At 38.9% G+C, this 72,089-nt stretch overlaps 1 long non-coding RNA gene and 1 pseudogene across 3 annotated transcripts; one reads left to right on the top strand and one right to left on the bottom strand.

Annotated features, from left to right (window-relative positions):
• Window positions 1-38,742: 38,742 nt before the first annotated feature.
• Window positions 38,743-50,064, bottom strand: LOC147517885 (uncharacterized). Of its 2 annotated transcripts, XR_015211606.1 has the most exons (5): window positions 49,726-50,064; window positions 43,307-44,040; window positions 43,176-43,227; window positions 40,696-41,044; window positions 38,743-39,551 (listed from the first exon to the last, which is right to left on the bottom strand). It is a non-coding gene; the product is annotated as an uncharacterized LOC147517885 (long non-coding RNA). The 2 variants fall into 2 exon arrangements; XR_015211607.1 differs by lacking the exons at window positions 43,176-43,227; window positions 43,307-44,040 and having other exon boundaries at window positions 49,726-50,026.
• LOC147517886 (subtilisin-like protease SBT1.5 pseudogene) lies at window positions 44,039-48,338 on the top strand (annotated as a pseudogene). The gene is made up of 2 exons (XR_015214480.1): window positions 44,039-45,664; window positions 46,898-48,338. The product of XR_015214480.1 is annotated as a subtilisin-like protease SBT1.5 pseudogene (transcript).
• Window positions 50,065-72,089: the final 22,025 nt, after the last annotated feature.

Here is a 72,089-nt window from a genome sequence, read left to right as displayed (position 1 = left end):
TTTTGTTTAGGGACTCGATCAGAGTTTTTAATTCTGGATCGGGTTTGACCTTGAACATAGACGTAACCTTGGTAGGAGTGTCTTTAGAAGATCTAGAAGAATCAGTGTTTCCCCAATGGGTGCTTCGTGAAGCCTGTTTCTCAAGAAAAGTGTATGATTCAGTAGCACCTTTGTCCATGAAACAACCGCCGTTCATGATATCTAATGTTTCCTTTTGATGGTCAGAGAGACCATTATAGAATGAACGTACTAAGACAACGGTGTCGAGTTGATGATGAGAACATTCGAGAAACAGATCAGTAAATCTGCTCCATGCTTCGAAAAAAGGATTCCACGAAGTCTTTGCGAAAAAATTGAATCTTCTGAAGCATTTCTGTAGTTTTCTTCTGAGTATAGAACTTTATCATGAATGCTTGTACGAGTTTGGCCCATGTGTCAATGGATTGCGGCGCTTCGCCTGTGAGCCAAACTGAAGCTTTATCAGCTAAGGTGAAGGGAAACAACCTAAGCAAGACTTGTTCGTTGGTAACGGTCGAATGGCGGAAAGTGGTGACTACTTGTTGCATCCGATGAAGGTGAATGTACGGTTTTTCATGGTCTAGACCATGGTAAACAGGTAACAAACCGAAAATGTTTGGCGAAATGCGAAAATCACCTATAATCACATCGAGTTTAATGCAGGAAGCAGGTCCTTCTTGTAAGGCAGTACAGAAATCCGAAAGGGGTTTCTCGACCGTGGGATTTTCCTGAGCTATAGCTAAGGGAGATAATGGTAATGGAGATACTTGACGAGGTTGGTTTACAGAGGAGGAACTATGTCTAGGAGATAGCATAAACAGTTGTTTATTATATTTCCGACGACGATATGTAAGTTCTAATTCCTTATTAGTACTAGACCGTAGTCTCATACAAACACAAGTTTTAATTCTAGGCTCATAAGGAATAAATTATGATAGGAGGATTTAGAATTAAGGAAGGAGGGAGGTGAAGCACGTCTTCCTGAGCTGTTGCTAACTCGAGCAGGTAAGCTAGGATAACGTGTGAATATTCTAACAGCCAGGTCACCTGAGAGAATTGAGGGAGGTTGTTCGTTCTAGCACGTTCCTTAATTAGGCAACCTCAATCTTTCAAGTTTTCTAGACACTGATGGAATAAGATGATGATTTATGATAGTGTATTATGCGGGGTATTATTAAGATGATTATGATGAAATTTTAATTATTAGAAAATTTTTTTTTTTAGTTTACGTAATTAATGTATTATGGAGACGTGATTATGAAATATGCAATTAAAGATGATATATGCGAAAATAGAAAACTAAACATACAATTAACACATGCTAGTTTTACACAGAAAGTCTACACATGTAAATCTATATTACTTATACGTTAATAGAATTATCCTACGCATGCAATAATTAATAGCTACAAATACGTGCAACTATATGTGAGCTAGGGGAATGTCAAGAACGAACTCATGCAAATAAATACCGCGTACGTGAATTAATGTAACATACACATACAAAAATATTCTAAGCAGGTGGTTTGAAATTACGCATACATCCAAATATATTCGGATCATATTAATTGTATTGACGTGAATATGTAATGACGAACAACATTTACATACAAAGAGTTCTCATTCCAACACACAAACATGCGAGGTAAAACAGGTTATAGCAAATAATATCCTCGGCAAAGTTTGAGGAGTTTAAGAATTCGAAACCTGGCATCCCGCGATTCCTCGTACAATGATCGAATTACTCCCGAGCTCGTGAACTTACTAGATGGTGGATGAACAGGACTAGAGAGTCCAAAATAGTACAGAGAAAGAAAGTGACATGTACCTAAAAACCGGAGTGTTGATACTCCAGGTTAGTATCGCGTACTACTAATTTAGTCTCGTCCGAGACTCTTTTGTCAGTTCAATGCTTCAAGTTCCTACGGAATAGTTAGACTGTACTAATAAAAATAAACAAGATTTGGTTCACAGATATCTGTTAGTAGAAAAAGTTAGGACAAACAGTTATGTAACACGTTAGTATCATAAAAGAAATTGAATTAAAATGATGAGGAGGTAGGGAGGGGGTTTTTACGTGATGTATTCCAGTTATTACGTTAAGTCCAGAGTCCTTCGACGTGCAGCGGCGCCATTTGATAAAACGTGAATTCACGTATTTTTGGGTTTTCTTACTTAAGTCCGAGGTCCACAGTCCCAAGTCCGAAGACCAAAGTCCCAAGTCCAAAGTCCATATAGTCGTCCATTTTGTCAAGTTACCTTACTCACGTGGGTTTGGTAGGATAGGTCGAGTAAGGGATCGTCCAAACCTTAGGGCTCGGCAAGGTTCACAACTGGAATTACAACTTTTGGTGAATAGGATTTTAGGTTTTTTTAGTTGGTTTAATTAAATTTATGGTAATGCAAATAATGTAAATTACTAACTGTGATTTTGATGTAAATAAACAAAGATACAGAAACAGGGAGAGGGTTAATTCATACTCATGCAAGAATCATTTTTCAACAGTTTATATTATCACATCACTACAGCTCTAATTCATCTCGAGTTCATAGACAAACATCGAGACGACATCGAGTATCGATCCCTAGCGAAACGCGTACATCTCTGAGGCGCATCGCACTAGCATAAAGAGTCGAACTAATATTTCATCTCTGGAATATCATTTTAGCTCCTGGTTCGATTCTACATCAGCTGGACAAATTGGAGAGCTGTCTGACACAAAAGAGTCACGCGCAAGACATTTTGGGTCTCTCGCGAGACTGTTCTGGGGCATCAGCACCTCAAATTTGTACAGTCTCAGTCATTTTGGGACCGGATGTATAATCTACACCTAATTCCTAAGCAGTGATACTAGAATTTTAAAGAGTCAATCCGAATTCTCACACGATCAGAATAACCCTCCTCCTGCTGGGGGGGGGGGATTAGCTCATGGTCATTAGAGGAATAATTAAACTTGTTGTATACAATAAATAAGTAAATGCAGGACATAAATTAAACTTGAAAAGAAATGACTTTCATTAAGCAGAAATAACTTACAGTATTTAAGTTGCTGGAATGAAAATGACGGAATGCAAGTGCTAGAATGAAACTACAGATGTTAAATTAAAGCTAACGAACTACTGAGCAGTGCTAAAGCATAAAATGCTGAAGGAGGAATATTGAAGACCCCCCCTCATATATATAGGCTGGAGACCCTCGTGAAGCCTTTAATTGGGTTTTGTCTTTTAGTTAAATTGAGACATCCAAAACTTTGAAATACAAAGTTTTGTCTCGAACTTGTTTTCTTTAGTTTTTGTCTTCTTGCTTCATAACAAACCAAATTTAATGTTTGGTTTTGTCTTTAGCCCAATTCAATTCAAACTTTGAATTGGTACGTGTCTTCTTCTATTACAAGGTGGCACAAAATTGTGACCATCACTTGCCACCTGCATATGCTAACTCGTCATGCCTTTTGGGCCCGCAGAGTAGGTCCACTTAGTGTGTCCAGTGGCGGCGCCGATTTTGGCATTTTTACAACTTTCTGTCTTTGCGTAGAGTTCATCGCCCTGGTCGCTCTGGCAGTTCACTAGCCAACGTCGACATCCAGATTTATAAGATGTGAGCTTCGGAAGTTTCCTGCTTCTTTATATGTGGACCCGTTCTGCACTGGTTTTGTTCCTTTGGAAACTTCGGCTCTAGTCAGGCTTTGTTGGGCTTCACTGGAGTTGAGTGGGAAACTTCAAATATTCCAGTATTCCCGTACTTCGATGCATGTTTTATCATTATATTCACGTTAATTGCGAAAACCTATAAAAGTATGAAAATATAATTATTACATGATTATTAAACACATAATTGACCAAAATGATATGTCTCTCGGGGTTTAATATTACAGTTTTGAGTGCTTATTAGATGCGCTGGTGATTACCATAGCGATGGGGAATTACATGGTGAAAAGGGTGCTGATAGACTGCAGAAGTTCGGTGGATTTGCTATTTCAGAGCGCGATGGAAGAAATGGGCATAGAAAGGGAGCAGATGAAGCCCCCTCAGACTAACTTGTTCGGATTCAACGGCAACATGACTGAGCCATTAGGGGAAGTACCGCAAAGCCAGTGACCATTTTCACCCGGTTCATGGTAGTGGACACTAACTCTCAATACAACGCGATCCTGGGAAGAAAATGGATTCATGAGATTAAGGCAATTCCATCTACTTATTACCAAGTGATCCATTTCCCGACAAATGGAGGAATGTACGAGATAAGGGGTGATCAGGTCGCGACACAGAACATCCACCAGGTGACAGCGAGGGGTCTTGGCCGCGCACCTAGTAAAGAGGCGCCGGAGACAGGGGACAGGCTAGCATAGCAATTACAGACCGCAGCCGGAGAGAAGAGGCCGCTCATCGGGGGCAAGACAATGGAGGAGATTGAGGTCGTGAACATCGGGGTGGCAGAGGAGGAGAAGTTTGTGAATGTAGGGACAAGTTTGTTAGAGGATTGGAAAGTGAAATTGATTGCCTTGTTAACTGAGAATAGCGATGTATTTACATGGACAATCGAGGATTTGGCGGGTTGGATCCAGAGTTTGCATGTCACAGATTACATATGCGGGAAGGTGTCCGCCCAGTCCAGCAGAAAATGAGGGGTATGAAGCCTCAGTATGCACAAGGAATTCGAGAGGAGGTGAAGAAATTGAAAGATGTTGGTATCATCCGTGAATGCAAGTTCACTGAATGGCTGTCAAACGTGGTAGCGGTACCTAAAAAGAATGGGAAAGTAAGAATGTGCATGGATTTCACGAACGTCAACAAGGAATGTCTGAAGGATTGCTACCCAATGTCGTGGATAGATGAGTTGGTCGACCAAACCGCAGAGTATAAATTCTTTTCATTTATGGACGCGTCCATGGGCTACAATCAGGTGGTGATGTACGTCCCGGACCAAGAAAAGACGACATTCATAGTGGAAGGAGGAACGTACTGTTACACCAGAATGCCTTTTGGTCTAAAGAATGCGGGGGCAACATTTCAGAGAGTGGGGCAGAAGATGTTTGAGACTAAAATCAGAAAGAAGATGGAGATCTTTATAGATGACATGGTAGAAAAGAGCATGACTGAAGAGGAGCATTTGGAGGGGCTAAAAGAGGCATTCTCTATACTGTAGAGACACAAACTGATGTTGAACCAAGAGAAGTGTACATTTGGGGTGACATCCGGAAAGTTCCTGGGGTATATAGTCACATACCGCAGAATAGAAGCGAACCCGGACCAGATTAGGGCTTTGTTGGAAATGCCATCTCCGCAGAACGTGAAGGAAGTTCAGAGGCTAGCTGGTAGGGTCGCGGCACTCAATAGGTTTATATCCAAGTCCTCGGATAAGTGCAGACCCTTGTACCTACTGTTAAGAAGGACGACTGACTTCCAGTGGACCGAGGCATGTGAAAGGGCGTTCCAGGAGTTGAAAGAATATTTGGGCAAGGCCCCGATCCTGTCGTGGCCAGGGCAGGGGGAGAAGCTATATTTATACCTGGGAGTGTCAGAGTGTGCGATTAATTCAATGTTGATAAGAATGGTGGGCAAGGCAGAGAGGCCGGTGTACTTCCAAAGCAAAACAATGTTGGACGCCGAAACAAGATATAGTAGGATTGAAAAGTATTCCCTGGCCCTGGTCTTCTCTGCACTAAAGTTGAGACCATATTTTGATGCTCATTCGGTGGTGGTAGGAACCAACTTGCCACTCTAACAGGCATTGAAGGCCGAGAAATCAGAAAGAATGTTGAAATGGGTCGTGCTGCTTAGCTCGTATGAGATTGAGTACCAAGCCAAGACCTCAGAGAAAGCCTAAGCGATGGCGGAATTCCTGGCCGAGTTTCCGGCCGAGGACCCCACCTGGGGGGAAAAGATGGTCATGGAACAGGAAGTGGACCAAAATCACGACCCGTTAGATCCATGGGAAGTGCGGAATGGTTGGAGGGTATTCGCGGACGAGTCGGCTATCGATACTGGGAATGGAATTGGGGTGGTGCTGGTCACTCCTGAGAATACTCGCCTAGAGTTATCAATGAAATTAGGTTTTGCGGCTTCGAACAACGAGTTTAAATATGAGGCAGTGATAGCGGGGATGGATTTGGCCAAAGATTTGGGTGTGCGAGAACTGACAGTGTATTCTGATTCGAATTTGGTAATATGTCAAGTCAATGGAGGATTTGTGGCTCGATGCCCTAGGATGGCAAAGTATCTAGAGGTATTGCGGAGAAAGGCTGGCAAATTCGAGAAAATCAGTTTTGCTCACCTAGGCAGGGGAGAGAACAGACACGCTGACGCCTTGGCGTATGTTGTCGCTGTACTCCCTGGAGCATAAGGTAGATCCATTGAAGTCAGGGTGCTAAGCAAACCAAGCACCGCGGAAGACGAGGGGGTGTGCCTAACTTCTGAGCAAGAGCATGGATGGGTGGAACCCATCAAGAGTTACCTGTCGGGGATAGAGATAGAGGACAAGGGTGAAAGGAGGAGGATGGAACAAATGTCACTGAGATACATTATGTTGGATGGGGAGTTATATCGGCGGAGTGTCAGCGAACTGCTCCTAAAATGCCTGGGACCGCAGAAGGCGCAATAGGTGTTGGGAGAAGTTCACGAAGGAGATTGTGGAAGTCATTCGGTGGGAAGGACAATTGCACACCGGCTTCTATCACAGGGGTACTTCTGGCCCCACATGAAGAGAGATATGACTGAGTATGCCAAGAGGTGCAAGAAATGTCAGACTTTGCGCCGCTGATACACGCACCTACAGAACCATTGCATAAGGTCTTTAGCCCATGGCCGTTCGCTATGTGGGCGTTGGATGTCGTCAAACCTCTGCCTATGGCCAGCGGCAAAAGGAGGTTTATGCTAGCCACGACGGATTATTTTACAAAATGGGTTGAGGGTATGGCTCTGCAATAGGTGAAAAAGGAACAGGTGAGAAAGTTCTTGTGGGAGAATATTATATGCAGATTCGGACTACCGCACACCATCATTGCGGACAACGGTACCCAGTTCATATGGGGAAAGGTGAGGGCCTTCCTCCAAGCATTCAAAGTGAAGCAAGGTTTTTCAGGCCCTTACAATCCAGAGGAGAATGGACAGGCAGAGTCTTCAAATAGAGTGATCATGGATAATCTAAAGAAAAAGCTGGAGGAACGCAAGGGATGTTAGGCAGATGAGTTGCACCATGTCCTGTGGGTGTACCGCACCATACCACGAACATCTACAAGAAAATCGCCATTTGCGAGGGCTTATGGGGTAGAGGCAGTGATCCCTGTGGAGATGATGGCATCAACAAGTAGAACCAAAGCTGTGGAAGCGGGAGTTAATGAAAAAATATTGGCTGGGGAGTTGAACCTTACAGAGGAAAGGAGAGACACCGCACGCATTAAACTGGAAGAGTACCACAGGAGACTGCAGAGATGGTATAACAAACGCGTGAAGCCACGAAAGTTCAAGGTTGGTGATCGTGTGCTTCGGAGGGTGACCCTAACCACCAAGGAGGAGACAGACGGGAAGTTGGGTCCCAACTGGGAGGGACCTTATACCGTGGTGGAGGCTGGAGCGTCTGGGATCTACAGGTTGTAGACGTCCTAAGGGGAGAAGATCAAGCAGCCGTGGAATATCCTGATGTTGAAGGAATTCCATGAGTAACTTAGTCATTAGTCTTTTTTTTTAGTTAAAGAAAAGTGTATTTGCTTCATTCAAGCCTTGTAATGATATTTTGAATTAGCTAATATGTCAATGAAAGCAATAGCAAACTTCCTCCATCTGATATGAGTGTATTCGTTTATGTGTGGATTAGGCCAAAGGCAGCGGACAGTGGGCTCCAAGGTCAATGTCAACTTGGGGGCAAGCTGAGTGGCCCGGGCATACTCAGCGGCCCTCAACATCTCCTTAGCCAACTTGGGGGCATACTCAGCGGCCCTCAACTCCTCCTTAGTCAACTTGGGGGCAAGCTGAGTGGCCCGAGCATAATCAGCGGCCTTCAACATCTCCACGGTCAACTTGGGGGCAAGCTGAGTGGCCCGGGCATACTCAGCAGCCTTCGACATCTCCATAGTCAACTTGGGGGCATGCTGAGGGGGCTGGGCATACTCAGCGGCTCTCAACATCTCCTTAGCCAACTTGGGGGCATGCTGAGTGGCTTGGGCATACTCAGCGGCCCTCAACTTCCCCTTAGTCAACTTGGGGGCTAGCTGAGTGGCCCGGGCATACTTATTGGCCCTCGACATCTCCACGGTCAACTTGGGGGCAAGCTGAATGGACTGAGTATACTCAACACCCCTTGACATCTCCATAGTCAACTTGGGGGCACGCTAAGTTGCCCGGGCATACTCAGCGGCCCTCAACATCTCCTTAGCCAACTTGGGGGCACCCTGAGTGGCCTAGGCATACTCAGCGGCCCTCAACTCCTCCTTAATCAACTTGGGGCAATGTTGCATGGACACTGAGAATCTGGACGACACGACGCAAAGCGCATGAACCACTGGCGACTTGTTTGTAACTCAAAAAATAGGGCCAGCGGATGCAAATTGGACGCGGGAATTAAATAATATATTTATTTTATTTTATTTTATTTTAATAATTAAACATTATAATTTATAAACTAATTCATATGTGCCATAAAATTCATGATTACTCAAAATAAACATTCACAAAATTAAAACAGTAACATATTTCCAAAGAGGAGGTTTTTCTTGTGTACTCATTTCAGTGGAATTAACTTTGAGCAGAGAACCAATTGAGTTAACTAGGTCAAATCAAGCATACCAAACATGAATGTACTTTATGATAAAAATTTGGAGTGTTGGTAACACAACAAATGATTTCGTCCATACCTTGAATATCTATTCTTGTCGTTTCTCCTCCTCTCCTCCACTTCAATCTCAATCCGATCCTTTATGCTTCAGTAAAGAGCAAATTATTGAACTTTTCACAAACTGTATTAAATTAGCAAGTGAGAATAAGATTAATCAGAAGAATACTTGGGAGTTAGGTTGATTGATCATATGCATGAGATTATTAGAATTGATACTCAAGATGATAGTGACGTAGAAACTAATTTCCAAAAGGTGCCCCACTCAAGTAATGGTTATAATGCTGAAAGGGTTGGAGAGCAAGAGAGGAGATCAGGATTGCCGGAAAGCAAGGTGAGAATGAGAAGCGACCAGGAGATTGAGAAGCTAGGTCATGGGTTTTTTTTTTTTCTTACTCTGTCTTTTCTTTTTACCTGCGTCTTGACTTGGTTTGACTGTGTCCCAAATGCGTCCTGACTTGCGTCTAATGTGATTGACTACGTCTTAACTGTGTTGACCGCGTCAGACACGCATTCGAGCCGCTTCCGTCCCCGCGTCCGCGTCCGACGCGTGTCCGACGTAGACACAGCTCTTTAAGACATGCGTCCATGTATTAGAGACTTGGGGGCAAGCTGAGTGGCCCGGGCATACTCAGCGGCCCTCAACATCGCCATAGTCAACTTGGGGGCATGCTGAGTGGTCCGGGCATACTCAATAGCCCTCAACATCGCCATAGCCGACTTGGGGGCAAGCTGAGTAGCCCGGGCATACTCAGCGGCCCTCAACAGCCCCACGGTGAACTCGAGGACACGCTGAGTGGCCCGGGCATACTCAGTAGCCCTCAACATCTCCATGGTCAACTTGGGCAGGCTGAGTACGCCAGGGCATACTCAGCGGCCCCCAACTCAAATCTAGGGCAAGCTGAGTGGCCAGGGCATACTCAGCAGCCAACGACGTCCCCATAGTCGAGTAGGGGGGCAAACCGAGTGTCCCCAAATCTTCTACAACAGCACTTGATGAACGTGTGAGTGTCGGTATGATGCAAAGTGGTAGAAAAATATGGATGGGTTACCACACCATGCAAAAAAAGAAAGAAATGGATACATCAATGCCAACGCTTAATCAGGAACAAAGTGTTTGATGGGAAATAAACCCTACCGCGGTCTACTGGGATTACCCAGAAATCCAGACCTTGGAGAGGTAACAAAAAGTTAGATCTACAAAATTCAGATTCAAAATATGTAACAAGGCAAGGTAACAGACATAGCAGAATTTATACCAATTTCACTTCGAGTTTGCCAAGGCATCCACAGATAGGGGATCTCCCTCCAATGCTTCGGTGGTATCATCTACATCAATGGGGGAAGTAGATACACCCGGTGGGACAGTGGCTTCCTTGCCAGGAGATGAAAGGGAAGTCATGGAATCGGGAGGGGCCGAAGTTGAAGGTGGAGCTTGGAGGAGACACCCGGCTACGGCAAGGGCATCCAGTTGTTGTTGCAGCTCTCTGGCTATCTTCTTTGAAGCAAGTGTCTTGAAATGGTTAGCAGCATCCGTCAGTGACTGCTCCAGATCAACCTTGGCCGCGGCCCTATCTGCCTCCCGCTGGCTCTCTAGTTTAGAAGTGATGCCGGCCACGTAGTCCTTGTGAGCCTGCTCGGCGCGCTGGAAGTCTTTATAATTGGTGAGTGTTGTGTGTTGGGCGTCTGCTAGCTCCTTCTCCAGCAGTGCATACTTGGTTTTCCACCCTTTGGGGCCATGGATCTCCTTTTTCACGGACTCTAGCGCATCCAAGGTGTTGATGAGACCCCAGATGATGTACCCGACGTCGAGGCTCAGCTGGGGAGGAGGGCGGCGTTAACTAAAAGGAAATGAATAACAGCAAGACCGGAAAGCAAGAAAGGAGAAAGACATACCCTCTCCCACCCAGTGTAGATCGCGGCCCTATGGGAGGCGAAGGACAGGGACGCCGCCATTGCAGGGTTTTCCAGCACAGAGTCACGGGTCGTGACGTCTTGATCCCTAACCTTGAACTGAGGGTGCCAGATTTCCACTGGCCCAGTAGGTAGAGGACCGATGGGTACAACTTCTTTCCCGATGCGGCGTGACAAAGCTTGATGCCGCGGAGAGGCCGGTCGAGATTCAAAAGCAGTGTTGGTAGAGGGGGTGACCCTGGCTTTTTTCGCTGGGGGGCTCTGGGCGGCGGCATCAGTAAGCCTTTCGCCATCAGAATCGCTATCCCAGATTTTGAGCTTGGACACGTCCATGGCAGTGGTAGTGGTTGGGGGATTAGCAAAGTCATCTTCCCAATCAGCAATGGAGGAGAAGGACCTCTGTATGGGATCAGGGATAGTAGAAGGCGAGCTGGTGGGGGACGTGCGAGTAGTGGAGGCGGCCGCTTTTCTAGCAAGGGCTTGTGAATGAGAGATTTTGGTGGTATATCCAAAGGACTAGTGAGCTGGGCGTTTGGTTTTTCGGCGTTTGGGAGGGGATTGTTTGGGTACCCGCTCTTTAGGCGGCGGCAACAGGTACAACGGGCCTTGGGTACATGCCTATGTTTTTTAGTGAGGGGTCAAGGAGGAGTGGACTACCCTTGTCAGGATCAATGCCTAGCATGTCACACTGACTGCTTCCAAGTTCGCAAAGCTAGGTGAAAATCTCGGAGGTAAAGCCGATGTATATGCAGGAGTGCGAGTATGGGGCCTAACCTGAAACATAAATAGAGACAAATGTTAATATGAGAATCATCAAGGAGGCAAAACAGACTAATCAGCCACACTCACCGCGGTCAAGGAAATGGAAATGCCTCAACGACAGTTTAGGGGGTAGGTCTGCGGAAAGGAAGTTCCCCGATACATATAAGGGATAGTGATGCCATACTTTATCGGAGGAAGTGACGCTAAGAACGAATGATTTCTTCTGTGGACGCACGCAGAGGGATTGATATCCTACGCTCCCAAGTTTGGTGCTCTTCTTTATGAAATAGTGGGCTCGGACGTCGTGCAAACGAATCTGCAAAGTCTGTGATTTATTGTAATGGTTCGCGGCGTACATGATTCGCCAGAAATTGCCTATGGCTTGGCACAGTGGTATATTGAAGTGGTTGCAAACCTCAACATCCAGTAAAGACAAGAGAAGTCACAACCCAGCCACTATTTGCCCCACTGTGGCTACTAAGTACCCCAGTCGTGGGGGGACTAGGTGAGGGAAGTGGGTGATATCGGGCACATGTTCCAAGATTACATCATCGGGGATACCGTAGGCAGCTTAGACAACATCGAGGCTAGGTCTGCGGTAGTAGGACGACGGAGGTGGAAGCACGGAAGATCTACCCAAGGTTGAGGGAGATGCGGTGGAATGAGGTGGATCGGGGACCGGGGACACTGGCCAGTCGACGGATGAGCCAACAGATCTAGAGTCAGGAGACTGGCTGACAGATCTGGGGGAAGAGGACGCAGATTTAACCGATCTAGTAGTGGATGAGCTACCTGAATCGGGATCGGACATGATCAAAACTAGCGCGTGTAAAGAAGAGGAACCTAGTTGATGGACAACCCCCAAAGAATGAAGTTGGTGAACGAAGCAATATTTAAGTGGACAATTAAAAAGAAAACATACAAGTAAAGGGAATGACGCACTAAAATCGAAGGGGTGAGGAGTAGCTACGGGTGGTGGTTCAACTGAGGAACGAAGGCCAGGTGCGAGAGGGGTTTCACCGGAGAGAAGGGAGAAGTGCTGGGTTTGCAAGGGAGAGGAAAGGGGGAATCGAGAATGAACGAGGATGAAGAGGAAGAGTTTTGGAATATGAAAAGAGGAAGGAGTGAGAGAGGAGTCTTTTAGGCAGGGTACGAAGGGGCGAGGGCAAAAGGGGAAAAGGGGAATTGCAGTCAGAAGGAGAGACCACTCAACAGAAGACGCGTGTCAGCGCAGAAACCGAAGGGGCAAGGGCGGTTACGCATGTGGTGAGATGCACATGCCCAGAGACACGTGTCCAAAGATTCTGGGATCGTGGTGAACTTAGGCACAGGGTTGTCAGAGGAAATAATGCTTTGAATTTGAATAAAGGACCTCCAATGTGACAGCCCTTCAAGCAGCTAGCTGACGAGTCTCAGCCCGCGAACCCTTAGGGATCCGAGGGCCGAGAGGGGGCATCTGTATCAGCCTATTTTACGACCACCGAGGTGGCATGTCCGCTGGCCCGAAGCAGAGTATGAAAGTAGAGGCCGAAGCATAGGATCGTGACCACGACACCATAAAAGGGAACAGGTCGTACAGAGGCATGTAAGAAAAGAGTGGTCAGAGTCAAAGAAGAGGCAACTTAAGGGGGAAGGACCGGGGGGGTATGGAAGCAATGCCACGGAACCCTAAGAGGACGGGTGTGCGAAGGTGGACCAAGGGATGGAAAGCGTATCAATGGATGAAAGAGAAGAATAGGTGATATAAAAAGGAACAGTAGAGATGAAAAAAGGGGGGAAAAAAGAGAGGGAGGACGGGAGAGAAAAGAAAAAGAAAGAAAGGGAAACTAATACATTTGATCTTAGGGGTGGTAATATTTGTTAATACAACTAGTCCCAGAGATGTGTAGGCAGATTATGAAGTCTAACCTAGGTAGTCTTGCCAAGTATTTTGTGAGTGCTAACTCCAAATGTTTCATTGGTGTTGTTTTTGCATTCAAGTCATCACTTGATGGATGGCTGAATGGTTGTAGACCAGTAATTGGTCTGGATGGTTGTTTTCTAAAAAGTAAGTATGGTGGTTGTTGTTTCACAGCTATTGGACTGGATGCAATGAATGGAATATTCTCTCTTGATTTTTATATATGCAAAGGGGAGAATGGAGATACATGGAGGCAGTTCTTATGTGAGATGAAACCATATCTTGACATGCATAAAGACAAGCTTACCTTCATCAGTGACAAACAAAAGGGACTAATAAGTGCTGTTGATGAATACTTTCCAGATTCCAATTTAAGTAATACTGACAATATGTGTATGTTATTTGTTACAGGTATTGCTTCAGGCATATGTACAAGAACTTCAAAAAGGTTTTTAGTGGTGAATTATGGGAAAATCTAGCTTGGGGGGCAACAAAAGCTTATAAGCAACAAGAACTCACAAGGATATTGGGTGTTATCAACAAAACTGATAGTAAAGCTTTGAATTGGTTAGACACTGAACCAAGGAGTTGTTGGGCTAGGGCACATTTTGACTAGATATCAAAGTGTGATGAGTTGACCAATAATTTCAGTGAAAGCTTCAATTCCTAGATATTAAAGATCAGAGATAAACCATTGGTCAATTTTCTGGATAAGTATAACCTGGATTTGTTACAACTAGTTTATGGTAGAAGGGAATTGTCAATGTCATTGATGACTGGTGATGTAGTCCCAAATGTGTTGTTCATGATAAAAATGAGGGAGTTGAGATACAATTGGTATGAGATTAAAGGTGTTTCAGATGTTCAGTATTTAGCAATCAACAGGAAGACTGGGACTAAGTACAATGTTGATATTGCCAAACTTGAATGCTCTTGCATTGAGTGACAAATGTCAGGAATGCCTTGTGCACATGTTGTTGCAGTCCTCAAGTCAAGGAGGCCCCAATGGGAAAGGTAATTCAGTAATTTACTTAATTTCATATTGTTTTTAATTTAATTTTAGTTTGTTATTAATTCACTCCATATTTTTTTGACAGGTATTGCAGTCCATATTTTAATATGGAAGCATTTAGAGCAACATATGCAACTTATCTTTATCCAATTGATAACATTGAGGATTGGCCAGAAATAGTAAGTCCATAATGTGTTAATTTAGTAACTTGAATCAACTTGTTTACTCTAGCTTGATAAGTTGTTTTTGTTGCTTACTTTTAATAGGATAACATAGAAGAGTTGGTTCTGCCTCCTAAAAACACTAGGAAGGCTGGAAGGTCAAAAAAGCAGAGAATTAGAGGGGAAGATGAACCACTTAAAAGTCATAGAAAATGTGCAAAGTGTGGAACACCTGGTCACAATACCTTAACTTGTGATGCAAGAAAGAAAGGAGTTCATGGCAAGAGAAGGAAGCCACAAGACCAAGGTAAGTCTAAATATGTTAGTTATACATATGGTGGTTTTCATAAGTTATATATATTAACTAATAAGTAATGATTTGAAGGTGCACAATACCATAATGAAGCAGCAGCAGCACAAGCAGTACCAGCAGCACCTCCAATGCAACCAACACCAGATCTACCTGAACCATCAAATAAGAGACGTAGGAAAATAAGGAATGCTCCACTGCAAGAAGAAACACCAGCAGCACTAACACAAGGAGGTCGACATAGAGCACTAGGACCAGATGAAGTTCAACATGATGCAGCACCAGCACAAGCACAAGGAGGTCGAGGCAGAGCACCAGGACAAGATGAAGTTCAATATGATGCAGCCCCAGCACAAACACAAAGAGGTAGAGGGAGGAACAGAAGGTCAAGAGGAGGAAATGTACCATAGGTACCACAACCACCTCCAATGCAAGAAGCACCACCTATACAAGATGAAGGTGGTAGAGGAAAAAGTAGAAGACCAAGAGGACCAACAGAAGGCACAGGAGTGAGGACTAGGGGTTTATATCGGCTGATGTTTGGAGATGACAATGTACCAACACCTTCAACACCTCCAGTGAATTCAAGTCAGAGGTAGTTACATTTTGGGATTTTAGTTATATTTTGGGTATTTGGCATAATGTTGTTCAGTCATGCATGATATTTTAAGATTTGATGTACTTTTGGATTTATTTTTTGCCTGAAGTACTTTTGGATTTGTATGCTATATTGGTCTGATCTTGGTTGAAATTCGTCCTCTGGTTTAACTTCTTTTGAATGCTAAATTTGTCCTCTGTTTTGTTTGGAATTTGTATACTAAATTTGGATTTGTATACTAAGAAACTTGTGACATAGTATCCTACTGACAGATGAGATACATAAACACACAGACATTATTAGGACCAAGTCTTAAAAAAACCCATACATAACACACATACACAACAAACTAGCCCTATGGGTACCCCACAATGCAACAACACTCATACCCACACACATCACAATTAACAACAAGTGTGACATTCTTCTCAATGGGCAGAAGAAGCTGGTTCTCAGCAGTAGTTAGTTGAACCTTATTGAAACATCCAACCCAATCACAGCAGAGCAAAACTCATGTACTTTGCCAGATTTATCTTCAGACTTGTGCAAATCCATAATGCCTCTACAATTTTCCATATTGCATCTCTTTTTCAAGTATGGACACTTAGGAGCTATGTGGTTTTCTTGGTAACATAGCTGACATATCTGTAAAAAAAGTGTTTACACAGGTTAGACTTTGATACAAGAAATAATATCATCTTTTATGACGTAGTCCTTACTGTATTTGACAAATTAGACTATAGTCCTACTTTTCAGCCACTAGAGTTTTGAAGTAAGGTATTGTACCAGTGGCGCCACAAAAGTGCTTACAAAGGCTCCACCCATATTTCCTTCCAAATTTTGTTGTGATATTTGCAAATGATGAATTTTCAGAGGCCATAAATGATTTTGGATGAATTGGGTCTTGGTCTCTTATACAAAGCACCACCAACGGCTCTATAGTTTTGGCCTTTGATTTGTTAGTTAGATTGTGACACGTGGCAAACCAATTTAAGTGTTGTTCCAACGGTAATTTTACTTATTCAAGTGATGTTACACGCGAGGGGTAGTATTGTCATTTCAAAAATACAAGCAAATTGACCACAGTCAACTAAGTTGACTTGCAGTCAAGAACCAAAAGTAGGACTAAACCTTAATATTCAAGCTTTTCTGGACCAAACCCTAATAAACCAACTATTATTAGGACCCAGACCTAAATATCCCTAAAAATATTTCGATCGGAAATTTCTATAATTATTTCCGACCATTTTCGAAAGAATATAAAATGGCAGTACATTTTCATCGTCCATCTTACCAACAGCTATGACGATGAAATGAAGGGGAACTGAAAAAAAAAATTAGGATGATTAATAGCTTCTAGGAACGCGAGGCTGCTGCTAGGGTTAGAAATCGTCGTATTAATTATGATTCAAAGGCAGCAATGAGCATTTAGCTCACCTTGTAGAGCTACGTACTCCATTCGTACTTACAAGATTAACAGGATTACTATCAGGATTACAGATTATTGTGCAACAATTCCTATAAGAAAATTGAAGCGAAGCAAACGATTTTGTAAGTTTCCAATTATTTGTAATCTGTATAAATTTGAATAATTGATACTGATTTTGAAGAAATTTGTTGTATTGTTGTGAAAAATGTTTTTTATTATTTAGTATGGGAGCACGCACTAAAAACTAAAGAATGTCCACTCTTTCAATGATTTACAAGAAACAAACAAACATAACATTCATCATCTCTTTTAGAGTTCGCTTTTTGCGCTCCGCAACACCGTTTGATTTATGTGAATAAGGAGTTGTAGTTTGATGAATGATTTAATGATCAGAACAGAAACCTTGAAAAAGTGATTCATATTCACCCCCTATATCACTCCTTATAGCCTTAATCTTTTTGCGTAGTTGATTTTCAACTTCATTTTTATAGTGTTTAAACACTTCAATAGCCTCATCTTTACTTCTCAACAAGTAAACATAACAGTATCTTGTGCTATCGTCAATAAAAGTAATAAAATATTTTTTACCACCTCTAGTTTGCACGAACTTAATATCACAGATATCTGTGTGTATTAAGTCTAGAGGTTCAGTACTTCTTTCAATGGAATGAAAGGATGATCTGGTCAACTTTGATTCTACACACATTTCACATTTATGGTGTCGGTTTAATTTTATCTTTGGTATATAGTCCAAATTAATTAATCTACGCAAAGTATCATAATTAACATATCATAGTCTACCATGTCATACATGTGAAGACTTAATCAAGTAAATAGAAGTTTGAACTTTATTGTCGCCCTTCGACGAAATAATAAAACATGACATCCTAAAGAGCCCATCACTAAGATAGCATTTACCCACAAATACATCATTGATTATTCCAATGTCATTTTCCTTAACTCGTAAGTGAATTAAAGCATCCCCATGTTTGATGTCATTTTAGCAATGCATCAATAATTTCTAATTTTGAATTTATTAATTCAAGGAGATACATAAGCCCCCAACATTTTTCCAATTTCTTATGACAAAGTCAATAAAATGGAAAACCATTTAGATGTATATTTTCCAAGTTAGGTGTCTTGTTAAAGAATGTAACATATCATTCATATAATGTTTAAACACTTCTAAGACCTCAATTTTGCTTACAAGTATGCTTACAAAACAATATCTTGAGCAATATAATCTTCTTTATTGGCACTCTATGACGCAATAGTAAAACACATACATCTTACAAATAATATATATAATACTTTTAGAAACATTTTAGCACCAGCCATTCCTAATATCTGGAATGAAGCAAGGATTCTCGGAATCTTGGATCATAATTCCCCCCAAGTGTGGCATTACCACCACCTTGTTCACTTTCAAGAAGTCCATTCCAAGAATGACTTGAAAATGGTCTAAACGAGCTACCATCAGGTCCACCTTTCCTTGCTAATTGTTCATCTTTATGTCAACTTCCAAAGCGAGTCCTTTCAAGCACTGGTTCGGCTTCTTAGTTCAAGCCTCTCATATAGCCTTTATATTCTGCAAGTTTCAATCCAATATCCTCGGATACATACTCTGAGATTAACGTATCAGTCGAACCAGTATCCACCATTGCTAGTATACACCTATAGTTGTTGATCGAGTTCCACTTCTACAGACATAAGGTCTTCATCGGTGACCGAAATGTTCATAAGATTCAACGAACTAGTAAGTGTAGCAACTGGAATAGGAATAGTAACAACAAGAGTAACTAGAGGTGTTGTCATTTATGAAATAGAAATACACCTTGTTAATCCTTAAAACCAAAAAAGAAAACATAAATAAATTATGTTCAGTAAAGAAGAAGAATAAAGAAATATCTGTCTTAAGTTGTTAGGAATATACAACTTAAATATACTTACTCTTTACCAATCACCAAACTGTACAAACCTTTTGTCTTGTAAGTATCTTGTATTTCTTTGTTAAATCTGAGCTTAGTGTAGAAATATTATGTCCTTAAGACAGATTTTCCCCCTCACGGTGCTTGAAGGTTGATGGGAAACTGTCTCCCAAAATAGAACGGATTTCCTTCTATAGAAAGCTAGTATTTCAATTCTACAGAATCAGCGAACACAACATAGTATTTGACTAAGAACAGAGGGAGAAGAGAAATATCATAAATGTGTGATCTGGTGTGTCTTTCTCTCCAAATTCGTCCACTATTTATAGGTGAGTTGTGCCTTTTCGAAACAACACAGTGACTCTTAGAAAAAATTAGGCAACTCTTTGAAAAGTCAAATGTTTTAAAATGACGCACCATTTCGGCATAAAGCATTGTTTCGAACCAGTGCCTATTTCGAAAGGTCGCACCTTTTCGGTATAATACACTATTTCTAACCAATGCACCCTTTCGAAAAGGTGTATCTCACTTTACTGTTTCAAGTAAAACTAACTAGCCTGTTGGACCCAATTCGGATTGGGCCTGGTTTAAGAAATAAGTAGTCCAAAAAGAATATACGCAACAGCCAAGCCAAGCCCGAACCCAAAACCGAGCCGGCGTGTGTGTGTTTCTTGTTGAGTTTGACTACGTTCCGTCTCCACGGAAAATTAGGGGTACCCCTTGGGGCTCAACCCAAATAGCCACAAGTAGGCTTTATAAACTCAACAACTCTTTGGTCTTCTTCCTATATGGGACTATATGTTTTTCACACTTTCTCACATTTATTTCTCAATCATTTCATCTCAACTGGTGTAACTTAGGAGACAAATTACTCATTCATTTCTCAATGAATTTGTGTAATTCCAAGTTCCATGTGTTCACTACACTTTGAACTTTCAATTACAACCATTTTTCTAACAAAAACTGCTAAAAGAATAATAAAAATTGATCACAAAAAATGCCGCACGCCCCCACCTTCAGGGAATTCCTGCCTCCTCTACTGCCACTCTTCCAGTATCTTACTCTTACTCTTAAACCGCAAACAATTTGGAAATTCAGCTACTAATATATGGGAGGCAAGCATATTATTTAGGAGGTTTATTTTTATTTTATTTTTGCACACAGGTAGGGATATTATTAATAATAATTAAAGAATGTAACATGAGAGACGTTAAACTTAACATTATGGACAGCCTAATCGAATCTATACTTAGGAGGTTTGAACTCTGAACCCAATAAACTAGTACCGTTGGGCCTTGTTATTAGTTCACTTTGAATACTTCGAGCCCACATCACAGGAGAGATGCACAACAAGAGCTAGCCATTGGTATTTGGCAATAAAATTCGTTTACAGCGGTTGGACAAACCTTTTTATGCCTAGACTACTTTTCCTTTCGCCACTTTACTTTTGCTCATGTGCAGCGTGGTAGATAATACTTGCCAATTTAGCCCGTGTTTTATTTTCTTTGATTTCTGAATTCGCCTTCAAGTACTATTTATGTTCCTAGCTTTAGCTCCTCCATCTTCTTCTTTTTGTCATTTTCATTTGAAGATTCCAATATTAATGGATAGAGAACACATGCGCGCACATGACTCAACTTCTCTTTCAGAAATATGGATATTAGTTTCCATAAGCAGTATTTTGTCGTGTTATTAGGCTTAATCCTTTCGAGTTGATGAAGTTTTGAATTTGTAAAGTTGATGAAGTTTTAAATTTGTATTAGGGTTAGTGAATATTACCCCACTAAACGGGAAATTAGGGTCTTTTCTAAATACACAAAAAAAAACATAATCAACTTAAATTGACTTTTTTTTTATCTACTTATGAGGTAGACTCTAATTTCCCTATCTAGTAGTAAGAGAAAATCCAAATTAACTCATCTAGTAGGAGGTAATACTAGTTAACTCTTTTTATTAAAAACTAACTATTGAAGAATTGGTCCCCACCCCCACATCACCAGCAAGATAGCAACGCTCCAATTTCAATTTCAAGCTAAGTTTATGATAAATTAAGTGCAAATGAAGGAGTTACGAGTGCGTACGCTCCAATTTCAATTTCAAGCTAAGTTTATGATAAATTAAGGTGTTTGTTACTGCCGGACCCTATATTGTGTTAGGCAGACCCCAAAAACTAAAACACTTATTACAAATGTGTCATTGGTCCCAAAAGTTGTTTTGTGTTGGGCAGACCCCAAACCAAAGTGAATTTGACTTGTTGCAACCTTTTCAGCCCTTCTCTTCTATTCTCTTATCTTCCACCATCAAAAACCATAAACCTTTAAACCCTTAAGCCCTAACACTAAACACTAATGGAATAGCCCAACCCCATTTTAGAACATGAAGATGACGAAGAAAATGTAATGCATCATGACCCCATTCAAGAAGAAAATATATAACAAGTTCCAAGTGACCCCATTCAAGAAGAAAATGTAGAACAAGTTCAAAGTGAAGAAAATAGAGGAATGGATGATGATGCATTTAATAATATAAGAATAAGGTAAATCTAAATTAAACGTAATTATGCATGTAGTAAATATGTATGTAGTAATTATGCATGTAACAATTATGCATGTAGTAATTATTGATGTGTACAGTGATTATACGTGTAATAATTATGCATGTAGTAATTATACATGTAATAATTATGCATGTAGTAATTAAACGACCCGGCTAGGTCGTTTGTATTTCACACCAAACGGTGCGGGTCACACCGTGCGGGTGCGGTCCAAAACGATGTGGCCATGTCGTTTGGCATATGGACTAAAAAAAACTTGCCGGTGTGGACACACACCGTTTGAACTTAGTCCCAAACGGCATGGCCACACCGTTTAGACTAGGTCCCAAACGGTGTGACCATGTCGTTTGGGATTTGAACTTGGAAAAAACGATTTGTCTGTTTTTTTGCCACTTGAACGATGTGGCCACACCGTTTGGAGTTAGTCTGAAACGACATGGCCACATCGTTTGGACTAGGTCCCAAACGGTGTGGCCATGTCATTTGAGATTTGAACTTGGAAAAAATACTTGTCTGTTTTTTTGGCACTTGAACGGTGTGGCCACACTGTTTGGACTTAGTCTCTAACGACATGGCCACACTGTTTGGACTTAGTCTTGAACGGTGTGGCCATGTCGTTTGAGACTAAGTCCAAACAGTGTGGCCACACCGTTCAAGTGACAAAAAAACAGACAAGTATTTTTTCTAAGTTCAAATCTCAAACGACATGGCCACACCGTTTGTACTAGGTCCCAAACGGTGTGGCCATGTCGTTTGTGGCATTTGGTACTTAAGCCAAACATCAATTAACAACTGTTCTTTATTTAGGATCCTTCGGTGTGTTTCGAGAACTCTGGAAACTCGAATGACGTGGATGATGTTCAACCGCTTTCAATGGATACAACAGAAATATTTACTACGGAAGAGGTACATAGTAGGCATTGTTTTCACTTGTTTTTATTGTCTAAATGAAATTATATTAGTTTATTGATTGTTGTTTTCTTTCATATCTTTAGGTATTTCATACACGTAGTGACGTAATTGGTTGGGCAACTGCTCGGGGAAAACAATGTAATGTGGTTGTGGTAATTGGGAAGTCGCAGAATGCTAACGGGAACCGAGTACCAAGGCTGGATTTAGATTGCGAGAGTTCGGGCGTGTATCGTTCACAAAAAAAAACAGATAAAGCTAATAAGAGAAATACGGAAACCAAGAAACGTGGATGTCCATTTAAGTTAAGATGTATTTTCCAACGTAGCACTGTCGATAGTTGGAAAATTGTCGTTCTTAATGGTGTTCACAACCATCCATTGGCGAAGACCCTTGAAGGACATGCATTTGCTACTCGACTGACTATTCCACAATTCGAGTTCTTGTCAGAGATGACTCAAAATGGAGTTAAGCCTAAAGAAGTTTTGAAGTCCATCAGACATAGGTTTCCTGATAACCTATCTAGCATATATCAAGTCTACAATGCCAGGCACAAGGTGAGGACATTGGATATGAATGATCGCTTGCAAATGCAAAGATTGCGTGAGTTGTTAGCAGAAAACCATTATTTCGAGGAGGTGAGAGAGGATATGAATACGGATGACATAACGGGATTGTTATGGGCCCATCTGGACGGTGTTAAAATGGCTCGGACTTTTCCAAAAGTTTTCATCATAGACGCAACCTACAAAACCAATAAGTATCGGTGGCCTTTTGTACAGTTTGTGGGGGTGACTTCAACCTGGAAGTCTTTCACGGTCTGTCAAGTGTTGCTCCAGTCCGAAACAGCGATAGACTATGAGTGGGCTTTGGGTCAGTTTAACGGTTTGCTGGGTGAAGAAAGGCAATCTGTGATCGTGTCTGACAGGGACTTGGCCTTGATGAGTGCCGCTGATATTGTGTTTCCTGACGCGCACAAGCATCTCTGTAGATGGCATATCTCTATGTGCGTCCTTCAGAAATGCAATGATTTTTTTCCCACCACAGAACTTGTAGATAAAGGCCAGTTCTCGTGGAACATTGTAGTAAAATCGAGGACTGAGGATATCTTCAACCGTAGAATTGCTGCTTTGGAAAAACACTATAGAGTTGAGTACTCCAATTTTGTTAGTTATCCATGAGAGACTTGGTTGCCTTACAAGGATCGATTCGTATGTTGTCGACGATCAACACATTCACTTTGGGAGTACAACGACCAATAGAGTCGGGCGGTCTCATGCTCAGTGAACGCGTGTTCTAGGAAACACAAATAGACATGATTTTCTAAGTATGTTTTACTTGATCCACCCAATTTTAGAGATCCAAATTGCCCGAGATTAGAGGTACGCTCGAGAAGAGTCCGATTGTAACCCAAAGACCACCACCGATTCCTTTATTTCGTGAACTCGTAAAACCTGGTCTCAAGAAAATGTTTGAACTTGCTTTATGAAGAACTAGATACCCGTGTAAGCCGTGCTGCTAAGGACTCTGAGTTCATTTGTGGGTGTTATTTGCGCACCAGTCATGGATTGTCATGTGCTCACGAAATCATTGAACTTCAAAAGCAAGAACGTTCCATATCTTTGAGTGCTATTGATCCCTTTTGGAAAACTCTGTCTGTTTTTCCAAGTGTGTCGGTGGGTGTTGGTCCCGATTGTAGACCTTCGATGGATATGTTTATGAAAAGGTATGAAATGGCTTTTGAAGAAGAGCAAAGGGTTATGGTTAGAAAACTTATGGAGATTGCTGTGCCAGAAAGTACATGGCTAGAACCACCTCATGAGGAGGCGAAAACCAAAGGTCGGCCTAAGGGTAGCTGCAAGAGAAAACTTCCAACTGAGGATGAGAACTCTTCAAAGCGAGATTCATCTGGTTTTGAACATTCCCAACGTGAGCATGAAGAGTGGGTCTCGTCGCAACAATCGGAATGTACGCCAAATTCCAAGTCTTCTCATAAAACACCTACACCATTGAAATATGCTACTCCAAACCCACCTGTAGAGAAGTCTTCTCCGAAACCACCTTTGCCACCAAAAAAAACCACACCATGGAATAACTCTTCTCAAAAATCACCTTTACCACCTAAAACAACCACACCACGGAATAACTCTTCTCAAAAATCACCTCAAAAGTTAGACATTGGCATCCTGAGGGGGCCGAGACATTACGGTTTGGACATTCCAAAAGAACTGCACAAATATATTGTTAAAGTGGATGACCCTGTGGGTGATGGCAATTGCGGGTATAGAGCAATGTGCATTGCACTAGGAATAAGGCTATGTTTGATTGGAGCTGTGGCAAAGGCAAATTTTGTCACCATTTGCCACTAGTAAATTTGTAATGTGACAATTGCAAATAACTTGTGGCAAATTTAAATTACCAATGTTTGATGATACTGTGGTAAATATAATTTGCCCTGATTTGTAACCATTTGCAGCTGTTTGATTGTCCAAATTTTGCGACAAATATTTCATTTTTTTCGTATTTTTAAAATATTTAAGATTTATTAATGATAGCTACTCTTATGTGTAAATTTATTTTATTTTCATATGGTTTTATTTGTGTGGTTTTTTCCCACGGCAAGTAGTATTCAACTTTTAATTTTTTTTTTTTGTTTTCAAACTCAATGAAATATAAGAAAAACCGAAAAAAAAAATTATAAACAAGATCACTCTCGGCGAACTTCTCAACAATCTACCAACGATAACATACACAATACTAAATAATTTTTATGTACTATTGTGCAAAATAGTACTAAAAACATATTCAACCATATAGTTTTATCCATTAACACCATTGTTACATAATAAAAGACCAATGAATGAAGGATCTTGGTGGATTTGAACCACCACCACCTTGGAATACATGAAGATGCAATCTCCCAAGTGCTCTACCATTTGAGCTAAAGATCCGTTATGTGGTAATCTACTAGTTTGCTTATCTACTAGTTGCAACTACTGCAACACCCAGCAGTAGCACCCAACACACACTCCACCCAGCAGCAGCAGCACCCAGCACACGCTCCACCCAGCAGTAGCACCGAGCACACGCTCCACCCAGCACACACTCCACCCAGCAACAACAACAGCAGCCGTAATAGCACCTAGCACACTCCACCCAGCAGCAATAGCACCACAGAGGCCACCGCACCACAGATAATTAGTTGATGAGCAGAACTAGGGAAGTGAAATTATATAAATGCACCCTAGTCTTAATTCTTGAACTAGAAGCATATATGATATTAACATACCAGGTTCTGTAATCAAGTCTTTTGTTGTCTCACCGCCTTTAGAAAGTCCTTTCTCGAGGTTATCACTTTCGCATGCATCAATAACTCTAACTATAGTTTCTTCTTCAAGAACGAAAAGAAGTAGTGATATCTTGACAAGTGGAAATATGGTAATTTTTAAGCTTGATTAAAGAGAGCAATGGAAACTCCAACAAGAGCAAGCTCCACTAGACCTGTTATAACAGAAACACATTGTATCACTAAAGCGCACATAGCATGAGTGGTAATGGACGCGTCTTGTAGAGCAGAGAAAAATGCAAAGTTTCTAATAGTTCATTGGAGAAAACTAAAGAAAATAACCAACCTATATGGCCAATGAATGTCATTATCAATTAGAGAAGCAATTGGGTCAGCTAGTAAAGCAAGTGTTGTAGGCAATGTAATATTTATAATCTCCCTTCCAAGTTCATCCTTCTTAAAAACAAGGTGGCATTAGAATCAATGAACCATTAGGCAATTGCAAAAGATACTAAAGACTGGAAGAAGTATAACTAAATAAGCATGTATTGTCTTTGCAAAGCATTTCCTATGGGGTTGGGAGACTTGGGAGTTGGGACCATTCTCCCAAATTTTTAGAGGTTTTGGTCATTTCCAACTGAAAACATTTCTAATATATATTATAATCACCTATTCATGATTGGGATGAGTTCCAAGGACCAATTCCCTTCTCACAAGAAGCTAATTCTCAATATCAAATGTAAAAGAAACAAAGCAATACCTTGCATCCCGAAGAAAACGGGGTGAATTCTCTTCCTTTCCTCGAGAGAGATTCAAATTGGATTCTCGCCATTACTAGAAAAAATATGCAGAACACAAGTAAGATACTTGTCCCCACGAATTGCCAAAGCTATTAGATGATTGGTAAAAAATGCAAGATACTTGTTCCCCCAGTAGGCTAAACTTCTTCGAATTCGAGTGTTGAACGGACTGCAACTAAACTCCTTTAACCCAATACCCCCAGCAATTCGTTCAACACTCCAAGAGATTGATTTCTTTTTGAGTCAATGGAAAATCAACAGTATCAATCACCAAAAGCATTCATCTCCTTTTAATTGTTCTGCTCACCTATATTACTCAAAAAAGTTTCAATATAATCAAATATGGAAAAATTATCAAAGAAAACCAAACAGATGAGATTATAGATCCAATTAAATTGTTAAAGTAATGATCCAAAGAATAAACAGAAAAGAAAAAAAAAATAAACAAAGAATGAGAGATGGAGAGAGAGATGAGCATACCTGAGCCGTGCAAATCGATTAAAAAGAGATTATTGAGGGAGGAAGGAGAGAGAGAGACTGCGAACCAGAAAGGGGAGAGAGAAATGTTATCGGGGGTTTTTTTTTTTTCATTTTTGATTGGTTGCAAATCATGGCAAATTTGTGTACAATTTTTTGGGTAAAATTTACTCAGCTCCCCCAGAGTAAATTTTGCCACCAAAATCATGGCAAATGACAACTTGTGGCAAATCCAAAAAAAATTTGCCATGACTCCAAAAACACATCAAACAGTGCCAAACAAGTGAATAGTGCCATTTATTTGCATTTGCCATGACAAATGAAGCTATCAAACACAACCTAAGTCAAGAAGAGTGGCCGTGGATGAGAAATGAGTTGTTACAAGAACTTAATAACAACCTCCCCCTATACTGTACATTGTACACTCACAGTGAGATTAGGTACGTGAAACCTACAATTTCCCATGAATGCGGTTGGGCACCCCCTAGTAAGTGGATGAGCATGCCCTTTGCTGGATATCTATTTGGTTCGAGATTTAATGTCATCCTCGTACATTTAGGAAGTATGTACTGCCATCTTATTTTGCCACTGAGAACCCAGGCAAATCCTGAGAGAGTAAAGAAAGTGTTGGGTACCGCTTACGTACAGGGATGTCATTTTGTCCATGTTGAACTTGTTGATGATTGTCCGGTTCCAAAACCGATGCGAAGATGGCGTAGAGCTCGACACTTAGAGAGTTGGGATACTGCATTACAAGTAAGACAAGTGCAATTTACGGCATTGAACATTCCCAATTTAGTATTGGAAGACGAGCACACTAATGATGGGTCCGAAATACCAATAATAGATGTTGACTAGGAATAAGTCTATGTAATTAATGTTCATGTGGTTGAATTGTAATTTAGTTTTTGATACAATTTTCTTAAATTTGATGGTATTTTTTTGTCGAATTAATTGTATGGATGTATGTATGTTTGTTTGATTTTGGAAAAAATGACTTTTAGGATTTGAACTTGGAAAAAATGATTTGTCTGTTTTTTTGCCACTTGAACGGTGTGGCCACACCGTTTGGAGTTAGTCTGAAACGACATGGCCACACCGTTTAGACCTACGGTGTGGCCATGTCGTTTGGGATTTGAACTTGGAAAAAATGATTTGTCTGTTTTTTTGCCACTTGAACAATGTGGCCACACCGTTTGCAGTTAGTCTGAAACGACATGGCCACACCGTTTGGACTAGTCTGAAATGACATGGCCACACCGTTTGGACTAGGTCCCAAACGGTGTGGCCATGTCGTTTGAGATTTGAACTTGGAAAAAACGATTTGTCCGTTTTTTTGCCACTTGAACGGTGTGGCCACACCGTTTGAGTTAATTCTGAAAGCGACATGGCCACACCGTTTGGACTAGGTCCCAAACGGTGTGGCCATGTCGCGTTGAGATTTGAACTTGGAAAAAAAAAATTTTGCGCTTTTTTACTACTTGAAGCGGTGTGGCCACACCGTTTTGGACTAAGTTCAAATGACACACCGCGTTCAAGACTTAGTCTTGAACGGTGTGGCCATGTCGGTTTGAGACTAAAAAAAAAATGACTTCTCTGTTTTTTTTGCCTCTTGAACGGTGTGGCCACACCGTTCAAGAGGCAAAAAAACAGAGAAGTCATTTTGTTTCGTGTTTTGGCAAAAAAACATATGTTTCGTGTTTTAGCAATTTATCAATGTTTTATACATGGCATAAGAGAAATGAGAGTGGAAAAAGTGAAGAAGATATTCCAAAAGTTTGACAAAAACAAAGACGGAAGACTCAACACAAAAGAAATGTCATCTCTGGTAATCTCTGTAAACCCAAGAGTTCAATTCAGTTATGAACAAATCACTGCCATCCTTGAAGAAGTTTTCAGAACTCTATGAGGAAACTAAACACTAGCATGCACACATAAGATTGAGAACTGACAAACAAACCATTCACATAAATAACCAGTAAATAATTAGAACTTAGTTTAACATAACCAGCAAGAGTAAGTTACATCATTCTCTTCCAACACAAGATAAAAAGAGGTAAGCTACAAAATATAAAAGATTGGCTCTATAACACATTTCCAACAAGACTGCCAATGCTCAACATACTAAACCCTAAACTAACCAAACTCAACATTGCTAAATCCAATGCTCCTTAACGATATCATCCGCCAATAAATTTGCACCGGGTCAAATTGTATGCCTCCATGAACTCATTCCGTGCATCGTCTGGAATCGCAGTCCCACCCAATTGCAGGCCTTGATTGAGCAAACGAGAAATTTCATCGATCGACGAGTCTTTGTCAAAATTAAAACGAAAAACTACATTAGTATATACATTTACATTTTACATTTATAAAATAAAAAAAAAAAAAAACTAACGTTGTAAAGTATTAACTCACCAGATTATGATATGGAAGACTCTGTAGGGAATAGTGATTAAGATGATCAGGGTTTATCATTCGAATATGACTATTGTTTTCGTACCAACTCATGTATCTACTAACACACTCCCATGGATAAGACGGAATGGGTCCTCAATGTTCAAGTTGTATCAAGTGATTCTGCCATTTACTCCAATAGGAAGACACAATATTAAATTTCACATCGTACCCGCGTCCGGAAGTAGTTCACGTCGAGGTCTTTGGTCTTGGGGGATCTGAAGGTACAAACTGCATATGACCTAACTGACGCACAACCCTCGAAACATTATACTGCTCGACATTATCAAGAAAGCATATAAATCCCTCGAAAAATGTTATTTCATCCACCGGCCGCATAGCTCGGACTTCAGCATAGGGATATCATTCAACCTGTCAAATAGCATATGATCGAGGAAATTAATTATTAACCACATACTAATAATATCAATTAATAAATAAAACTATTTACATACAAAAATGCTTACATCGGTACAAGTCATATTATCAATCATCATTTCGGGTATGCTTCAATGCAAAATTGTGCTAGCATATAAAAGAGGCGAAAATGGAAAGTACTTATGAGTACGCGACATGCTAAACCGATAGTCATCGTTTGGGAATGGCACGAACACCGGAAGTACTCATAAATCCATGCCTAGATTAATATAGACACCGGTTAATATTGTAATAGATAGATAAAATTGACATTGAAAAGAAAAAAAAAAAACTAATACGTAGGAGAGTGAAATACCCTGAAACACCCTTCACCTTGGCACTTGTGGCAGTCCCAAGACCCTGTACAAGTAAGCCAGTAAGGCTGCACCCCATGCGTAGTCTCTGATCTAGGAAAATTTCATAAGCAGTCTCAGATAACAAACGGGGCTGCAGTTCAGGCGATGTCGGTGAAGCGGTATATCCAAAGAAAACAACAAATAAGCTCTCACAAAGCAAACCAAGAACTCTTTTTGGGTTGACGCCTTTTTCACAACAACCCCATTTTCATCCCGTAAATCTTCATCCGTTACCTTCCCAGCAAACTGCTTCATCAAGAAATCCATCCTAACTTTGGAAGTGAACTTATTGGATTTCATCTTCGCATCTATTTTGTCCATGGGTATGCCAAGACCTTGGTGGAGGAGTCTTTTTGTTTGTTCCAGGGTCTAATCAGTGTCCCCAGTCACTGCTTTGCCTCTGATCGGAACTCCTAAGAGTTGGGCAACATCATCCAACGTGATTGTCATCTCGCCCCACGGCATATGAAATGTGTTAGTCTCTGGATGCCACCTCTCCACAAACGCAGAGACCAACACAAGATCCTGATGCCTATATACACCTAAGACCAGAGCACATAAGTCGGTCCTTTGAAGCTCCACATGAAAATTAGAACAGTCTGAACACTCTCCGACGATATCCCATTGTACCAACTTGTTTAGGTGCCCATGACACTTCAACACCCCTCGCTCCGCCTAAAACAACAAAAACTCAATATTAATGTATGCACAAGGTTTTGTAATACAAAATTTAAATACTAATAGACAATATATAATAATATTACCTGCCCCTCCCAAATATCGCGAGCCTCGTGCACCACATAGTCATACAACATATGTGACACACGAGGGCCACCTCCATAAACACCTCTCTAGAACTCCAAGTCATTGTTGGACTTTCTCACAATATTCACTGGAGGTACAGGTACATGGACTTTAGGGACTTCTTCGTCATCCTCCTCCTCCTCCTCCTCATCCTCCGCGTCCTCCTCTTCTGCATTATCAACACCCTCTTCGTCATCTTCTTCACTATCATCTTTTTCACCATCACCTACAGCTACACTCTTCCCACGATCCATATTTACATCATCTACAGCTATATCTTCATCTAAATCTAAATCTAAATCTACATCTACATCTACATCTACATCTACATCACTCAGAACTGTCTGATTTCTTCTCTTTTGATTTCCTTACTCTACACCACTTACTACATTACTGGGATCATCCACTTTCCGATCCCCTCTACGGACTGATGCCGAGGTGGTTGTTGCCCTTTCTCTCTTTTTCTCAGGCTCCTCGCGACCTGAACTACTACTCCCCCCACCTAACAACTTCTTAGCACCCGTGAAAACACTTTTTGCTACATTCTTCACATTCACATTCTTTGTTCGAGGCATTGCTACAAAATAAATAGGAGTTAAAAATAAGACATTCAACTAATTCAAATTGTTGTAATACTAACATGAAAAAACAAAGAACGAAATAAGGCGGTGTGCATGCCAATCTATATCTAAGGTGTGCATGCTATCTAGGCAAACTAATTCAACCAATATAAGTGTTCGTTCACTATACTTATTTGTTCCATAATTTCATATAGCCGGTAAGCCGGCACCAAGCATGGAAGCACAATTGTGACAACAATATCCCTCTCATGCATGCATGCATGATGATGGCTTCACGATTAAGAGGAATTCTTAAACAAAAAGAAAAATTCAAAGGGAACCTACTTTTAAGAGATTCTTGGCAAGGTCTACTACAGATATAAGAGTAGCACTACAGCCCATCCCACCAAGATTATAGCTCAAAACATTAATCTTGAAATTGTAGTGATTTATTATCATAGAACACAGGGAAGGAGTAGGAGTAAATAGGCTGTTATTCACTACTAGAATCCCAATTTCGCTAGCCTTCACTCTTGTTTTTGTCAAAAGTTCATCTATGACTCCAAATAAAACAGTTTTTGCTTCTTTTCTTGCCTCCTCCATGCATGGATATAGATTTGGTGGTGACCTCATGAATGCCTAAGGTAAGTATGTTGACTCTCCCAACCCAAATTTATTCAAGATATTCTTTTTAAACCGCAAACTTTCTTCTGAAAATAACCCCAACAGTTTTAATTGATTCATGAAGGTCTCGTAGCTACATTTCAATGCATCTCTAGGTTTGTAGGATGCGAAATCAACTAGGAAAACTTTGCGAGAACGACTCATATAAAACTTTAAAGCCGCCATGGAGATAATGAACATCAAAAAAAAAAAACACATTTATAAAACAAAAATAGTCGACGCGGCATAAGAGAAAGACAATATAAGAGCTGAAGCTCGATGGGGAAAATGAAAGGGCCATAAACAACTGCAGAACCAACCCATGCAAGTAAATGATTTTCACAGTCACACATACAGAATCATACGAAAAACTACTCCATATCAGAAACCCAAACAAAACATCAGAGTAGAAACTAAAAATATCAAACAGAACGCAAGTTGAATATATTGCACTCCATTTCTAAGTTGCAACAAAATCATAATTGCACAAAGCAAATATGCAAAAGCCAACACGCCTATATTCCATAACAACAAATTATAGCACTTAACCATTTAGGGCAAGGAAGAAGCTAAGACTGAAAAATGGGGAGGTACATGATATGATAAAACGTTTAATGAATTTTGGTACCAACTTCTGAACCACCTCGAAAAGAAAACAAAGGTTTTAAAAAGGAAAAGACGAAGTAGTAAAATTTCAAGTCAAAAAGAATAGTGCATAAATCCAGTGCATTTGTGTATTCAATCAGAAGAACTAATTAAATAGGGAAAGGGGAAAACCATACACCCCCCCCCCCCCCCCCCCAAAACAAAGGACTGAAAACACTTACCAAGTTTATGCGTCACAAACACGTACCAAGAAAGCACACCCAAAAACCAAGAAACAAAAGCATCATGGCCCCATATATGTATGCTATCCACCTCTACAAATCTAAAAAGAATGTGATAGCTAACACCGTTTCTCTACGCATGGTGTTTTCACAGTTCAGCTCTTATGGTGGTTAAAGGTTGCAATAAAATTAAAAATTTACAGCAAACAACAAACAAGAAAACTTATTTATAACATTGATCCTACGCACATTCTAAGCATAGTTAAAGTTTGCAAAACATGGTTATGTTGTTAACCTTTAACAACGAATGACCCAATTAAAAAACAAGAGTAATAATCAAGTGTATAATAGCAACTAACAAAGAAGAAGGAAATTTATAATAAACTGACCTTATATATAATATAATTGATCGAGTGATGTTAAGCTAAACACTAGTTCAAGATCGACCAAACTAAGCAGACCGCCACAAAGAAATTATGGAAATCTCTCTATGTTGTTTGTATATGATAAAGGTGATGAAATGAAAGAAACCCCAATTACTGCTCCAAGAATCTCCAACCCTGTCATTACAACATATTAGTTGTTTAAAAAAATTCCTACACCAAACATAATTAATAACACAAACTTTGAATAAAAATTGAATTTTAATCAAGTATCATTTGCGAATTAGTGACACTTTGCAGTTTAACTGCAAGATGAACACATCACATTGTTAAATACAATCCCAACCTAACTTCATACTATTACTAAACAAAGAGCTATACAGAGATTAGTGGGGAGCGAGTACAATGGTGTCACTAAAGAAAAACAAACCTTTAACAAATGTAAACAACATTAAAAATCAAGAATAATAGAATGAAAACTTACAAATTTGATCTAGAACACAAATCTGATCGAGAACATAAATCGATCAAGCGATATTGATGGATACGAATGGCTGTTTTTTATGGACATGAATATGGGCAATAGTGATGGACACAAAGGGCTGTTATGGGCGATAGTGATGGAGATGAAGCTGGTTTTTTATGTAACTGGTATTTGCCAGTTATTTGCCGGTTACACAGTTTAGGGGAATTTTGGTTGGGGTGTATGGAGTCAAGTTGTGCCCAACACAATGGGTAGACCCCGGCCCAACTCAGGGTCTACCCAACACAAATCAGGGTCTGTCAGTAACAGGACCCATTAACTGCAAATGAACGAGTTACGAGTGCGTTTAGGATACTTCACATTAGGGGTGTGCATAAAACCAATGTATCCGACTAAACCGACCAACCCGAACCGAACCGAGCCATACGGGTCGGTTATCCATTTAAGATGGTTCGGATCGGTTTGTGAAATTACAAAACCGACAAAGTCGGTTCGGTGCTCTGTTTAGATTTGGGATAACCGAAAATAACCGACCCGATCTGCAGTATCTCAATATACTATAATTAGTAGAAATGTATTGTACCAACACCAAATACCAATTAGTCAAAAACCATTAACTAGGGGTCGAGCCGCTACATCCCCCACGGTCTAGCCGCCACCATTCCTCCACCACTCTTCCATCAGTCAGAGGCAACTTCGCTAGTCATATGCTCCATCTCCAATGGCAGATACAAAGGCAAGTGCTCCAATTCTCTCATCCGATCGAACCAGCTGAAAATCTAGCACCTATGGTCGAAAATCTAGAACACCTTTACAATCTGCAAACTCACAATTCATTGTTCTTTATCTTTCCACTCCCTTGGCTCCATCACCAAATCCTGGGGACTCTGAGAAATAGGCTTCCAGTATCTAATCCCTCTCGAATACTGGACATGTTAGACATCCTTAAACAACTGCCGCGCTTGCTCCAGCTGACTCCCTTGCCATTGTTACACATGGGATTAACGTATTTTGTGAGCGTTATGAGCAAATTGATTTGGAGGATAAAGTGGATACTATGCAAGGACCAAAGACAATGTTGGTGAAGGGCATTCTTATAAGTTGTCTTATTGTTATATTTTTTGTTTTTACTTTATGTTTTTCGTTGTTGGCTTTGTTGCGATTGTAATCATATCTTTGTTGGGGGCGATTATTATATCTTTGTTGGGGAATAGTATTTGTTATGCCGTAATGCATTGAGGATGTTGTTTCTGAACATAACATGGATTATAAGTTGCTTTGAATCATGTTATGAATTAATGAGAGTGTTGAGGTTATTTTTGGTTGATGTGTGTTTCTTATTTTTTGAGTACATTCGGAGTTGATGAGGATATAGGGGTTTGAAGTATTGATGAGGGCATCATCATTTTATTGACCACCGCTTGCTTCCTAATTCAAAACTCTTTTCGGTGATTGAAAACAATGATGAGATGAGTTCTCAAATGCCATACGGTAATGATATCAATTATCGTCGGTAACAACCTCTCTTACAATGCGGATGATAGAGAAGTTGCTCCTCAAGAAAATGCTAGAGTGCGTGATATGTAAATCCATTAAGGTACCTCCCCGAGTTCCATTTTGAGCTCCCGTGAGTGGAAAGCTCAAGGAGAAAGTGTGTGGCCCGACAACGAAGTTAGGCCTGGCGGTATCTAAAATCCTTGCCGCGTGGCCCTCTCTGCAAGGCTACATTTCCCATAGGCATCAATGAGATCGTTTATAACATAACTATCGAATTCAAAACCTGACTTCACAGATAGGGCATGAACTTGTTTACCCATATCCTTGATTTGTAAGAAAGCAATGGATTTAAGAACTGTCGATAAAGTGGTTTGGTTGAAACCAGGTCCTTCTTTATGCATCTCAAAAAAGAGGGATACATTTTCTTTATCATCCCCTTTTTTAGCAATATCCTGAGATCATAGCATTCCACGCAATTAAATCCGGCTTTAGAATGGAATTGAAAGCAAGTTTGGCATCTTCTATGAGATTGCATTTGGCATACATATCAATGAGCCCAAGTACCCAACGCTCACAAACAAGTCAAACTTATTGTTCATTTTGAGCAAACTGGAGTGTATCTGTCCACCCAAGTCTTTCACCTCCAGAGCAGCGCAAGCTTTAAGAATGCTTGATAAGACCCTCTCATGTCAACCAACAGTTCCAATGCCAAGTCGTGGTACTCATGAGAGACACATCCAGCAATTATGGCATTCCAAGAAATGTTATCGGGGTGAGCAATCTTTCAAAACCAAAATTCCGATTCAAGATCACCCACAGCCGAGAAGCTTCAATTCCAAGATGTTGACGACAATCGGTGATTGTTGGTAGAACGTAGAAGCACATACAAGTTATCAGAATTTGGGATTAGCGAAAACAAAAAAGTTATCAGAATTTGGGGTCGGGTCGGTTATAATCAGTTAAACCGAAGGACAGCGGTTTTGGTCGGGTATCGGTTAGGAGATAATCTGGTCGGGTCAGTTACGGGTCGGTTAAATCCATAGGGTTGGGTCGGGTCAGTTACTTTATTACATAAACCGACAGGGTCGGTTTGGTGGTCGATTTTAGCCCAAACCCGACCCGAACCGACCCGTGCACACCCCTACTTCACATGTTCATGTCCTCAGCAGGTCATCCACATAAAACAAAATCCTTGAACCGATTATAGTTCAAAGTGTGGTCAATTTTCAAATACTTTGATCTAGAATAAGTGTGCTTGAAACTCATTGCATAAGGGACAAGATGGAATAAGGAGGCTTTGATCTTAATTTGACATTGTTCTCGGCAGCATTTAGCTCAATATCAAGGTTGCTTTCAATAGTGGTTCTGCAAATGGTGATCGTGTAGTCCAAGGAAATTGGATCGCTCTATCGAGTATCGACTTCCACGATCAACATATGGGCTATGTTTGGTTCAAGGAATTTAAAATTCCTGGAAAGTTGTTTCTATAAGAAATTCTTTTCCTTGATTTCAAATTCCATAAAAAAAAAAATTTGTGTTTGGTTCAACCGGAAAAGAAAATGTTTTACAGGAATTTATTTTCCACCTGTTTGGTATATTGAAAAACTTTTCCATGAAAATGTATTTAAGTTCAAACTATGACTAATTAATGTACTTGCTTATTCTTAAATTCTTACTCAATTCCGGGGTCAATTCCAATCACAGATGCTTCATTCTTCATAGAGAGGAGAGCCATATGCAATTCAAATTTTAATGGGATTATATTTGCCAAATCCCTATACATAGCCATATCCACAAATGGTTGTAGGTTCACATAATAGCAAGGCCTCACGAAATGATCATAGGCATAAACAGCGCCGTTAAGAGAAGGAACTATCAACCAAAAGGTGATCATCAGCTTGATGAAAGGCCAGAATTGAAACCTCTGAGAATGTATCATACCGGAAAGAAAGAGTACAACATTATGTTAAAATGCTAATTCAGGAAGTATGTTTTGGTTATATCGTGGTAGATGAAATAAAGGGAAAAAGTTTCATAATTACCATTCGATGAGCTTTTCTGGATGTAAGCTCAAAGAATATAATCGTAACAGAGAGAACCAATACTTAAGCAATTTTCTACTCTCATCGATGCGAGTTAGTCTCAATTGCTTTCGAACTGAAACATATCTGTTAAAAATCCAAAGAACCAACATTTATATAACAAAAAGAATGTAGCGTGAATATTACGAAGTACAACTAAATAATCAAAGATTCAGGGAAAATCCTACTTACAAAGGATAAACCCGAGCAATAAGTGGCACGCAAATCATAGACCCACTAACGTTATTAATCTTTAGAACATTATTATAACACAAATACACAATGAGTTCCTCAATTTCTTTATTTTTTCCGTTTGTGTGTGTGTGTGTGTAATCGAGTTCAAGACCATGTAGACTTATCGGTGCGGTTAAGTACTTGCACGAAATCCAAATTATTTTCAAGAAAAACTTGCAAGCATGAACTGGTAATAGACAATATATTAAGTTAAATTTAATACAAAAACAAACATGCAAGTCCTTTTGTTTCGTTTGATTTCGTTGAAGGCACAAGACATTGCACTTCAACTAACAAACAACTAGAGATTTTACCAAGAAGAAAGGCATCCATGATTCATTCAATGAACTCAACCAAAAAAGAACAAAATTTGCTACACAAACAACTGAAGAAAAGTGATTATGCTTCATTCTTCATAGAGAGGAGAGCCATATGCAATTCAAACAAATTTTCAAACAAATTTTCAATGCAATGATAAGGCATTGGTTTCTCAAGCGGTCGGATAAATATGAGTCCGTGAGCAACCCACGGATAATTCTTGCATACATAGGAAAAGCATAACAAACACGAGGCAAAACGCCAAGCACATCTTGCATAGAATCTAAAGATATTAAGGACATACCCACTAAAAACAACGAGGTCATTATAGTTAACAACTAAGCATTCAAAAGTGCAAAGCCTCAAAGGGCCAAAAGCCGAGGCTCAATTCTACTAACAAAACCAAATTTTTTGAATCCTACAGCGTTAATTTGGGGAGACAACCCATTCTTCGGCGTTAATGTTTGCTACCCTCGGTTGGGTATAACAGAGTTTAGACTAATGCAAGTATAAGCTCACGCCTCCCATTACCTCCACGTCGCCTAAACAAATCTTTTAAGAGAGGATATCACCAACCTAAGCAATAAATAAAATCCTATTCCGTAAAGAAACAATGCAAAAGACAAATTTATCGGTGAAACCATAATAATAGAGCAAACTTATCATGGTATTTAGTCGGGGAATAACAAACTCCACAAGCAAGAACTCAAGAACTCAAGAACACAAGCTAAAAATTACACATGTTAGCTAGCATCGGACTCACGATCTGCATACTGAGTCAAAACTACTACTAACTACTACTAAAAATTCCAAACAATCCAATCTAAAGATATTAAGGACATACCCTCAACATGCAAAGTTCCAATATGCCCAAGCAAACCTATCGGTTGTGTGCACTAGACTAAACAATCAGTTCTAGGAACATAAAATCAGTTCTAAGAAAAATATCGACAACATTAGTATTAGTATCACCTCAAGAACATAAAATCGATACACTAACTTCCATATATTCTAAATGCAAAAGCGGTACCATCCATCCATAAAATCTGGATGTGGATGACGATAATCGGTTCATTTGCTTGTTGGGTTCTTCATCCGATTTTGCCAATCAATATGAAAACTGTATAGTCACTCTCTTGCCGCGAAAACTTCGTCAACCAATTCATCACGAAGTTCATGAGTCTTTGAAATAAAAGCTGCTCCCGGCAAGAGGGTTTTGATTAGATACTCAAAAGCCGAGTTTAACATTAGAGTATCAAACCCTTCCATGTTCATCACTTCATAGAAGACTTCGGTCACAAAAGCTTTGATCGGCGTTACTTTTTGCATTTGCTAGGCGGGAAACTTTGTTGCTGCGATAACCCGTCAAGCTTCGAAAATGCTTCCTCCCCTTTGTCTACTCCTCTTTGCCTTTTGTGGTGCCCCTCGAGTCTCGCTTTTACATCTTCAATATCAGCGGTTTCAGATTGTATATCTGCAATTGCCTTTCGAACTCCTCCGTAGCTTGGTCATCCCCACAAGCAAGAGACAACTCATCATATTGCTCTATTGGGACATTCAACAAGCCTTTTGCATATGGATTATCCTACATAAATTCAATATCATCTTTATTAATACCATATGAGATCGATCCGACAAAGACTACCGACATTCTATGTTGTGCGGATAATAAAAGATAGAGTGAAGTAAACAATATTTAAGGACAATAAAGCGACTAATAGGAGAATAAGTATCCAAGGCCGAGCATTATGGGAAGTCAACTTCAATTCTGTAAGTGAATGAAATGGCTTTAAAATGCTTGTGTCGTTGGTATTGTGACATATGGGCAAATACCATGTTGTGCCACAAGGTTTTATCTAGCTTAGCTTGGCGGCGGAATGGAAGTCCACCTTTTCTACATGACAAGACTACCTACTATAATAGATTTGTCGAACTCCCCAATCAACTTGGTGGGGCAAATTTCTCTCTTGCTATCCACTTGATCAACCAAATGGGCAAACCGCTTCCCAACTTTGGTGATCTATTAGCCGCAAACAAATTCCATCGTCAATAGGGCTCATCAATAAATACTAAACATTCTAATTTTTTAGGCGACCGCCTAGAAATTAATTCACGTCGGCGGCAATTACGGACATCAAACAAAGCGGGAGAACGAAACTCTTTGAAATAGGTGCGCATATAAATTAACTATCAAGACACTTTCAAAGGTCATTGAGCATGTACTTTGAGTCTTAAGCGATTAAATCCATTTTCGTGCCCATTTGCAACAATCCTACGGTTCTCATCTTTAATAATTAACTTAAACTTTTTTCAAAGCCTCAAAAGTTCCATCCAACTCTACATGCTAGAGAAAGTATCCCCTATTTGGTCTACACTAATTATCGGCCCAAACAAAGAAAAGCCTTGATAATGAAGAAACAAGTAATGAACACTACTTATGAGCTTAAATTGAACAATCCAAGAGCAAATAAACAAATCCCAATTAAATAATCGGACCACTAAACCGGTGAAAATAAACCTTCATCAAAGACGGCCTTAGCATTTCATGACACATTAACACCTTCATCAGCCAACCTTGGGTATAAAAGAACATTAAACTCAGTTCAAACAACAAGCCTAATCATCATATAAACATATACCTCAAACAAACAACTTCAAGAACCAATTTTTAATAAAAGACATGGCAATTAAAAGATTCAATTTGTTGAGTTTGAAAAAAAAACAAATACCTCAATAAAATCTTGACATCTTCTTTGTCAACTTTGATCATCTTAAGCTCATCATCCCACGTCCAACCGCTCCTTTCCTTAAGGCTCTTAATCATTGCATATTTTGCCTTAGTAGTTTTCATACGACCAACAACATTTTCCGCAGTGCAAGTGTCGTTAAAGGCATCGAAAATAGCTTTAGCCGCCTGTGTAAAAGTGGACTTGCTGAATGCTTTTCCCTTCTTTTCTCCCTTTCTCGCACACTCTGCTAAAAATGAGATCAAAACTTTCTCTTTCTTATCAGTCCACCTATAATTCTTTTTCTCTTGCTTGGACTTTCCTTTCACAGATTGTTGAGTTTCTTCCATTCCTAAATATTATGTTAGTCACATGACACAATTAACAAATCAACATAGTTATCCCATGTATGGAACAAGCAGGTGCAAGTAACCACCGCACATATCTAAACTACCTTAAGCATAACAAAAATTACATAAAACATTACACAATCAAAACATAGTATCATATTAATCACCATTGAAGTCTTATACAAGCATAGAACTAGGAAAACAAAAACCATAATAGTCTATGTACAAAGCTTGCATCACAAATTCTTCTACAGTACAAACACCACTTGTTATCCCACTCCTAATTTTTCTAAAGTTGCTCTTTCTGTGTCACCTTTGCTTTTTTTCTTACTAAGTTGTTATCCCACATAACTTTGTGCCATATCAACCCTAAATGCAGCCCCGCTCTTTCTTTTTGCTCACGTTGCTCCTTCGAGTAAGTTTTGTCTTTTTCTTTGGAGGCTCTCCACTCTCGGGTTCGGGGATCGGCTCTCGAAAGGAACAAATCATTAGGGCGACACCGATGATATAGTTGTGTAGGATACAACAAGCCGGGACCACATCTACTTGTGTATCAAAAGAGAAGAAAGACTCGGAATCATCAATATCTTCCGCGTTTATTTAGGATTCCAAAGCTTCGTTCAACAGAGTTCCTTAATGATGAATGGCCGAACATTAAATAACTCCTTCTCATTTTCGGTTCATGCTCACTCCATTCTTTCAAGTGGTATCTAACACCTTGAAATGGAGCAAAAGGAATCCCATGCGATTAGGATAACCAAAGATCTACCAAGTAATATTTCCTACAAGGGAAATAACATTATTATAGGGATCATTATCTACCATATTACATAAGTAAACAATACATTCATATATACATTTATATATATACCTTCAGGGACTTTAAGTCCATTAGGTCTTGTTAAAGCATCTTCAAGTACCCGTGCGTCATGAGCTGACCCTTCCCAACCAGCTAACACATAAGTAAACCTAAGATCAAAGGAAACGGCAGCCAAGACATTTTGTGTAGGTTTTTCTTTCCTCCTACGAAATCTATTGCGTATACCTTCAGGTACTTTCACACGAATATGAGTCCCATCTATTGCTCCAATGCAATCCTTATTTACAATCAATCAAAAACTAATTACTTAAAATATAAGAAAACTTTTAACAATTTTAACTAAAGAATATATTTATATTTTACCTTAAACCAAGGCCAGAATCTCACTTCATTACATCGTATAATTGGAGGTGTTTCCATATCAGTGGTTGGTTCCACCACTAGATCCTTGTAAAGACTAAGAATCGCTTTTAGAACAATATGAAAATATCGATTAGTTGTTTCCCGAGCTAAAAAAATTATGTTTGATGATTTTCGGGTTTTAACGTTATGCCCTATAGTATGAAGGAACTTCAACAACTTGCTCTTCAACTTTCATTATTCCTTGAATCTCTTAACAAATTCTTTTCTCTAAATAAAACAACCAACTTTGAACGACTCTTTACTCATCCTCAAAAGATCGTAACACTCACTATCATCATTGATTATACCATCCAAGTACAATTTTCGTCGATGTCACGATTCACATATGGCTTCCTTGGTATGCTATCCGCTAGTCGCGAAAGCGGTAGTTCTTGCACTTGTAAACACGCCATAGCTCCAACGACGGCAGACTACCTTCTGGCGTCCTTTCAAAATCGTTGTCACTACTCATCTAAGTAAAAGGAAAGATCATAGCCAATGTTCACAATACAAACAAAGTACAAAGGAAATTCAAAAACACAAGGCTAGATCGAACTATATAAGAAGAAGCTTCAACATAAACTTTCAATTTCACAGTAAAAAAAGAAGTTTGCATACTAGTTTTACGGTCTTACAAACCCGAAGAAGAAGACCAAAAACACACGCAAAACTCAAAACCAATATGAAACAGTAACAAAGTTTTACAAAATGAACAACTCATCACTATATAAACATCAATAAACACAAATTAACTACCATCAACAATCTCAAAACACCAGATCTACAACATCCAAACCACATAAACAATAAAACATAAAAATGAACTAATTGGCACAAAGAAATCACAACAACGACCCCAAATCGATATTTTTTTAATCGATGGTTTGAATCAAATAACAAAAATTAGGTACCTTATTATGCTCAAACAAACGCTGATTTGATCGGTGGAGATGTGTTTGAAACCTTTGAGATATGAACACAGAAGTGAGGGAGACCACCATTAATCAATGAGAGAAGAGAGAAGAGAGAGTGGGAAACTTACCTTCTCGAGCTTGAACAATTTTTTTTTTCCAGTTCACTACCCGTGAGTTGTTGTCGGGATGGAAAATAGAAAACGACTTCCTTTTTTATTTTAAGTTAGTTGTTTTCCTTCCTTTTTATGTTTTAGAGAAACCAATTTCTATTTTTTTTGTTTTCCACATGTTACCAAACACGTGACGCATTTCAAATTCCTGGAAAACGTTTTATTTTCCACCTTTTTCCGTGAACCAGACAAACCCATGATGTGTACTCCAGCCAAAGTTTGTTGTGTATCCATTTTATCAAAATAAATAAGTGAATGACATGTAGATAGACAGTGGAGTTAAGGTTGCTTTCCTACATTTGAGCATACATTCAAACTCAATATTAAGGTTGCTTTCATAATTGCCAGTGCAGATAGTGATCCTGTAGTCCAGGAAAATTGGATCGCTCTATAAACTTCCACAGCAACACAGCATCCTACGTACATTCATATAAAACGAGATTATGTCTATCAAACGTTCTGTTAGGGGCTTGTTGTGCACTTTAGCCAACATTTGTTAAACAAAACATTAGTAAAACCAAAAACAATTAAAGCATTGCGGTGTGTCATCATAGCTGGTTCCAGTACCATATCTCACATTCTCACAACAAAAAAAGAAAGACAACGAGTGCAAATTCAATCAAATAATTCGATTTAGTTTGGCACACATAGCACGGATTTAGTAAGATGATGGCGCACCCCAACCACCCAGCCTGTTGCACATAGGAACCAATGAGTGTCCGCATAATTTTGTTGGCTGATAAACCATATTAATTTGGTCCAGTGCGATGGTAAGTAAAAAGATTAAACCACATAACTTGGGTGGATTGCTTATTCCGTAGAAATTTATTAGTGGTTAAGTTGCAACAGTAGGATGTAGAACTAAAACAAGAAAGAAAAGAGAAAATCATTAAAAAATAAAGACTTGACAACAGGGTTCGTTATATCCACTTCTGGAAAAAAATAAATAAATCTTCTAAACTGCATTTGGCATTAGGATTAAAAATACAGAATGCTCCTCCCAATTTTAGCAGGAACGGGTATGCATATATCTTATTAAAACCAATAAATACATTACATGGAATTACATAGAGAAATAGAGTTAACACTCCTTGCATCTTTTAGACTAACAAAAGGCTTGGAAAAAGTGACGTACTCAATGGAAGTCACCACTCACAACTCACAAATGAGGTATGTTGATTCTCCACCACTCCCTATTACAAGTGTTGTTTGGTCTGATCGTCATATGACTAGTTCGTCAACTTTTGGTTGGTCTGATCGTCATATGACTAGTTCGTCAACTTTTCTACCTCCAGTAAGTCCTCTTCATTTAATACATTAAGAAACTTCCTTAGCAATTCACAATGTCTCCTCTCCAAAGTATTTTATTCTTTCTTCTCCTAATAACAATCTCAAGTTCTAATCAGGAGAGTAGAAACGGTGATAAAGACCTGTATATAATTCAAATCAACAAGGTTCTAAAACCTACAGTCTTCCTAGAGTTTAAGACCTGGTATGTTTCAATTCTAGACAAAATATCAACAAGAGAGAGGCCTAAACTGCTCCATTTGTATGACAAAGTTTTTTATGGGTTCTCCGCTTCTCTGAGTCCCCAGGAAGTTGAATATATGAAGAAGTTGCGAGAAGTTGTAGGAGTTTTCCCGAATGATTTTATTGAAGTTCACACCACACACACCACGATTCCTGGGACTCCTGAGGAAAGGTGATGTTGTTGGACGTCTACTTGAAGAATCAAACTACGGGTCAGATGTGATTATAGGGGTTCTGGTCTTCTGGATACAGGAGTTTGGCCAGAAAGTGAAAGTTTCCATGATGAGGGTATTGGTCCAATACCCCCAAAATGGAAAGGTGTTTGTGTTGAGGGCCACAACTTTACCAGAAATCTATGCAACAGAAAACTGATTGGGGCAAGATACTTCAACTCTGGAAGAAGCCCTAATGAGCCCCAAGGACATGACTCGGCACGAGACACGACTGGTCACGGCACACACACCTGTTCCACAGCAGCAGGAAGCTTAGTACCAAATGCTTCCTTATTTGGGTACGCGGCAGGGATGGCGATGGGAATCACACCCAGAGCACGATTGGCTGTGTATAAAGTCTGTAGGGGTTTGTCCGACTGCAGCACCATAGACATTCTTGAGGCCTATGAGAAGGCAGTACAAGACGGAGTAGATGTCATCTCGTTTTCCATTGGCAGTATCACACGTAAACGCTATCACGAGGATCCTATTAGCATTGCACAGTTTGGTGCAATGAAACACAATGTTCTAGTTTCAGCTTCTGCGGGAAATGAAGGTAACAAATTTTTCAATAGCTTTTACGATTAATTAGAATTAAATTTGGTTGAAAAAAAGTGGTTACAACTAACTAACGAGAGAGTCACACACTATGTACGACAAAAACGGGGCTACTGAGAATAACCACAAAAACCCCACCCCATACTTATCAAGACTTAAGTTCCCAGGGAAATCCACTGACGCAATAAGAGTTCCTAACTACCAAACACATTGTAACATTGATGCCATATCAGGTTTATGAGTTTCCTTTTTGGATTTAAGTCCTCTTCGCTGGTGGCAGCGTTCCTAGCGCTAAGTTACTACTTGTGGCTTGGGTGGGTTGGTGGGGGTTCAATAGAAGTCTGCATACCAGTGTAACAATTGTACAAATACCTACAGCCTCAAACGGAGAAACAAGTCCAAAAGTAAGTAGAACGTTGGACTTCATTCTGTTGATGCTTTAGAACTTAAGATGCATGGTACCGTAACTGATCCTATTTCCGAGTGCTAATAATGGTAGTTAGGCAACATTACCACTTTGGGGTTTGATCCTTGGGGTTTAAAAAGGAACCTTAGAGATCAGAGTGACGAGAGGAGCTTCATAGGAGTGTGCGCGTGTGTGTGGATTTGGATGTCAATAGTCAATATTGGTACCTCATAAACACCCAGCTAGTGACAGAAGAAGCAAGAAGAAATCTGGATGAGCGCTCCCAGAGATAATAGCCCCCCTTCGAATTTATGTAGATCGTCAAAATTTGGCCGCAAATAGGCAACATTATTTCCTCATGAGAGCAGGACCTACTGAATAGAAAAAGTAAATACTAAGAACATAAAGTAAAGATTTAGGAACAACTTGGATCCAGAGTCCTGGAAGCCGACATAAAGTAATTTTACGTCCTAAGAACATACACAATCACAGGACGGACAATTACAAAAAGTAAAACTTTATGTCCTAGCATTATGACTAATCACATTCCCAATGGTCACATATCCAGTCAATTACAACAGATGTCTCATTCCTGTGACAAATTATACACCATGTCTTCATAAAGACAGCCATTTACTCCCAAAGACCCTGCCATTTATTTCAATGCAAATGCCATAGTAACAACATATCATGGACGGAAATGCAACCAATCAGCTAAACAAATGCAGTAGAAACTTCTCTATTCCTTGAGTTTCCTATTAACTACTTTAAGTGTGTTTCTTATTTCCATTGGCCACAAATTCAATAAAAACTGTTGAGTTTATGGCTGTTTTCACTTGGGATGACCTGCAAACAGGGATGACCTGATACTTGAAATCTATGTTGCAGTGGAACCAAATTTTATTAATACATCTTTTGTATATGCAGGTCCATTACCAGGTTCACTGTCCAATATATCCCCATGGGTTATAACTGTTGGCGCTGGGACCAATGATAGAAAGTTCCCAGCGGATCTGATATTGGCTAATGGCACTGTTTTCCCTGGAGCATCAATTTACGGTGGTCCATCCTTACCTGAGAAAACCTCCTTTCTTCTAGTATATGCCCGTAAATATAAGCCAAGTGTTGGGTCTTTCCTTGTGTCTATGAACCCGAAACTTGTCAGTGGAAATATAATTGTATTCGAAGGAAGATATACAAAAGAAGTTTTTAACCTAGGAGGCGTTGTTCAGGATGCTGGAGGAGTTGGTATGGTCATTGCTGATATGAGTGATCAAGGAGGGGAGTTGCCCCATATTGCTCAAGTACTCCCAACAGTAGTAATAACTTCATCAACTGCACAGAATCTCTTGTCATATTTAACCACATCAGAAGATCCACATGCCACTATTGTATCGCATGGTACTCAACTAAATGTCAAACCATCTCCATTGGTAGCTGGGTTTTCGTCAAGAGGGCCCAACATGGAGTCCAAGTTTATCATGAAACCAGACCTGATCGCTCCAGGTGTCAACATCTTAGCAGCTTGGCCAGATGGTTTAGGCCCAAGCACAGTACCTTCCGGCACAAGAAATGTTCACTTCAATATCCTGTCAGCAACATCAATGGCATGCCCCCACATTTCAGGGGTTGCGGCATTGTTGAAAGGTCTCAACCAGAATGGTCGCCATCGAGAATCAAATCCGCAATGATGACTACGTCATATGTACTTGACAATTTAGGGAACCGTGTGCTTGATGGGACTACTTATGAACCAGCTACTGTATGGGATTATGAATCGGGACACGTGGATCCTGAAAAAGCCCTTGATCCTGGTTTGGTATATGATCTCACAGTCGATGACTATATGGATTTTCTTTGTGCATCCGACTACACTGAAGATGAAATCGCTCAAATCACACAAACATCAAGAAGCTGCAAGAAAGGCATGACTCCTTGGGATCTGAACTACCCGTCTGTTTCTGTTGTATTGAATCAGTCATCTGGCAGAGAAGTGTTAGTCACCAGGACAGCAACGCAAGTAAGTGAAGGTGCATCTACCTACACATTACAAATAGAAAATCCTGTCGGGGTCCTGGTGACGGTTCAGCCTACCAAACTAGAATTTAGCCACAAAGATCAAAAATTAACTTACCTGATCAAGATTTTGGCAGAGAGGGTCGACTTATCACATGGGGAATCCAAGACTGAGTTTGGAAGGATGATGTGGACAGACGGGAAACATGTGGTTAGTATCCCGATTGCAGTCACAGTTTCTAATGGTAATATCCATTTTCTCTCTTAGGTCCCATTCCTCTCTCCGTTTCTCTCTATTTTATGTTTTATTTTCTAATTCTACTTTCTAAGGTATCACTTATCATGTATCTATGTTGGTGTAAAATGACAATTTAGTATAGAAATGAATGAAGTCAATTATAGTAGACTACCATGTCATTTTAAGACCAACCTAAAGTAGTTGGTCCTCGATTTTGAATTTACTCGTGCATCAGAACAGACATTGCAGGAATCTCAGTCGATAGTCACGAAGAAGACCAAACACAAACACACAAAATAATGCTTAGGACTTATATGCAATTCCACCAAATAAAAGAAAAATGCTGGCCTTTGTTTCTTTCTGACCTAAATGCACTTCAAAGGTCCTGATCTGAGAGCTATCTCTTAAACTCAAGAGTACTGCAATTGCTTCACCATCCTTCGAAAGTCTTTGATAGTGTCATGTATTCAAACATAAGAGACAAGTTTCATCCAAGTAGTAAAGTAGGCTCTACACCTGTATTAGGCCTGTAAGCCTTGTAGATGTTCATGCAGTCTAGCTTTCTGCTCAATGATTGCCAACCTATGAAGAATTAGGAATGCTTCCTGGGCCTCGAAGCGTTCTCCTAAGCAAGAAGATTACAACTGATAAAACCTGTGCTTACTAGCACCCTGATTTATGCGAGTAGGGTTTTTCTTCTTCCTAAAGCTTCCCTGGAAAAGTTTAATAATATTTGCAGTGCATTCGTATGGGTTGGAACCTCTTTAGAAAGAAAGAAAGACTTGATTGGATGGAAATCATGCTGCAAACAGAAGAGAGAGAGAGAGTGGGAACATGGGGTCATAAATCTTGATGTTTGGAATCTGGCTTCCATAGGTAAGCTCAATTTCATCTTTGCTACAAAAGGAGAGATCTCTTTGGTGTGAGTGGCACCATACACACTTCATTAAGAATCACAGTTTTGGTCATTGCCTATATCCACGGACTGTTCACATATATTGAAAGGTATACTCCAAATCTAGAGAACAAGTGAAGAGCTACGCCATCCACAAAATTGCTAAAGGATTGAATGGAGGGTGAACAACTAAGAAACCAAATTTTAAGCTGTGAACGACAAAAGGACGTACTGGGGTGAGAGAGAATTTAAAAGTCGACTCCCTCAATCGAAGCACTAAACTCACATGGGCAAGAATCATAGGCAACAAGTTTGGGAAGCTCTTTCCATTCATTTGTTCCTAATTGGGACAACTACAGGAAACAGATTGTATTCTATATAATTGGGACTTGGCCATAAGGCCATAACACAGAAACATTCTACCACACAAGAGAATGTGTTCAAACTAATGAAACATGAATAGCTTTTATTTTTGTATTTAACTCTAAACTAAAGTAAGATAGAAAGGAAAGAAATACTAACCGACGTTTTGATGTATTTTCCTTACTCGCTGGACAATAATAGTATTCCGTGTTCATGAGAACATCAACTCCTCTTAAACATGCCGGTGTGCAGCTAGCAAGATCAAAATTGAATATAATGCCTAGGTCGGTCTTTGTGAGGATATGAAGCCTTTTGCAGAAGAAACTTAAGGGGATTGAGGTGTGGATATTTTGGTACACGACCAATAACAAAAAGTCATTGATTCGAAATGGACAGAAAAGTCAAGATTTTGAATTAGGAGCAAGTCTGGATTTTGAATCTTTTTTACTTGTTTAGGCAATGCACAGTTCTGCTGTTAGTAGGTATATCCATCTCGATGTACCGCAAACTGCTATGGCAGTCCAAGTATCTGCCTACCGTTTATGTTTTTAAATACAGAAAGTTGAAATATTTGTATTCTAGTACGGGATCTACTGGATAAATTACTCTAAATATAATAATCATTTGTGTATTGTCCAACTTTTCGGTTGAAAAAAAAATATTTGTTATAATTCACCCCAAAAAATATATTTGTAGTGTATGTTAGTTGTATTAGCCCCTTGAGTTGGCAAAATCATGGATCCGCCCATCGATTAATTCACTGTGACTTAGAAGATACACATTTTACCTCTATCAAACTTTAGAAACAAATGACGCACTACACCACTAAGGTGGATGATTATGGATAGGGTCGTTCTTGTTAGGCCCATCCACAAATTGTGAACAAGACTCACCAACGTTTTAGCTAATTGTATGGGCTCAATAGAAACGGGCCACATCGGATCCAATTTAGCCAAAATGGTGTAGCTACTATTATGGGCAACTTATTTAAAATTAATCCTAGGAGATTCTTAGATATATACTAGCCTCATGCCGCGTGCCCAACAATCCCAACATAGATGAGCCACACCATTTTTTTTTTATTTTTTATTTTTTTAAATTTACAATCAAAGTGAAATTATTATTTTACCCTCATGGGAAAACCTTTTTCAGAACACAAGAGCGTATACATTCATTTAATTACGATAAAATACATTCTAAAATATTAGTAGTTATTTGCTTAGATTAGGAGAGAGAATAATGAGATACAAAATACGTATAACGCCCAGTGGCAATATCTCACTAAAAAAAATAGCGCGCGCATAGAAGTAATTTTGTAATTTTCAGTATATGGCACTTTTGTAATTTTATATTGGGTAGAAAAGCGTAAGGACTTTTTTGTAATTTAGATAAAATATAGGGATTAATATCTAATTTAGAGAACGTGTATAGAATAATGTTATGTAGAAATTTAGAAACTGGATGCAAATGCATTAAGCTAACCTCAAATAATAATTAACGGGAAATCAGAAACTAAATGCAACTACAATTAACTCACCTCGAAGAATAACTAACGGGAAATCGAAAACTGAATACAAATGCATTAAACTAATCTCAAAGAATAATTAACGGGAAATCATAAACTGGATGCAACTGCTCCGAACAAACCTCAAAAAAACTAATTAACGGAAAATCAAAAATTGAGTGCAACTACATTGAACATTTGAACTAACGTCATAGAATAGTTAACTTGAAACTAGAAGCTGGATGCAAATGCATTGAGCTAAACGTAAAGAATAATTAACAAAAAATCAGAAACTGGATGTAACTGCATCGAGCTAATCTCAAAATTAACGGAAAATTGAAAACTATACCTAAAAGAATGTTTAACGGAAAATCGAAAATTGAATGCAACTATATTGAACTAACCTCATAGAATAATTAACAGGAAATCGAAAATTGGATACAAATGCATGGAACTAGCCTCAATGAATAATTAACGAGAAATCGGAAAGTGGATGCAAATGCATTTAACTGACCTTAAAGAATAGTTTATGGGAAATTGGAAACTATATCCAACTACATTAAGCTAACCTCAAAACATAGTTGTATTATATGTAGTTAGAATGTTTCGACAAATATAGTTTTGCTTTTAAAATGTTGTTTATGATCTCGATCTTTTGGTATGACTGAGAATGTTTTTCTATTCAAGTAGCTTCAATATGATCATCGCCTTCAATCAAACGTCGTCTATTATTAAACAACAACAAAAAAAGTTGAAAGGTTTTATCATGAGTGAGTTCTTTTTTTTTATAGAGAGTGAAATTTTCACATTGCAAGAAATTTGGATGACTGATAAATATATATAACATTTATACCTCTTAGCTCTGCATAGTTGCACCAATTTTTTAGAAAACATCTATTATAACGGCATCCGTTCGTAGGACGCACCTTATATAATAGTGTTGTAAAATGTAGTAGATAGGGAACTCAACAACTAACACCATGAAAGTATGAATGCTCGCCAATTGGAAGCGGCTTCTCCCCATAATTGGAAAGTCTTAAAACAAAAGGCTAACATAATTGATCGATATCTCACCAAAACTAGCTTAATAGACTTTAATCGCTTACTTTGTTGAAAATTTTGACTTTTAGATTTAAAATGAGTATGTGTATCGAGGGAAGAGGCTTATTTTGTGATTTATATGAACTTCATGCAATTCAAAAAGCTTTATCTATTAAATAAAGAGACCCAAACAAATAAAGCATACATATAAAATTCGAAGATCTAGTAAAAATTAAATATACAAGTAGGAGACCAATATTCCAAACCCCAAATACTTTTATTTCAATTCCCAAACTCGTTAATTTTGTGTTTTGAGGTAGTCCACTCATTTAAATGAAAAACTAAAAAATCGTAAATTTCCGAGTATTAAAAGAAGAACCTTTTACCCAAAAGAGATGTTTAAGATTGAGATGCATGGTTAAGATTTCCTATAAATACAAAATATGGTCTGAGCTCCGATAAGATTTTTAGTGGGTGGGGGGAGGGCCAAACTGTGACAACCAATGTTTTAGTTGTCCCTATTTCAGTAAGATTTGTCAAAACACATCAAGAGAGTATGCATGTAAAGTAACTAATCGAGAAATATAATAAAATATGGGAAGGGTTATGTTTGAGGATGAGACTAAGCTTTGTATTACCGCCTCCGTACAAAATAATAGAGACTGAGATCAAATCTCGACGTTGTTCTTATAAGTGATGAAGGTCTCATTTTATAAGTAGGCAAGGCTTGGAGATTAGTTGTACATTTTAATAATGGTATAGTGGTGCAAGTGGGGAGTGTAGAGAAAGTAATTTCTTATGAGAACGATCTCACGATGAAAGAAGTAGAGATTGATCGGGTAGGTTATTTAACTACAAGTTAAATAACTACTACAAAAGTACAAAAAAGTGTGTCTTGCACATGTTCACGTGCAAGTGTGCGCCACATGACTTTCAAATAACATTGATAGTGGACGATAATTGTGGTAGATCAATAATGAATAGGGCTATGAGCATGAGCCTTTTGCCTTATGGGCTTGAACCTTTATTAGGCCATATTTGTAGAGTCTAGAATAGCCCTTTTCCCTTTTTCGTTTATTTTGGTCATTATCTGTTATTTGTTAGAATTAAACCAATTTGGAGATAACACTACCCAAACTTAACATGTATTGAATCATTGAGAGAATAAGATAGAGAGAATTCTTATTCATTGAGGTAAATCTGAATGGGAGGAGGTTATCTTTATATACAACTAGGTAACCTCCTTTCTAAGATAAATGATTAACAGGATAAACAGTAAGATAGAGGATGATCAGAATAAACACCAAAATAGAAGATTATCAGGATAAATACCAAGATAGAGGATTATCAGGATAACACATAACAATGGTGGGCATCCATATAAGCCCACGGATTTCATAACACTCCCCCTCGGATGTTCACCATTCTTGTAGAAATTATGGTGGATGCATCTTTTGTAGCATTATTCTGGATGCTCTATAACTATCCAATGACAGTTGCCTAATTAAAACCTTGCTAAGGAAAACCCAATGGGAAAAACCAAAGCGAAGGAAAAATAGTACAACATTACTCAAAATCATTGTGACTTGCTTAATACTGCCTCATTAAAACCTTTACTAGGAAAACCTAGTGGGATAAAACCTAGATAAAGGAAAAGAGTACACTGCATATGTCCTAGGACACATTCCTAAGGATGCTCCCCCTGTTCTATTACTCCCCCTGATAAAGACAAGTCTTTATATAGCTTGGTGGTGAACTTTGCACAATCCGATCCCATATACAATCGTTTGAAATGTATGCTTCGGTAGTGATTTAGTGAGGAGATCAACAAGGTTGTCACTGGAACGAACTTGCTCGACCTTATCTGCTTCTTCTTCTGAAGTTGATGAGTGTAAAAGAATTTTGGTGCAATGTGTTTTGTTCTGTCTCCTTTTATAAATCCTTCTTGAATCTGGGCTATAGAAGCTACATTATCCTCATAAATAATGCTGGGAATACCTGTTATAGAAGGTAATTGACAAGAACTACGAATATGCCCAATTAATAACCTTAGTCATACACATTCACGACTAGCTTCATGAAGAGCTAAAATTTCAGAGTGGTTAGAGGAAATTGCCACTAAAGTTTGTTTAGTGGAATGCCAACAAATGGCAGCATTACCACTAAGAAATACATAATTTATTTGGGAGTGACCTTTCTGAGGGTTAGATGGATAGCCAAAGACTACAGAGCCAACTAGATCATAGTCATTAGTGGAACCATAAGAATAAAATAGTTTCATACCAGTTATTCCATAAAAATATCTCAATATGTCTTTGACATCATTCCAATGTCTAAGTGTATGTGCACAATTATATCTTGATAAGAAACTAATAGAAAATGCAATGTCTGATCTTGTGTACGTATTGTGCTAGATATATAAATTCTTCAATATCACTCAAGTAGAGTATTTTCAAGACCAAAAACTTCCTCATGTTCTTCCTTTAGTCGAAATAGATCCTTATCCAAATCCAACACTACAAGAAAAAGAGGCTTTAGCCACGGATGACCCGGAGCATTAGCCACGGACCAAAGCTGTAGAATTATTAGCCACGGTCACAAGCTGTTGACATAGTTATAGTTGTTGTAGCAGGGCGTGACACTATTTTGCAACCTTTCGCGACGGTAACAGCGTGTGGGTGTTCCCATGGCTTCGACCGTTGGATCAGATCTTGGCACAGTATGTTTTCACCCACGGTTATCTTTCCTCGGTATAGATCCAACATTGCTCCAAAGTTTTGGGCGCGGAGCACCAAAATTTCTCTCCCACAAAAATTAGATACCCACAGAGAAGTTGGAACTAATCTCACCACCTCTAGCTTCCACCGCCTTTGTAGCAAAAAAAAAAAAAAAAAACTTCCACGGCCTCTCTCACCATCTCTCTCATCTTCTTCCCTTACAATTCGTCACTATTATCGGTTCTCTCGCCATCTCTCTCATCAAACACCAAAGTAAAGCTTAAAGGTATCTTTTTTAAGTTTTTAGTTTATTAAAAGTTGCATTTTTTTTGTTTTGGATGGAAATTGAGTAAAAGATGTTCTTTGTATTGCTGTTACACACAAAAGACGTCTGACTATACACAAAATCAAACTCTTGGTCTTCATTGCCTTCAACTTTATCTTCAAACTATCGGCAATCAAAACTCCTCTTTTCCATCTCAACTTACATACGATTTTCACTTTGGAATTAAGTGCGTTGTACGTACCACCAACAAACTGATTGAAGTTGTAGTTTGATATTTGACGTACGTTAGATTAAAGTTAGTATTTTTTTTTTTAAAGTTGGGGTTTTGTTTTTTCACTGTTAGTTAATTGGGTTTCATTTATTTGATTTATTTATATGTGGATGTTGTTGTTCTCATTGGTTTAGTTCGGTTTGAGATTTGAGTGCTTTATTTTGTTTGCTTATTTTAACTTGTATGATTGATGCTTTGCTGATAATTGAAGATGGTACTGTTAGTTTTTTATGAAAATAAGGTTGAAGTTTGTTAAGTTTTGATCATGTTACTGCTATGTTACTACTTTTGAGTGTTTTCCTTGACTGTTTGTTTCATGGATGTTTTTTCAGAGAACAATTTTTTTTTCTAACTATATATAGTATTAATATATAACTATTAAATTACTAATTCTTTGTTGGTTTGAAACATATAGATAGAAACATATTTAATTGTTACGCATTTTTTTCAGCTCAAGAAGGTACGCCTCAGTACTTACAGGGTTCTCTTGTAGCGCTTTACTTACTACGGAGGTGAGATGTCAAACTATTAAATGTATTTTGTTATTGGTTGTATGAGTGAAATGGGTTTATTTAATTTTCAATTTAGCTTATTTGGATATGCTCTCTTAATATATATTTTTTTTCTAATCAATGTGACCTCCCTAGATGGCCAAGTTTTAGTTTTCTTAGTTTGAGCATATTGCACACATTTATTTATTTCAAAAATGGATTTACATTGATATTTGTTTGGTTACTGTCTCTTTTGCTTTATTTGTTACAATTTTTTTTTTCATTACGAATTGCTTAGGTTTTAAATACATATTTATGTGATTTTTGCTAGTTCGGTAAAAATAATTCATTTTTAGAGATTTTGTTAATTTGGTTAGACATTTTTTGCTTGAGATGAGGGTTTGGGATAGGTGTATTCATGAATGGATCATGCTATTTATCTTGTATATAGTTTGAAGTTTTGAACTTGTGTGATTCTTGTTTATTTGTAGATACGTCATGGAGAGTTTTTCTCCAACTGATAGAAGTAGTTGGGTCAATTTAGACTGCCATGACACCCGCTTTATAAATGGGGTAATCTATTTTATGGACTTTGTGGTAAAAAACTACCGTAACAAGCTCTTAATGTTGTGTCCTTGTCGTGTGTGTAAAAATAGAGGAAAGCAAAAACCTACGAACTCGTGAGGTATCACATCTATAAAAACCGATTCGACCCAACATATTTCCACTGGATATTTCATGGTGAAGAAAGACATGATCCGAATGTGGAGTCCCATGGGAACTTGTCGCGTCTCGGTTTTCCAGACAATTGAATATTCAGATAAAAGAGCTCGATCCAAATATTCAACCGTCTAATAAACCAAGACGTGAGCAGGTTTGACTCATACGAGTCCAAACTATAACTAAAATATAAAAAAACCCCCCTTTGAACATCGCGTTCAAAGAAATTTCGACAGAGTTTCCTCTGTATTTCTAACATTTCATAAATTTACAACCTGCTCTAACCTGAAAAATCAAATAACACACTTCCATTTATCATATTAAGACCTCAACCGTAAACCCAACTACTAAAGATATTGATTCGTGGCACCGACTACTTAACCATCTAGACAAATGCTAGTTAAATCAAGTAGCTGCAGTGCCCCGAAACAAATCTCATACCCCAGATCGGTCTTTCACAATTGACGCTAATTCCTGTCCTAGTTTCTAACTAATGGATTCATTATTAAAGACAATAAAGAAATACTAAATTATTACAAAACAACTTAAATGAATAAATTTATAAACAAGAAAGAGCTAAAAAGAACGCCCGCCAATCGAGGAGTGCACTTCCGTTAAATTGTTCTTAATTAGCTCGTACACCTTTTCTTGTCTTATGGGAGCACCTGTGAAGATATTCCAACGCTCAACGTTGGATACGTAGTCAATATATAATAATCAACTTGAAATGAAATTGAAAACAAAAGACGAGGTTAACACATACCTTTAGCTGCTTAATACGACATACCGTTTCCTTATTAAATCATTGTAATTATATCGATTAACATAATCTAAAAAAAAAACGTTAGCATTCAATATAATTCATACTCACAAGATTTCTATCATGCTTAACACATAGGCAAATGAATTGTACTAGAATTAACCAGTAATAAAATAACTTGAACAACCGATTTTCTTACTACAAGGGGTGGGGGTTTTCCTATGGAAGCGGTGAGCGGTGGTGCCCTCACGCCCTTTTAGGGATCAAGCCAATCGTAGTTCTCCAATTCGGGTAAGGATCTATGGGAATGGATTAAGCCATTCCGATGAGGACGGCGGTATAGGCTCCTCACTCTTGTTCTAATCATGTTTCTCTGTTAACAACTATTCACGGTTCCTCCGTAACTAATCACTAATTGAACCCGCTATAACTATTTACGGCTCCACCGCAACTATTCAGCCTATGCAAATTATCGCACTAATACTATTTGATTTACTAATAATAACAAATATTCTCATTCTAACGTCCAACTTTGTAAGAAACTAAGAATCATATTACCAAGATATCATTAATAATATAAGCAACTTAACCCTCTATTCATCAATCTAGTGAAAACACTATCACAGACTTTAAGTAAGTCGTTAGCTAAGTACTAGAATCCTAGTTCACTATCAAGTAAGGATACCTGAATTTATCTTGTGTTAAAATGCTACTAATACAGCTATAATAATACAGCTATAATACGATGATTGTTAGCGTAAAACGTGAGACTTTCATATACTATCAGAAACATGATTCTATATCAACCTAACAAGCTAATAAAACTAACCAGCGCATATAGTGTATCCTCATCAGTACCCGATAACCATATCACTCTATAAAGTACTAAGAGTGACCTACTTCAATGTAAAGACAATTAAAATAATAACTATACCCTACTTCTATCCTGTACCCAACGTTCTTCCAAGTCGTTGTTCCTTCACCTCATGTGTTCAGCAAGCCAAGCAACAACTAAGCAAGACCGAATTAATCTATGGTTGATTAGTCCACCAGATTATATAAACCCAATAAATGTCGCTTAACCAACATCAATATCCAGAGCAACCACTTACATATTAATCAAGATTGTTACTGGCCTTGAGCGCAAGAAACTATACTTATTATCAAGTACTCACTTATTAATATCTGCTTCAACTATAACCAATCCGACCAACATGGACAAGTTAACAATTCAATGGGCGTTTTGAACCAGTTAAACATCGACTTAGTTCTTTGATGGTTTATAATGCTTTCCTCGTTCAAAGCAATTAAAGTTAGAAAAAGAGTAGGAAATTAAACAACCCCAAACAATGTAACTGAACAAGTGTCTTCATAAACGAATATAATTCGAAATCCCTTTTTTTTTGTTTTTCCATTGCATGCAACTCTCTTTATTCATAAGATACTAAAATAACTAGCTTGATCCCTTACCTGAACTTACCTTCGATATACCTAAACGGTGGCTCAAAGTGAGGGCGGAGATCCCATATTCGAGAGATATAGAGAGAGAGAGTCATCCCCCAAAATCTTCAATAATCGGTAACCGGTAGCATCTTTTTTTGAAGCGGGGAGGTGTTTACGCTTATCCTTTTCAGAGGTAGTGTGGAAAGTTTAGAGAGTGGTGAAGGAGATGAGATAGATGGGCACTTCAGGCGTCCATTTCCATCTGCTCCTCTTTTCTTTCTTTTTTTTTTTTTTTTTTTTTCCGTCCTCATCCCCTCTTAAGCCCTCGTGGGTTAAAGTGAAACATATCCCCTTAATATTAGAGTAGGCCCAACATAAAATAGGCCCACTAAAAGAACAGACTCCATATTCTAAACCAAGCCCAAAATAAAACAAGCCCAATATAATAGCACATGCACATTGATATTTCTACTCAAGCCCACACAATCAAGTCCAATTCAATTCTAAGCCCACATAATCAAACAATTAATATAAATAAAGGCCCAACATAAAATTAACCATCAAGGAAAAAAAAAAAAACCATATCAATTAATCAAGCTCACCAAATGATAAAAGTTAAACCTCGCTATATAGTACGTAATTACCTAGAGTAGCACTGAACTAACACGTAAAATGACCGATTTACCCGTAGGTAAAATTCCGGATCATTACAGAACTCTAATCTGCATGAGATGAATATAAATGATGCATTTACTACCGTGATTGAAGAATTTGGTGGTGAAGAGTTAGATTCATTTCTTGGAGGTCTCGGAGTCGATAATGGAGAGGCACCGGGCATTGATGATGCTGAATCAATATTGTCAGATAAGAACTTTGAAGAGGCCATGAGTGCTTTGTATCCTGGTTGCAAGAATTTCACTGTCTTAAGGTTTGTCATAAAGCTGTTTAGAATCAAAGTTACACGTGGGTGGTCTGACATAAGTTTTACCGAGTTGCTTCAGTTACTTAAGGCAACAGTGCCGGCGGATAATAAAGTTTCGAAAGACACGTATTGATCTGAAAAATTAGTTAAGGAGTTGGGGCTAACTTATAAGAAGATCGATGCATGCCCAAATGATTGTATTTTATATTGGGGGAAGAAAAATGAATTGTTGCAAGAATGTCCTATTTGTAAGGTGTCGAGATATAAAATTGCAACAATTGAGGAGAAAAAAAATCGTGTAAGACTACCTGCGAAGCAATTGCGGTACTTTCCAATTGGGGATAGGTTGACAAGAATGTACGGTGTCGGTTGGGTAGCCAAAGCTATGTGTTGGCACTCCACAAATAGATTGGGGGATGGTGAGTTGGGTCACCCAGTTGACTAGCTCATCATCTTGGAAACATATTGATAGGACATACCCAAGCTTTTCTTCCAAGCCACGTAATGTTCGATTGGGCCTTGCCACTGATGGGTTCAACCCCTTTGGAATGCAAAGCACATTGTATAGTTCTTGGCCAGTGATGTGTGTCACATATAACCTCCCTCCTTGGCTATGTATGAAACCGCAATTCACTATGCTAGCACTGCTCATTGAGGGGCGACGACAACCTGGTAATGATATAGATATTTATTTACAGCCGTTGGTCCATGAATTGCAATCCTTGTGGGATAAAGGAGTGCTAGTCAAAGGTGCTAATAGGGGTGATGTCTTCAATATGCGTGCAGTTCTCTTATGGACAATTCACGACTTCCCAGCTTTTGGGAACATCTCTGGATGTAAGACTAAGGGGAGATATGCTTGTCCCCCTTGTGGTCTAAATACATCTACTATGAGACTTGTTCATGGGAGAAAAAATGTTTACCTTAGTCATAGGCGATTTTTGCCGCAATTAGATCCAAATAGACTTGATGTGAGAGAATCTACTTTCAACAAGGAAGAAGAGCTTAGGTCACAACCCCTACGTCTGTCTGGGGAGAAGGTTAAAGAGTTAACTCATAATCTCAAAGTTAAATGGGGAAAGTTAAAGAAAAGGAAACGGGGAGGTGGTGACTCTGAGGATGAGGAAGATGTGGACAGTGATTCTAGTTTTTTGAAGCAGTCAATATTTTCTAAACTTCTTCCATGGGAAGAACTCCCCGTTCCTCATAACATTGATGTGATGCACACTAAGAAGAACGTATGTGAAATTCTTATTGTTTTGATGTTGGACACGAAAAAAACCAAAGATGATCTCAATGCACGCAAAGACTTAAAACTTTTGGGGATAAAGAAGAAGTATTGGGTGACAGACAATAATCGTAAAAAGCGTGGAGTGTTACGTCTTACACTGTAGAAATCTTTGTTTTTACCACCTTAAGAAAATCATGGCGTACTGTTGGTTTTAGTAGCAATTGGAGGATTATTGTCAAGGAGGGGTCCATGGAACTCAAAGGGATGAAGTCTCATGACTATCACATTCTAATGCAACATCTGCTTCTGTATCGATCCAACAGCATATAAAGATCGGAAGGAGGCCGGGCTGTTATATTGAGTTTTGTACTTTTTTTTCCGTGCTTTATGCTCGAGGAGAATTGATGTTGATTCTTTGGTTATACTTGAGATGGGTATGGCGAGAACCTTATGTGAGCTTGAGAAGATGTGTCCTCCGTCACTTTTTGTCATAATGATGCATCTTCCCATTCATTTAGCCTATGAGAGGCCCGATGTTAGGACCGGTGTTCTATCGATGGATGTATGCTTTGAAAGGTATACTTAGATAAAAACTTTTCACATGATTATTTGGTTTTATTTTCGTACTTTCTATTTAAGTTTTGTTATTTAAAGGTTAATGAAAGCGATTACAAGGATTATGTTACGAATAAAAGCACATGAGGAAGGTTGCATTCTTTGGCGATACTTGAAGGAGGAGACAATGATATCTTGTGGAGGATCGAAGAAGGAGGGTGGCCTCCTTCAAAAGCTAGAAGAGTGCACCGAGGGTTTTGAGGTAACAATGCCTCCTGGTTTGCTCGATGAAGTTGATGAAGTAGGTCCTCTTGGTCCAAGTAAACGGTACCTTTTAGAGGGTGTTGAGTGGGAGCAAGCACGTAAGTGGGTATTGAAAAGTCATCCAAAGTATGAAATGTGGGAGAAGTAAGTCTATTGTAGTTTACGTGTATGTATTTTTCAATTACCAAATAGACATTTTTATATTATTTATTGTGCTTTTATTAATGATATTGAATAGAGAGTAGAATAACTTCCTCAAGGTCTGCAAGAGAAACACAGGAAGAAAGTCTGGCCAATTCAAAGTACCTGAAAAAGAAGAGTTCATGCCATGGTTAAGGAGACAACTTGATGTTCAAAACCCGAAAGATGACGAGCTTATAGAAATAGCAAGGGGACCAGCACGTTTTGCTATAACATATGAGAAGTATGTAGTCAATGGTTTTTTATTTGTCACCAAAGATTATGAGTTGACTAGAAGAAACCAAAACAGTGGAGTTTGTACCAAGTGCCCAACTACCTTTCGCTTGAGTGCTAAGGAAAAAAATCCTATAGAAGCATCTGCTGAATACTATGGTGTTCTTAGGAAAATTGTTCAATTGGAGTACCCCAAATACTGATTACAAACCAGTGTTATTCAAGTGCGATTGGGTTAAGCTCCCAAACGGTGTAAAGGTGGATAACGAGTCAAAACTGTTGTTGGTCAATCTATCCAATATGCTTGGTTCATCTCAAATGAATGACGAGCCATTCATTCTTACTGAGCATGTATCCCAGGTTTTTTACTCTAAAGACCCAGTCAATCTTGATTGGCATGTGGTTATTGAGGTTCCAAGAAAGGTTTACTCTGATATGGACTCAACAAGAGTAGTGTCAGAAAATATAGTTGTAGATGAATCGTTCGTGAGGCCTATCATTCTAGAATGTATGGAGGATGAGTTGATCTTTAATGAAGAGAATATGGTTCTTTCTTTGTTGAGGTTATCAACCCGAAGAAAAGACCTAGAAAGAAATGAGATGTTATTTTATTATATGAAGTCTTTTGTTCCGAGAATTACATATTTAAACTGTTTTCTTTGCTTTTTCTGAATTCATATTTAAATTAGTGGTTCACGTTTTTAAATTAGTGTTTCGTATTTTGACTAATTTCTGAATTCATTTTTTGTTATTTGTACATTGATCCTTATTGTATTGATTATTAACTTAACTGCATATGCAAGTGCTTGTTTAATTTGCAGAGTTTAGTTATCGCTTTGTACTATGGCTACTAGCATATCCCCAGATTCAGCTCACCCACTAGAGGACTCCCCCAACACTAACACTGGTAATTAGTTAATAATTCATGATCATCTGATTAAGTTAATTATTTCCATTTCATCCTTGTATAACATCATCAGTTTTTGCATTATCGGTGGAGTACGCTACTTCACGAATCTTTTCGGGTAACACTAGAGGTCCTACTCTACCTATATCCGATCATATGGAAGAGGGGCAAATAATTGAACTTTGGCTTAATATCTATAACCAGCCTGATTTTCCTGAAGAAGGTGTCAGCAGGCTATCTAGTGAAGCTGCTCGCCTTGCGGACCGTGAGATCCCATGCTTCTATAAGGATTGGCCAACTATGATGAAACTTAGTAAAGGAACTCGCTATAACAGAATCATTAAAAGCTTGAACGACACTTTTGTATTTGTTAATGGTGACGAAGACAAGGGGGTAGACTGTAAGTATGTTCGGGATAAAGTCATGGCCGCATGGAGGAGCCACAAGGGTGAACTGAAAAAGAAATATGTTCTTTGGTAAGGATCGAGAAATTGTGAAAATGAAGGCACGGGCATCGAAATCCCTTTGGAGGATTGGAAAGCTTTTGTGAATCATTGTCATTCAGATGAATTTAAGGTATTGTCTTAGACATTCTAACGATATACTATACGATATGCACTGTCCTTTACTAGCTTATAAGATACAAAGCAAACTGTAACTTAATTTGTGTATGTTATGTAGGCATTAAGTGCGAGTAATATTCAGAACCGTGCAATGCAAATTGAACCAAACTGTGGGGGGAGGACACCAGCACAAGTTTATCGTCGTAAAATTGCAAAGGAACAAGGTGTGTCAGTGGAAGAAGTTGATCGGGGTGATATGTACGTAGAAATGCACACACTTAAAATAACTGGTACACCCCAACGACAGAGTTTGGCAGTAAGTCTTTATTTTATATGTTTTTTTCTTGGATGCTTAGTCAATGCATCACTTATATTATATATATATATATATATATATACTATTTAAAAGTGTATGCTTAGTCAGTGATACATCTGTGTTATCTATATGATTTTAGATTTTTTTATGTTTTCCATTGAATAGGATAAGATTTCTCAACGTTCCCCTTTGAACTCTAACACGACCTCCAACTCCGACTTTGAAGCATGCGACAATGATGTTGTGACAGAGGTATGAATTTATACTTTGCTCAATTTTATTTTTATTCCTCGAATTAAAATCTCCAAGTACACAGGTTGTTGGTAAAGACTCAAGAGAACGCATCGCGAGGTCATGGGTTACGGTGTCTCTAAGTCTTCATTTAAGCATTGGCTCCTTATAGGAAGAGATATCGAAACAGATTAAGGTCATTTGAGGAGTTAAAAAATCAGTTTGAAAAGAAAATTGATGAGCTGAAAGACTCATTTGATGGAAAAGTAAATCAGATTAATGAAGCGGTCGCGAGAATCTTGTCCGGCCGGATGCCACCCACATGTAATTCATTTGTTGGACCCTCTTCTTACGGATCACATGATATATTTCTCAGTATTTATCATTATGACTTTATTTTATTCTCATAGTAATAGTAAAATTTAATGGTTTGTGTATTTGAAATTTTAACTAATGTTATTTTATTTTATTTTTATCTATTTTTGAAGGGACGATTACATGAATCTTTGAAGTCAATGTGAGAGCCTTTTGGCCCTTGAGAAAGGTTGCATCTGGGAGGGTGAAAAAAGTTGATCCAACATTTAAGATTGGAAATAGAACTTTGGGGGATGGAAAATTCTTGGTTTACATTGAGGCGATTACTGTAGGTTCTTGCGAATTGCGTGAGCCCTATAATCACTTTCGTACCCTTGGTCAAGTTGGGCAGGGACATGTTATTTGGCCTAAGGAATTTCTGCAGTTTCTCCCCCCTCGTTGTTAAAGGCCATTTCCCCTTTTTTAGTAGACACATAGTGTCATTTTCATCTTGGACTTGGAAGTATTTTATTTTGTATTAGTCAAGTCAGGATTTTGGACATGTTACTTTACTTTTTGGATATGTTGTTTTGTTATGGATACTTTCGATGTGTTATTTTGTTTTATGGATATTTTGGTTGTGTTATATGTTGGATGAGCTTGTTTTATGGATATTTTGGTTGTGCTATATGCGGTACTTGCAATTGTGTGGTTGTTTGTTTACTTTTTCAGGTGGCGGGATTCACTGTACTAATCTAACCCCTTTTTAGCTCCGCCAACATACAAACTAGATATTTGCATTGCTGGTCCCAAGCCCAGATAAAGGAGGAGGGAAAAGGCTGAACTGATTGGTTTTTGCAGGTTATAAAGTGAGAGCAACCTCACCTGTCCATTGAAGCACAAGAATATGCAGATTTAGTTCCCGAGTTGAATAATATAGTGTCTGCAATTCAAGTGTTATTGGTAAGTTATTGTGTATAGCCGTGTTACTTTGATACTTATCCATTTTTTTTCTTCCAACGAACACACACTGAATCTCTTGATAATTTCTTGAAGGTGAGAATTGTTCGTAGCCTGAGAGGTTTGAGTTTTCTGGAGGTTCTTCTTGGAATAACAAGCATTAGGAAGGTAGAGCCTTACATGCATTCCCTACTTTATGACATTTTAAGGTAAACCCTTATATTTTTTGGTATGTAGGCTCAACAAAAGTTACAACCGCTGACCCTCCAGCAGTAAATGGGTATTCGAGGCGTCAAAATCCAAAAGCAAGCTTCATAGTGGTTCAACCAGAAGTTGTACCAAGGTATCTATACTAGTTTCAGAATTTTAAGGACTTAATAGAAATGTCTGTCAGTATTGATGCTAGTTTCTACATTTATGCCTCGAATACTAATTTTATCTTGCTACATTTAAAAACATAAAAACTAATTTTATTCCATGCTACATTTATCTTGCTCTTCGGATCTACTAGTTTTGAATTTGAAGAGTCCATCTTGATTGTTCCTGCTTTTAATACTGAGAAACCTTAGACTCATTGCAGACGAAGCGGACTAACAATCATGGTAGCTCACATGATGGAAATCGTGAGTTGGCTGTATATTTTTTTATAGCTACATTTTTAATTATCATACTTCTTTTTATTTTTCTCTTGCTTCAAGGTCTTGAATACTAAACCTAGAATAATGTGTTTGTTATTTTTTGAATAAATGCAGAATCTCTTAGTGGATTGGATCATTTCGAGCAAAATCCCGAGCATAAGCCCATTTCTATCGAGGGCATAAGTAGACAAGAGGGTAAGCATATCTTGTAGAAGAAGAAGCATGTCTACCAAAGGTTCTAAATCCTTTAGTTTTTGCAAATCGTCTAACGCCTTTCCTGCCCAACTTAGAGGAAAATGCTCAACCTGAGAGGCAAGTCTCCCCAGAAAAGCTTTATCGAGCAACTTTGTTGAGAGACCGGTTTGTTGGTACTATCATCAAAGCTCGACGAAGACTCTCGATCAGGTTGGTTACAAATTTGGGCTGGTTATTGAAATATACCATGTTAATTACTGTCCATTTTCTTAGTGTTTTTGCTCGGATGTGATCGGGTACAATTTGATCTGGCTGAGGTTAGGGTGAAAAGGGAGATCCCGAAAATTGCGCGGAGTGGCGAGAGGATCTTGAAAGGAAACAAAGGGAAGGTTTGGACTTCTAACCCGTTGCATGGAAACTTTGATTTCTTAAAGGTTGTTTACTTTAGTTACCGACATCTTGGGGTTAATGGTGATTAATTATAAGTCATGTGTTTTATGAGATCGAAAAAGCTTCGGTTCGCAGGCAGAGGCCAAAGCTGCAGAAAATGCTCGAGGCGGTGATCACGAGAGGCTCTGATTGAAGCCAAAAGAAAGAGGGAGCTTGAGAGAGAAGCTGCACGCCCGGGCTTTACAAAATGTAAATAACAAGAATTCTTACCGGTTTCCGTTTAGTAGATCTCAGATCGTTGGCGCCGATTTGAAATCTCTCCCATTATTTGTCTACAAGGAATTCTGTAGCATGGTTCGCAAGATCTTCACCTACACAAGGGAAGAACAGAAAATGAACCCAGGGACTTTGAACTCAAGGGTTGACGAAAATCCTATGATTGCAAAGGAAAGAACAGGTGCTAAGGAAACTATCTCATTGTCGGTGCCCTCTGCAACTAGTCCTGAGAACTGCTAAGCTTCTCTCACATGGCTAGCTTGGTTAGTAAGTTGTTGGGATCCTTTCACATGACAATGTCGATGATTTAACTGTCTATGGAAGGGATAATTAGTGGTTGTGTGGTTTGAACTCCTGCTTCAGGTGATGAACTTAAGGAGTCAGATTGCAAAGGTCAAGTGGATTATGTGCTTCCATTGTCAGAGGAAGAAGTTGAACCCTCGAAGTTGAGTGAGTCATTGTCCGTAACAGAAGAAGAGGATTTCCCCATCTGTCTTGAAGGTACCATTCTTATTTCTAGATTAAGTAGATTTCCCCATCTGTCTTGAAGGAGTCATTCTTATTTTAGTATCACAAATGTTTTAGTTTAGGTCACTGACTGATTACTTTGGTGCTTGATCGAGCTCTTTACTTAGTTAAGTTTTATTAGTTTCTGAAGAAGCGAAGCCGAGTGACCTTTATAACTCAATTGTCAATTGTGTAAGCTATTATTGTGTCATCTTTGTGGTTGTTTCCATGGCCGCATTAATCGGCTGTTATCTTAATGGTGCGGACAATAATGATGCCACTCGTGGTTTTGGCCCTTTGTTGGTCATCTTAAAGTTGATTTTTGTGTGGACTTGAAAAGATCTTAATGGGTATGTAAGTTGTCCCATGCATCCTTAATCCTGGCAGTTATTTTTGTTATTGATTACTAATTAAGAATCTAGTGGTCCTTTTGGCAGAATGGCAGTTCTTGCCTATGATTGTAGTTGTCACGACCCCGAATTTCGACAGAATTCGGAAAAACATTATTTGTCCCCGACTCTTCGATCTCCGAGGTATGACGCACTCTCACTCCCAAAAGCCCATAAACAGTTTAAAATATGCGGATAATTAAAACCAATAAAAATTTTAACTTAAACAAAGTCCTCTTCATTATAAAACAATTTACAAATGAAAATACAAATAATATTATCTCAACTGAAAATCTATATCACCTCAAGGGAAAACAAAACACAACCTGAGATGAAATGCTAACGCAAACCCCAAGCAGCAACCAATCTTCTTCATCACTAAACCTGTCAAGACTTATCAACTATGTTCATTTAATGAACACACCGATAAGCAAACATGCAAATCGGTCGACATTATAAACAATGTTGGTGTGAGTAGCCTTTAAAACAACATATAATATTACACATATATACACAATCCATAAGGCGTTAGTTCCTCCACCGGAAGCCTTTAACTTTCAACGACTAATACAACATTCTTAAGTACAATAATCTAGGCAGGTAGTTCCTCCATCGAGGCCTTAACATTCTTAAGTACACTAATCTAGGCGGTAGTTCCTCCATCGAGGCCTTTAACTTCCCAACTAACCACACAACAACTATACTCATAATAAATAAGGCATGTAGTTCCTCCATCGAAGCTTTAGGTTCTAACTAAACTATAACCAACCAACCATATACAAATCATCTATCTAGAGATATATCATTTACCAACATATTACCATAATTAGATTATTTCGGGCTTTCTTTGTGTGTCCCTAAAATCCGTCGTATCTATGTCTTACCTAGTTTCCTGGCTACCACAATCGCTACCCAACGCCCGAACATGTACATCCACATGCCTCCCCTTACATAATGAGCCACTCGTGCGTAACCACCCCGGCGGGATGCCGCGACACCGTAAATCCTCACACGGAAGCCAAATCTATGTAAGCACCGCCACTATTCGGCATAAAATATTGCGCATCATCGTTCTATTTTGCGAGCGGAATAATCAAAGCCACTATTAAATTTCGCCCGGAGGGCGCCCGAAGGCCATTAAATTTTAAGCGAAGCGCCCGAAGGGCAGCCGAAGGCCATTCAGATTAATGAAACGCCGGAAGGGCCAATCACATGAGTTGTGGTAGTGGGGTTCTAGGATTTTCGTTATGTAATTTATTCGGTGTCATACATTAATGACTCATAAACATTTCTACTATATCACGTGCGCGGTCAATTACCTTATTGCACTAAGCCATAATATCTAGAAACATCTCAATTATATCTCATAGTCACTTTCGTTCTTTCACGTGCCAATATATTATTAGACTACATCAAGAGGTGGGGCAAATATTCACCAATACTATATTAGCATCTCACATATAAAATAATGGAGTGTATATACATTTCTCCAAAATATTGCATTAATATAAATATCCGCAAAGATATTATTTCATGTCACAATGCTTCAACGTATCACATACATTTTTATTATAGCGTATTAGGAATATTATATCTCCTAATATCTCAATATCGTCCACGTGTCAAAAATACACAACATCAAGATCAAATCTTTCTTAGATAATGACCACCAAATTATACAAGCTTCCACAGCATTTTATTACTATATGTGTCCATATAATATACACATAAAACGTAGCACAAATAAACAGTCCACAATCCACAATCAAAGCCCAATATATATATGCTTTACACACTACTCACGTCAAATCTAAATTAGATAATGACAAACCCAAATTATATAATATTCGACAACGTTTTATTATTACATTTATCCATATAGTCAAATATGTGAAAAACTGGAAAAGTCAACGGTCAAGGTCAACGGTCAAAGGTCAAAGGTCAACACATCATGGTGAAGGTCAAACTCAACATGTCATGGTCAAAGTCAAAGTCAACATGCCATGGTCAAAGGTCAAAGTCAACCGTCAAAGTCAACGGTCGATGGTCAAAGTCAAACTGTCCTAGTCAAAGTCAAACTGTCGTTTTCGTGTTCGACAGGTTCATGGTCATAGCCATGGTTCATGGCTAAGGTCAAAGGTGCATGGCTCATGGGCTCATGACCACGGTCCTGGTTTGGACCCAACTGGCCAAGCCCAAACCTTAGAACCCAAAAGTCTAAAACCAATTTATTAATTTTACCCGACCCAATTGAGATCTATATTAAATTATATGGACTGGCCTAAGCAATATCAGAAACGGGCCCAAAAACAGTTAAGTGGCTCGGTCCAAAAACTTTAAATTTAAACTGGTCCCCAAATCAAATATTAGAACTGGTCCCAAAACTTACTTAAACTGGCCCAAACTAAACTTAATTAAACTGGTCCAAAAATAACTTAAAATCGGGCCCAACCAAATAAATAGAACCGGCCCACAAAAAAATAGATTTTTGGCCCAACCGATTTGGCCCAAGCCCAAATCGGTGAGCGATCATCATCTCCTTCATCGATTCTCTTCCACCACCACCAAAATCGACCGGCCACCACCTCTCACACAACCACCAATCTAACCAAGCGGTTTTACTCTAAATCCAAAACCAAACAACATTTGTAAACACAAAAACCCCAAATCCTACAAACCAACCCTCACCAAAACTAGATCTAGGAATCAATCCCGCCGCCATTAATGGTCGGCTCTCAAGCTCTCAAACAGCCCCCATCAAATTCCAACATTCACACATACATCAACAACCCACAAATCAATATCAAAACAATTCAAACCACAAAAAACCCACAAAACCGATTTCCCTCACCTCCAAGCTTCGACCCCCCGACCGCCATTGCATTTGTTTCACGGCTTCCCACAACCCCACTCGACCCCCTCATCAGTCCACCAATACCCCAACAACCAATCATCCATCCACCACACTAATCAACCCATAAAACAGTTAACACATCAAAACATAACGGTTCAATAAAAAACAGCTCATCGCGACGCCATTGATGCGGATTCGAGCCTCAGCGACCCGACAACACAAGCTTAAATCGATATCTCCACCTCCATCAATCAATCCCATAACAACATACCCAGCGGTTTAACAAACATTCAAGCCTTTAACGGCATTCAAGCCATGGGCGATTCATCTTTGTTTGTTTGGGCTCGCGCCCATTAGCGGGCCCAAATCAAACTTTTGCGGTTTCATCTCGGTTTTCGAAGTTTCAGCGGTTTAACAGTTAAATTCAAATCGAAATTCAATAAAGTTTAATAAAGCGGATGGCACGAAGTCCAATACAACGGATAATGAACGGTATCAATACACATAAAACCATAAGTTCGATTGAAATAGCAAAATAGCTACTCACCTGTATGAACAGCTCCTACGAATTTCTCCAAGTCCGAGCCGTCGCGCTCCACCCTCCAGAAATCCAGCTTTAAGCTCTGCCTCCATTTTCATTATTTTATTATTTCTCTGAACCCTATTTTCTAGAAAAATGTGTTTATATACTTGGGTCCGAAACCCAAGCCAATGAACTTCGGCCCAAAACCAGGCCCACATATCCCGAGTCCAATCCGACGAATTTTGAAAATAAATAAATAATTAATTTAATTAATTAATTAATAAATAGAAAAATAGGTATTTAAAATACGAGCGTTACAGCTATACACATCTCAAAAGAATCTCGTCCCCGAGATTGAAGTAAAGCTATCTGAACAAAGCGTTGGTTATTAACTTAGAACCTATACAAGAATGCACGTTGATTAAACTTAAGCAAGATAACATTGATATTTATTATTTTTAAATAATACCGAATATATATCCTCATGCCATTACAAAATCTATCATAGCTTAACTGTCTATATTAAAACAAATTATTACTGTCACTTAAACACCAGATAAATATATCATTATCTTTTTAGCATGCATTTTCTTGACACGTAGCAAACTTTACGAAAATAATATTCTACTTAACTAATCCATAATATGGAGCAAGTTCATCCCGACATAAAACATTATGGAGTTTTCATTATCATGCATAAAAGAAAATTAGTGTCCTGATACACTTAAAAATAAAAATCACTCATGTCATTGATACTATAATAAAACTTTATATTTACTTTAGTCATGCTCTCAGAAATTAAATTTTAAAACCCTTGAATCCTAATTCATGCTTGCAACTAGATCAAATATAGCACGTATT

Source organism: Coptis chinensis, chromosome 2 (genome assembly GCF_015680905.1).
Source record: "Coptis chinensis isolate HL-2020 chromosome 2, ASM1568090v1, whole genome shotgun sequence".
In the NCBI taxonomy this organism is placed as follows: domain Eukaryota; kingdom Viridiplantae; phylum Streptophyta; class Magnoliopsida; order Ranunculales; family Ranunculaceae; genus Coptis; species Coptis chinensis.
This window is presented reverse-complemented; position numbering and strand designations above follow the sequence as displayed.